This window comes from Wyeomyia smithii, chromosome 3, assembly GCF_029784165.1.
Source record: "Wyeomyia smithii strain HCP4-BCI-WySm-NY-G18 chromosome 3, ASM2978416v1, whole genome shotgun sequence".
Classification (NCBI taxonomy): domain Eukaryota; kingdom Metazoa; phylum Arthropoda; class Insecta; order Diptera; family Culicidae; genus Wyeomyia; species Wyeomyia smithii.
Window position 1 is genome coordinate 194,618,996 of NC_073696.1, and position 65,368 is coordinate 194,684,363.

Below are 65,368 nucleotides of genomic sequence, written 5' to 3' on the forward strand. Positions count from 1 at the left end.
TGAGGACAAAAACAACGCGACATCTCGAAATTCAATAGAACTTTTTTTTTCTATTACTATTCGAAAAGCTGTGAGAAGGAGAGGCACATCGAAATGGAAGCAATTATTTTTTTACATTCCGCAATTTGTCCGTCGATCGGCTTACACACGGGGTACGGAAAAAGAGTGAATTCTTTGCTGCACCAATTCTGCGAAAGAAAAACTGGCCACCGCTGCGCAAAGCTTATAGAAGATGTATGATGGTGCTAATTTAGAAATATTAGTGCTCCTGCGTCCCCTATCATTGTAGAATGGGAGAGGCCGGGAGAAAGTAGTTGTTTTTACGATCGTTTACTTTTATTCCAGTGAACAGCATCGCAATTGGTTTCTGTGTTTTTGATTCTGAATTATTACACAATTTTAAGGGTTATAGAATAATGATACCGCGCTTCTATATGAATTATCTGTTTGAACTCCATTCAAACGGAATTGCTTAAGTTAAGGGAAAAGGAAAAAAAAGAACATTCGATGTTCTAATCGCACCATGAAAAAGTCGAAATGATGATTGCTACCAAAGTATAGCGAGAACAATAATTGAAAGTTTATGGTTGAAATACCCGGACTAGTAAAGTTAGGTTTTGTTATAGTTCCAAGTTAGAACTTCTAACATTCATTCAGTTTTCCTTTGAATTCATGACGCAATTACTGAACTGATTGTTTCGCTCACAGTTCATTGCTTCAATTGAACATAGTTCAGCTCTTTTATTGATTCAATAAACTCTGATAAATGTGGCATAAGATTAGCTAATTTTTACTACACGGACCACATACAAACGCATTGCATAAAATATTCTGGTTTGTTAATTTTTTTATGCAATTTGTAAACGGACATAATAAAAGAATAACCGAAGAAAGAAAATGAAAACATTTCACTTCGTCTATGTATTTATTTCAGTTTGAGCTTCATGACATTTTTTTCGCATTCGTCGCTCAGTGTTATCTAAACAATGATAATTTTTCAGTGATATCCAAACAATGTAGAGAAATGAGGAAAAAAGAAGTTTTCTAAACAACACAAAAAAAGCCAGAATGGTTTGTATGGCCAGTTTGATGTTTTCGGCAAAATTGTAGTCATCTATCGAGAAATAGCAAGAGCTTAGTTGCGCACCTAATACATTTTTAAAATCCATATTTTTCATGTAAATTGTACGTTTTGAATTAAAGGTTGGCTCCTTATTTAACGGCAGTTGAAACTGGGATCAACAAATAACGTTTAATTGGTAGCAGTTTCCCAAAGTTTCAATCTATACTCTGTGAAGCTTTATAACTAATAAACTTGACATTGAATTTTCCAAAGTTTTCATTATTCCGGCAAGGCTACGCATTGCCGCCGACGGTCAGTTAATGGCAAAAACCGCGGCGTCATAAATTATGATGTTTCCGCCTGGTAAAGAAAATACTAAAACATTACTAGTTGTTTGTTTCTGATTAATAAACACGTCCATTTCATGGGTGTATAACTTTCAGTTTCCTCGATGGTTGTTTTGTAGTAGCCGTTTTTGCTTTCGTCCGCTTCAGCGCGTTTCAACCAGGCGTTTACTAGTTTTATCAACACCATCCACTGCAGGTTTTTGTTTTGCTCTTTGAATTATGAGGAGATGTACTAGGTTGGACCGAAATGGAACAAACAGGGCCATCGGATAGCAGACTTTGACGTTGGCGTTTAATACAAGAGGTCATTCGAAACCACAACGTTTATTTGCTACAAAAACTGATCACCAATGCAACATCGCAAAGTTTATTTTTCAAAATATCAGCTCGAGTTCAATGACATCTTTCCTACTAACAGTTTCTACCAACACTCAAGCTCGTTTAGCTTACTCACGGTGGTTATCAATAAGGAGGCCTAATCAGCTACTGACGAGTATTATATACAAATAAACATTCACTTTTACTCCAAGACTTTTTTCCTGATGGCCTCTTCCACCGTACACTGTAATTCTAAGGAAGTGTACGGAAAGCTTCCTCTCGCAGCTAGCAGTCACGTTTGTTAAGTAATACTGCAAGTTGTGCCGAAGGTGAATGCATCCTCAGCAAATTGCTTGTGGTCGATCGAGACTTACACTAGTAGGCACCTCCTGCGACGGATGTTATTGGCAGACACTCTGGCATTCAGCTATAGATGACGACCCGTGAAACTACTTAAGACTTCTGCTGTGAATCGTTGCGTCGTCGCTCGCATCACCTGACTGAGCAAAACCCGACTGGGCCGAAGCGGTGTGTGACGCAGATGAATGACTAGCGGACAAATGGAATTTCGCACGAACCTTTTCGGTTCGAAACTGGTTTTGTTCAAGTGTTACTACTGAACGCGCTACCTGCGGCTATGGAACTAAACGCCACGATTAGATTGCGCATGTTTTCTGCGAATGGAGAAAGCTCCTCACATACGGGACGTAATGTGTGATGCTATCGACATAATTAATATGCTCTCTAACCACCTGACTAGTCTTAGCAGTGGAAGCGATGGGAAGATATATAGTTCTTTGAATCGTAAACGCTTTGAAAAAAATTCACTACTTTCATTTAAATAACAATCCGAACAAACATCTTCTTAAGAAGAAAATAAAGCAAACAATCGCACCCAACTGACTTTCGCCCGTTAATTGATCCCACTGTCGGCATGCCATTCGGACCCGAAAAGTCAATTAAATCACTCAGCAAGTTCAAACTGTTCCCTTGACACTTTCACAATTGTGGGTTCCCAATTGCAATTGATTTACGCGAGCGCAACGGACGCCCGCCAAGATCAAGTTAAGTGGGAGCCGATGATGGTTCACACAATTGAATGGCGCAGGTGCCGAAGCCAGAGCTCCCAACTCGAAAGTGCATGATTATTCATTTGGCAGCACCCGGCGGCAAACCTGATTTTGCTTCTATTGTCTTTGCGCACGATTATATCGGGTTCAAAATAAAAGACGGTATCAGGACGGTTTATACGAAACATTTCTATCTATTTATATCTGAAAAATAAATGAGCTTTTGCTGGATTCCTATTACGAAATGGTTGGAAAAAACATGAAGACAATATAACTGCTAAAGGAAAACCGCGAAATAGACGAACCTGTTGAGTCAGTTCACTTTATAATTAGTAAATTTGGATTTTTTTGTTGCAAGAGTCTGAATTACTGCGATCATTGTTTGACCTATTACATGGGCTAAAACGACTTTGATAATGTAATGCACTTATTGTAACGGTCCTCCAACATTGCGATGCTCGTCAGGTCCTACAGAGTTGTCTATTATTTCCAACACGCTTGCTGGAAAGCCACATTTTCAACCGAAGCAACAGGGAATAGTCGCTCGGAGCTAAATCTGACGAATGCGGAGTGTGTAGAACCAGTTTGAAGTGCAATTTCTCCAATTTATCTGTCGCATCGCTAGCAGAACTAGCGGAAGCGTAGTTTTGGTGAAAGAGCACTTTTTTCTTCGCGATATGAGGGCATTTGCGGCCTTGATTCCAAAGTTTAATCGACAATCGAGATTGTATATTAATTGTGTTCACCAAATCGGTGTAATTAGCTAAAGCAGAACAACAAAAGTAGCGTTACTTCAGGGTTGAGCTTGAGCTTAAACAACCGCACACTTCGTAGTTGCTCCTACGTGATGGATTTGAGCTAGAGAAGTTACACAAAGAACCTCCGGGAGACAGCCAATTTGGGATTAGATTTACCCATCTTCAATGTACAACAATTCAGTAGCTTTCGCTTCGTACAGATCGATAACGGAGCCAGCCATGTCCACACGGTCGGTTGGACAAGAAAAGAAGCAAATTTTACAATCGTTGTTGCTAGAAACCCAGTTTACCTCTGCATCTCTAGCGACGGATCCTTTGTCAGACTTTTATACTTTTGCCCTTCCCTCTACGCGCCTCTACACTCCCGCTACTGCTTTTTACCGAGCCTCGTTAGCTACCCTGACAAATATCGGCAAATATAACTGCATGGAGAGTTAATTATACAAATTCATTCAGCAGTGTGACTTTTTTCTGGATTTTAGCGACGACTTCATAGACTCTCCCTGATGACACAATTCCAGTAGTGTGTTTGTGGTCCAAAAGTTTAAGATGAGTCATACTTTTTAGCAGCTTTGAGTTTTTTAAACTCTTTCCAAGAACAGGGAAGTTCTCGTATCCGCAACTTGTCAATCCTCGTCAGTTTATTTTCTGTGGTCGGAATCAACACCTCTCGCGTTGTATTGCTGACCGTACCTGCAGTGTTCGTTCAGGTCTCCAATCGGTTCATCAATTCACTCAGCAACTTTTCCGTCAGCTGACAACCTTTGGATGTCCAACGGTACCGTCCTCGAAATATATGACTTATATTCGTTAGCCAGCCGGGCGCAAATTGTTCCTACCACAAGATAATGATTTGAGTCGGCGTTTGGCCCTCGAAAGGACGAAATACCGACCGTCAACCAGAATATAATTGATCGAAAGCTAGCTTCGCCATTAGAGTGTCGCCATATCAGTTTCCGGATATCCTTTCGTGCAAAATATGGGCTACAGATTGCCATACCTATGACTGCAGCGAAGTTCACCAATATCAGACCACTTTTATTATTGGTAGTTGGAGGCTGTGTTGATTCTCATTAATTCTCGTGAAATTATATACATTGCCCGGTTTACTTACGTTACTTAGTTTGTTGACCGACGCACCGTTTACCGGTTTAAGGCCGAACGAATTAGAAATGTCCAGCTTCGTATGTCTTGGGCAGCCATTCTTCAGTCTCCTCGTGCATCTTCTTCCAGCGCGCCCATCCATCTCTTCCTGGCTCTCTGCTGATGATAGTTTCTGACGACTCTCTCGTCAGGCATTCTTGCCAGTTGTCTAGCCTATTGAAACCTGCTACGCTGTATTACCTTCACTATCTCATCATGTTTGTATTCCTGGTACAACTTCATCTACAATTTACCACCAAGCATCGATTGCAGGAGTTTACGCTCAAAAACTCCGAGCACTCGTCGTAAGCTTCCAACGGGAGGATCATCGTATAGTTGTGTGCGCTGGCCCGGATTTGAGGGGGGGGGGGCGAAAGGCGTAAATGCGCCGGGCCTCCCGATTCAAGTGCTCGTCACCGTTTAGAACATTATCTCTAAATGTTTTAGGAAAGAGGGCCTCACAAACAAATTTGCCCCGGGCCCCTCAGCGCCTAAATTCGGACCTGTGTGTGCGAGTTTACAAAGTACGAGACCTTAGCTTGTTATGTCATCCGTGGAAGACAGATCCGTCATGGAACGCCCCTGTCGAAAACCAGCCTAGTATTGGCCGACGGTTTCAAAGATACGGGAGAGCACTTTGTGTGCCGAGCTCAGCAACGAAATACCTCGATAGTTGCAACAATCCAGTCGATGACGTTTCTATAGATTGGGCATATGAGGCCTTCCAACCAGTCGTTCGACATTCATTCTTGCTGTTTTCAGCTCACTAATCGCCTTTTTATCCTTCTCCTGTGCAGGTGGCTCCAGAGCTTGCTCGTCGCTCATATTTAATCCTCATCCTGTTTCTGTGTTGCCCATCGTGCTCCCCACCGTTCAATAGCGCCTGAAAGTGCTCCTTCCACCTGGCTGCAGCCGTCGGTTTATCTGTAAGCAGCTGGCCGTCCTAGAAGCTCCGCACGTCGCTTCAAGCAAAGTTGTCTTCTGCGCTGGCGAGCATCAACGTCCCGTGCTCGCGCTTGCTCTGACGGATTCTATTTTCGGTAGCTTTTGCCTCCCTGTTCTGTGAGCATGCAGCTCCTGGCAAAACTCTTCTTGTTTGTCACTCTCTGGCACTCAGCAATCAGCAGCCATTGAAATAACTATGAGAGAGGGGGAGCTCGTAGCCGCAAGGTTACAAAGTCCGCCTTGGTAAGCGGATGGTCGTGGATTCGAATCTTAGTAAAATCAGGCCATTTGGGTGCAAAGGACTTTAGCAGGTTTATTCTCAGGCTTCCCACCAAGGACCTTTCCTTCAATCTGAATTCTACAGTACCTTTGTTGACTCTCCTTCTTACAAAAATAGGTCCCTGTTATAATGAAACTTGTGTGAGTAACGTATGAAAGTTCTCTCCAGGGAATTGTAATTAGGCGATATTGTTAGAAGGGACAGAGGAAACGGAAAGGTAAAACTTACACATAATATATACACGGATATGAATGATAAGCGTATCACTTACTTCAATAGTGATACTGTCAATAATATAAAGTGCGAGTACAGAAAACACTTGGGCAATCTCACAATAGATCTAATCTCTGATCGCAGCGATGAGCCCACACAGGAAAAAAAAACTATGAGAGAGGTGGTAAGTACGTCTTCCGAGCGACGTACTTAGCACCTCTCTCATAGTTATTTCAATGGCGCCGAGAAAACTACTCTACAGCCCTATATGTCTTCCACTCGTTCCTCCTGCTATTCTGCGATCCGTTGATCCAGCTCTCTGGCGTATTCTTCTGCCACGGCATCAGCTTTCAACCGCCGTATGTTGAAACGCATCGTCCTCTCTGTGCGAGATTTCAGCACGTTCGACAACCGTGCGCGTTCCGAAATAATGGTCAAAGAGTCAAATTCATGAGATAATGGTCAAAGAGTCAAAGTCATAGAAGCTACATATGGCCATTCCTCTGGTCACGGCAAAGTTTATTAGTCGCAGGTCGTTTTCACTGGTTGACGAGTGAAATGTATGCTTCCTAATGATCGGACGGAAGAGTTCCTCCCTTCCAATCTGTGTTTTTACATCTCCGATGACGACTTTCACACCGTGGTTTGGGCACTCGTCATTGATTTTTCCAAGCTTTTATGGAAAGAACTCATTTATCACGTCATTTGATAGTTGAAGAATCTACCCTCAATCCTCAACACCTATATACGATCATCTACCGGTCTCCAAGGAATAACTCATATTTCTCCTGATTTCCCAGCACTAGAAAACCGTCGTCCAAAGTTATTGTCTACAATTTGCTAAAGACACTATGCCGATCAAATGAACCATTTCGACTGTGAAAATATTTTCATTTCCCCATAGAGAGTTCTTTTGGAAATAAAAAACATTTTCTCAGCAAAACGGTTTGTTTGACTGTTATAGTGTCTTTGGCAAAGTTGTAGATAATTTTGTCCTTTAAAAAACAATTTGTCCTTCGAAAAAAAATTTCTTTCCTTGATTTCTCTTTGATCTGCAATGTTTAGGTTTAGGTTCAGGTCTAGTTGTTATAAAAAAAGCCACTCGTTTATCGTTTTTTTTTTTTTTTGCATGTTCGTTGCCTAGGTCTTTGCCGATTGATGGAAAATATTCGCATACCTTTTCCGGTAATCATGACGTGCAAATTATTTTGAGTGTACTTTTTCATTCGAAAATCTGTACCAAAATCTGTACCTGTAAAACTTGTATTGCATAATAGGATTATCTTTGTTAACCTTCAGCAAATTGTAGAAGTTGCAAGCTTCTCACTTAGTTGATGATGTTCATACATATTTTTATTGAATTTAAAATTTGTTGACAAGTTTTCCGCAAAAGGATGCAGGACAACAGCAACGTTTACAGAAAAACACTAGTTAAACTTGCGCATCTAGCTTTTGTTTTAATACACCGAGAAAAAAAATTGTTAGTTCAATTGAGGACCTCCGAAAAAATCTTATCTCATCTGTACCTTTTGACCAAAAACTGTCAGCTGTACCATACAGAATCTGTACCTGCAGAGCCGAATTCACGATTTTGGGGGCCCGGGGCTCAGTTTTAGGTGGCGGCCCCAAAATAAAACAATACCGTTTTTTTATCGTACGAGTACGAGATTTGGAACATATATGCCAAATGTATTTAAAAGATGTCTGCCACTGCTCGAAATTTCTTGATATCTGAAAGAAACCTATCGCAATTTGAAAAAAATGCGATCCACAGGCAAAACTTTGCACACAATTTGAGAAAGACTGCGCAAATATAAGGCGACCATGACAATAATCTACAGAAACTAGGAAAAAATTACACACATCTGCAGGACAATAAAATCTGCACACGGACGCTGAAAATCTGCATTCTGCAAAGCACATCTGGTACCCCTGATTCGGACAAGTAAGCAACAGCAATGCATTAAAACAAACTTGTGGGTTATTTCCTTTCTCTGCTCGCTAGTTCGACAAATGGCGTGTTCATGTGTGTCATTACAAGAGAATCCAAGGTGAACTTTTTTGAATGTAGTTGTGATATTGGTGCTCGCGAAAAAATAACACTGAGGGAAAGTTTCAGATTGAAATGGTCTGTTCAAGTTTTCTTACTGTAGATCAAACTTTTGATTGAAACTCATTTTTGATAAAGAAAAAAACTTTTTATCGATTTGTGGGGGCCCCAGAAATGTTGGCCGCCCCCCCCCCCTAAAATCCGGCTCCGTGTACCCGGAACAACGAAAAAATTCGCTACTTTCCAGATAAATCTGTACATGTGGCAACACTGGTCGCGATACCTACATTCTGCTGACGGGGCAGCCATCTTAGATGTAGCTGGCACGATACAGCATTTCATGATTCAGCCACCCGCTGCGGATCAGACGCTGTTGTACGCCGCCCCTAACATGAAAACACAGCTGGGTACGACCTCCCTTCCCAGTCAGTAAACGACCGAAGTTGGCTACCAGATTTCCGCTAAGGTTAGTCGTGTACCGGTCGGCAACTCGTGTAATTGCTGAACAAAGTTGAATGACCACATTAGAATCTCAAGTTACACGTACCAACGATATACCAACCATATATAATAATATCGAAGCATATTTTTGACATTTGTTTGTAAGAATCATTCTAACTATTTCTGATGTTTTCCTACCGAAAACTTAATGAAACTTGCTATACTTACCTTACCAGTCAGCTCCAGGCCGAAGTGTACCTTGCTGTTCGAAGAAGTCGTTTCCATTCAATTCGCTCCATGGCTGCAGCTCGCTAGCCATGTCGTCTGCGGAGGCCCCGCAGTTCTTCTTCCCTTTATCGAGCGCGCCCCGTCGCACAGTGCGTTGAATGTATAGGAACGCGGGACAGAAATCAAAACAGCCATTCTAGTTTTTGTTTTCAATTGGTGTGACACGAAAAATGATGAGAGCTACTATTTGCATAATTGGCGAATGTCAAATTCGTAATCGCAAAAATGTCTCAAACGCTATTTTTTGTTCATAGGCATAAAATGATAATTTTCCAAAAATATTATCCATTACGAGATAAAAGGCTTGAAAAGCATATTCAAATAATTTATAGGCGATGAAAAAAATGACCTAAACGCCATCACAGTTCCGGTTTAAAGAGCAAACTTGAGCAATGGGAATCACTCCCAAAGTTTGAAGGATATTCCAAATAAAGGGAAAAAGTGAAATTCAGAGAGGGGGGGTACTTTTTTAACGATCGATTTAAAATCGAAAGTTTCTTTTTTTTTCAAGCATAAAGGAGCATGACAAAGAAGCCTTTAACTTATAAATGCGCTACGTTGTGTCTCAATAGTAACATGTATAATGTAGTAGTTACATGCCTCTACCGTTGCCATATTGGTTATAACTTGAAAAGATATAGAGTATATTAAAAAATTAATTTGAAAACTATGAGAATTTTTCAAAAATAACGTATCTTTTGAATAGTTGAAATTACTTCACAGTACCCAGCCAACAAATAGGTTCATATAACTCGCGTGTAACTCTGTTAAGTGAACCCTTATTTGGTAAAAAATGACCATAGAAGATGCATGAAATGCGCCTATGTGTACAAATCTGGAGGCCATATACGTACATTGTAAAAAAAAAATAGGTTACGATTTTGTATAACTTCGCAGGCTATCTTAAATGGCCTCATTTGAAACTTCAAATTGCATTTTATACGACTAAGAGGAATGACACATTTTACAATTTTATATGACACGTTAAATTGCTTCATATATAACCTAATATTGCGTTTTATATGATTTAAATTTCATATGATATAAAAAAATTTAATGTTGCATCTTATGTAATTTCAAACTTTACATGAACATTTGAACGACTTAGAATTAGCATCCTTATACGACTTCTGGTTTGCTGGGTAGATGCGTTTTATAATCGTATGGGTGAACTGACGAGGTTAATAATATCATTAACCTCCTGAAGGTAAGAAGCTGGAATTCCGTCGGCCTCTGCGCGTACACTGAGATCTACTACCACTCCGTTGTCGTCCTCTGCTACATCGCCATTGAGGTGCTCATCGTTGTACTGCTTCCACCTTTCAATCACCTCACACTTGTTCGTGAGATGGTTGCCTTTACCATAGCCTTTGCGGAGACTGTTCAGCTAATCGTAGAACTTTCGCTCCTTCATCGCCTCGCGATCTCGATCTGGCGCTTCTTCTTCCGTAAACATCGGGCAACTACGGCATCCCGTAGTTGCTCGATGTATGGTCGCGGTGGGCAACTTTGGCGCGTGTTTCGAACCGTCGAAAGTTTTGAGCGCATGCATACTGCAACAAGGTAATGATCCGAATCAATATTCGCACTGCGGTAGGTGCGAACGTTGATGACGTCTCAGAAGAAGTTACCATCGATTAGGACGTGGTCGATTTGGTTCTCCACTTGTAGATCAGGTGATCTCCAGGTGGCTGGCTTCGTGGATGTCTTTGCGGGGTTAAAAGTACTTCTGACTACCATACCGCAAGAGGCTGCAATGTTCACACATCGTTGGTCGTTATCATTTGATGCGGTGTGCAGGCTTTCGGCCCGATCAGCAGTCTGTACATTGCCTCCCATCCAATCTGAACTTTCATATCACCGATGACGAACTTAACGTCCCGTTGCGGACAGCTATCATACATTTGCTCCAACTGCCAACGGCTCTTCCTTCGTGTGGGCAGTGCACGTGGATGATGCTGTAGTTGAAAAACCGGCCCTTAATTCGGCTACCACCCGCTCACGCGTTGGCGCATCCTACCCAGCACTATAAAGCCCGTCCCAAGCTCGTTGGTGGTGCCACAGCTCTGATAAAAGGTAGCCTCCCGATGTCCGCTTTTCCATACCCTCTGTCCCGACCAGCAAAGTTCCTGCAGTGCTATGATTTCGACGTTGCGTGGATTGAGTTCATCATATATGATCCTGTCGCAGCCGTGAAAGCCTAACGATCTGCAATGCCATGTACCGATCTTCCAATCGTAGCCCTTATTTCGTCGCCTAGGTCTGTAATGATTGTTCCGATCCGTATTAACCTTATTATTCTTCGATATTTGCAACGTTTGGTGTTTTACGGGGCGGCTTGTTGGACCATCCCCAACCCTCTGTCTCGACGGGAGACCATCGTGTCAGCTCTGTTTAGAGTCCCACATTAGCATGGTTTGTAATATTTACATCACGGACTCGAAATGTCCACCCGTGGCTTCAACGCACGCCTTTAATCGTTGAGGGAAATTATCGGCGATGGACGATAGTTCTTTTTTACACCCTTTTCAATAAATATTAAGTGGGTTTTACCAGTAGCCGTTATTCCCGCTCACCGAAACTGGATGATGTGATTGAGCTACGTTCATACGCTTAGAAGAGCCTTCAGGCAAAAGCTGACGGTCATTTTCATCCTGTCATTTAGGTAATGATTTTTTGAAAGTTTGTAACAACGTAATCCTAAATCCTTGTAAAGAATAGTTCTTACAGATTCTTCGAATTGACCTTCTAGAATCACGGTTAATCCGATGACGAACAATTATCCGGTTCCCAGAAGTCCTAGCGGTTCTTTTTTACCTCTTCCTGAACTGTCCTCTAAATTTCCCAGCTCCTCATATCGTTTTATAGCGTCTCTAATAGTTTGTGTAGGCATTTCTAACATACTAGCGTTATTTACTGGACGCTCTCCTTGCTTATACAACTCGATCACCGCACTGCGTAATGGACTTGACCTCATTATGACACTTGATGCACACTGTTTCAAAAGAGATTTCATGGTTTTTGTTAAAAATTGCACAGGAAAGCTCATTTCAACATCTGTCAAATCTTGGTTATACACTGAAACAAAAAACATGGATAATTAAACCTCACTCTGTAAGCTTTCAACAGACACTGACTGCAGACGCTGTTTCAAACTTTAATGTAAACCACGGCAGCGCATAATGAAAACTTACGTTTACACCAAAGATTAAGCTTTATTCAGAAACTAAACAAGCCCATTTGGGATTTTTCGTTCTAGAAAACTAAGAATATATGAATAAATATAATTCTTTAAAAATGACGCATGTCTTGCAGCATCATTAGTGAACCCCAAAAGGTCAAGTTTGATAGACAATTTTGATTACCAGCCGAAGAATAAATGATAACCGTGGGCGTGCGGTTTTTAATTTATTGACATATATGCGGACTAAACCGGGAAGAACCGATTTAGGATTAGGTTACCAGTCATTCAACGATTAATTAACATGCGATGAAAGGATAGGCCATTAAATTTTTATAGTAGTAGGTTGCTTATCATAATCTCTCGAGAAAACTTTACAATGCGGGATTGATTCTCATATGAGCTAGTTGATTCTCATATACGAGATAAAAAATATTTTTCTGTATAAATTTTGAATTGAACCTTCAATCAGAAAGGAAAAGAGATCAGCTACTCAACCTTTTCTAAAACGTAGCTAACAACACTCAAATCAGAATATTTAATATTCAAAAAAAGCTTGTTTCAATTCAGTCTACATCCATATTGCAAGGAATGTATGTCCCTGATGCTGATATTTAAAAATTTTCTTTGCCTGAATATATGAATCGATCCCATACAATGTTCGCAGGAAAACTACCGGTCCAAGCATACAAAAGTCAAACAATCACACAATAAATTAACTAGCACTTTCGTCAATGACCAATACAGTCTTCAAATTTCTCCAGTCAAAAATTAAATTAATAGCACTTTCTTTACCTACTGGAATTCTATTTGCTCAAAGCATGCAGCTCGCGGTAACCTTAAAGCTCATTGAATTGAAAACCCATCCGGTCGAGCCATGTTTGTGCCGCCGCCAGGTTAAAAATGTTTTGTGTCAATAGAGAGTGAAACCGAGCCTATTGTCATGGAGTTTGTCGCGAGAAAACTGAAAATTAAAGGGGCAAATGCCTTTTTAATGAAACAGCGGTACAATGTTTTGAAAGCTGCCACAATCCGTGTATTAATCGGTAATCACTACATTTAGCCTTAACCCTTACCGATGGTGTGGCCCCTTGTGCATTTTTGTTGTACTGACCCTTTTGATATTTCGACTAACATAAGGGTGCCACTTAGGTTCAAGATATTGCTGATATATAGGCTGAGTTCAGTATTCATATTTCTTTTTCTTTATTCTAAAATAGTAATACTTTCAGTTGAATTGCCATCGACATGACATTATTAGCTGTATTCATCCAAGTCATGTTATAATTTTCATTTCCATTTGGTGTAAAAGAGATGGTTTTAATCCATATTAGGCATACCCTGATACTTAGTCGCAGTTGATATTGTTTACATGATTTATTTTCACTCTGCAGGCAGAAAAGAAAGTGCTCCATGAGTAATTGAATGCTCGTTTTCTGTACGGCGACAATTCATCCCACTGCGGCCACTGTTGGCATTCAAAGTTGGCATGTTGAGAAAATGGAAATTTAATATCAAGTTCTCTCTCTCTCCCTATCAATTCATCGCTACTGGCCGTGAATGGATCGTTTCGGTCCTATATTCTACCGTGCCGACGGGGGTGAGTTTCATACTCGTCATCACGGCAGCAAAACATGAACGACGGAAGAAGAAAAGTTCAAGGTAAGTATAGCCGGATTGCTCAAATAAACCACTTCCGCGAAATGCACCCGACTTTCTACGTGCTGTCAACGGTTGGCATTTTTTTTTTGTTTTCAATTTCATCGAAAAGTTTGTTATGCGAAAAAGTGAAAATATATTTTTCATGATGTTGTGGCTTCATGTGAACCTAACAACCAGGAAACTGCTTCGATATGCAAGCATGTGATCTTCGAGAATAAATTTATTTGGAATATTTTTTTTTTCTTTAAAGTTTCCTTTGGCAACAAAAACTTCGACAAGAGTTGTCGTCATTATTCAGATCTCTCGTCATTATTTAGATACATCGATTCATAAAAAATGTTTTAAAACATCTAAACTAAATGTTAGTCTAGATAAATTTTACAAAAGTGAAGTACGCAAAAATAGTGTAGAAAGACCTAGTTTTAGTAAATTCTGAAGAGAGTTGTTAGCATCTAATCTAGTTGGTGCAAAATCCGGTAAAAAGTTTTAAAGTTATGATTAAGAAAAATCCAATTTTCTCCATAAGCCCTCCCTCAATTTATCCTCCTAAAAAATCATCTTCAAAAAATAAATTTTTAATTTAATTTAATCAAGTTTTAATCAAATTATCAAATCAAATTTCCTTTGTGAAAACATTGCTCAAGCATTTTTTTACTGCATATTAGTACAACACTAATAAAACATTGACTACATTGTGTATAGATGAGCATTCATCATTCGTTTGAATAACAAAAAGCTACTGAAAGTGCGTTTCAATATTATTGTTTTTATAACGTAGCACGCCAAACCCGATCATTTTCTGCTAGTAATATTATTTACTAGTACTACAGTACAATCCATACGGTTAGCTACAGCCAATTATTCACGTCAGCAATTATTGAAATTAAATGATGTACCCGATTACACTGGTTGATAAAATTTTGTCGTCTCCAATCGAATCAGCAGGACTCAAATTCATTAGCATTATTACTTTTTACGTTTATTTTTGTGTGTTAAGGGTGTGTTTTCTTGAGCTGTATGAACTACAGAAAACTGTGCAAATAATTTGAGTTAACCTGCACCAATGTAGTCGGTATCAAGGCTACAAAACGGTTATTAACCAAATAGCCTAAATTTCTTCTGTTCTTCCTCGATTCGATTTGATACAATTTTGTCACCCAGTGTATAACCTACGAGTATAGTAAAACGCAATTTCAACTACGCCTTACTATTCTCAGTCACTGACAGAATCTAGCACCCAAAACACCACGCAATGCATCCGCCCGATAGATCCTTCCTGGGAAAGCTTCGTCGGCACGAGACATTTTTCGACGTTATATGGGTTGGGCTTCGGTTTAGTAATCTGTTCGGTCTATCCTCTTTGATTTACCGAAACAGCGAAGAACTGCCCACCTACAAGCACACATTGCGCTCGTTTGTCATCGCGGGTCTAGTCCAGATGTTGGTTTGTGGTCTCAATTTATATTTCGACTTCGCCGAAAATCAGTCCAGCTCCATCATCATACACCATGGAATACGATACATAGTTGTAATCGGAACGATGCTTCTTCTTGTTGCTACCATTTTCAATGGAATCTACCGTGAACAAGGAATGGATCTGTTGATGAAACTTCATGAATTTGATATGAAAGTATTCGAGTTTGTTTTATAAGGCTTAAAACAATAATAACTTTTACTTACTATTTTTAGTTAACATCAATAGGCCACGAAGTTAACCTAAGAACGCAAAATCACTGGTTCAATATGGTGGTGATATCAACTGCCATAATACTATTCACCGTTCTTGCTATCTCTGGTGTCTTGACCTATCTGGCAATGGACGTGCCCCTGTTAGAGTTTCTCGCAGCATTTCTAAGCGTTACTGTAACGAACATCATGATTACAACAAGCAGCGGAAAACACTTTATACTCCAATACGCAATCCAGTTTCGGTTCAAGGAATTGAACAACTATTTTTGGTATGTCAGCATCAATTCGAACCAACGATATCATTTGAATGGAAAATAATTTCAATCCTTAGCGAACTATTACCAACGGATGTGGAAAACACAAACAATTTCCGACTGTTCTATGTGTCGAAAAAGCGCGCCTATCTGATTACACAAATTGTTAAAATGGCGGATCTGTATTACGATCTCATCTCGATAATAGGCATATACAATCGGTGCTACGGTACGCAGTTACTGGTGACCCACCTGGGATCAACATGTGTTGCCATTTTTAGCTGGTTCACTATATACCGGGTGCTGGTTTACAGGGAAAGCCTTTATTTGGGTATCAACTATGTATGCTGGAGCATGTATTATCTCATATACATATTCCGCAACACATTGCTCGGTGAAATGGTTCAATCGCAGGTAAGTTTTCTTAATAAGATGACAGGTGAGTTAATCAATATCTGAGGAAGACCACTACTTGGTCGTTTTCGTCCTATCAAAAGGACGATTTCCCAACTACCTTTAATCTAGTTTCTCACAATCTTCCTCGAAAAAAAAATTGAGAAAAATCACCTTAAGTTTCAGGAAAACAATCGTGTTTAAAGCCTACTAATAAGAAGACCCGCTCAACCAAATAGAGATCGTCGCAATCAGACAATTCCTATTGTCAAATTCTATTATTTTGACAAATAGTTCAGTCGTTTACACTGTGTTTCAAGGTATGAAATTTCAGCAAAGAATATTTACTATTCAAAATGTGGTGAAAAATTATAAGCAAAATAGCTTACCAATCAGAGGAGAGCCGTGATGTCTTGTGTTCTGTCAAGAATTTGCCGTCATGTTGCTCGATTCTAAGCTGTGGTTCACCAGTTTCCCAGGCATCTCATCACACGCATGTCTTCTTCGATCTGATCGAGCTATCGTGCACACTGCATTACCCTATTTCTGATGCCGGTAGGGTTGCTGAGAAAAAGCGATTTCACAGGGTTGTCGTCCGGTGGCCTCCAATGTGACCGGCCCACTGCAGTCTATTGACTTTCGCCAGTTGTGCAATAGGGTTCTTTGCAAGCAGCGCGTGCTGCTCATGGTTCGTTCCCTTTCGCTAGTCAACGTTGTCAACCTGTACTCCACTGTAGATAGTTCGCAGCACCTTACGTTCGAAAACTCCAAGAGAGTTCACGTTCTCCGCGAGTAGCGTTGTTATATCGATTCCGTAGAGGACTAGCGGGCTTATCAGAGTTTTGTACAGCGTCAACTCCGCGTGTCGTTACACGAACTCGTCGATCACTTCAAGCTCATCGCCGTTTATAAAGACTTAAGTGGGGGTTGATGTTGCTCTCCTTAGAGCCGTTTCCTCCACAGCCGCAAAGTTACGTGTTATGATGTCGAAGTCATCCACAAAGCTCAAAAGCTGAACCGATCTTGTGAAAATTGTGCCCCTCGGGTCGATACCCGACCTTCGGATCACCCCCTCAAGGGCGATATGAAACAGCAAACAGAAAAGTCCTAAATCTTGTCTTAACCCTCTGCGCAATTCAGAAGAGCTCAAGAGTATCTGCGGAACTCGCACTTACCGCATCAGTTTTTCCGTGAGTCAGTTGTCTTGTATGATCCTCTATAGCTGTTCTCGATCTACTGTATCGTGGACCACCGTGAAGTCGTTGAGTATTCGCGACAGTTCTGTAAATCTGTCGGATTATAAAAATCTTATCCATGGGGGCCTAGAGGGCCGTTCAATAATTACGTAAGCATATTTTTCCACTTTTCCTCCCCCCTCCCCCTCTTGTGAGACTTGGATTTTAAAATGGCATTGAGAGACAATTTCTGACCCCTGAGCGTCATTCTGATTAAAGAAACACTCATATTGGGTGGTATTTTGTCATTTTTGGCTGTTTTCCAGACACCGGAAGTCGCCATCTTATAATTCAAAATGTTGTCTGTGGTCGATTTGTGGCTTCAGTGCATCATAACAATTCCGTAAATACGCATATTGGGTGGTATTTGGTCATTTGCCGCTGTTTTGACGGGACTACGTCTTTGTTTTCTATACTGGGATGCATTCTGTAAAATAGGAAACAAAACTGGCAAATGTTACGTCAGATTTCAAACGATAATAACAGCATAACTATATGCTGGATAACAATAACCAATATATTGTTCGATAGATAAAATGTGTAACAAATTTTTAATACGCTATTCATCATTATTATTTCACTGCTCAACTGTGAAAATTGATAAAAAGTTAGGAACTTTACGCGAACTATGAACCAATCACACGTGAGCATTCCTAGCACAGACGATGTGAATGGACACCAACCATTCCCTGTGATATTCTCTGTATGAATCAGAGTAGGCAGTATGACTTTGCACTCGTATCCAAGTGAGTTTAAAAACTTGCTTGCACATTTATTTTCAGTTTGCACGTAAACCCTACTAACAGTGCATTACACTTGAGTTAGATTTGAGTTTGAATCCTGCATAACAACTATTGCATAAAAATCAAAATGCGATGAAATTCGCGCCGCGTCTGCTGCAACAGTTTGTTGCATTGTCCTTTGAAAGCATAAATTCGATCTAAAAACAAAACTCATCGCGTTACATCATCACCTGCATCGTTGGATACATCGCATTGCACGCATTTAAACTCAATCGATCAGAGTGTGCGGTGTAAAAAAACTCAAACCATCGAGAGGAAGCAGATTCAAGTTGGATTCAAATCTGGAAAAGTGTTACTCAGTTCGACTTTGCACGAGTTCATGCCATCACTGGTATGAAAAACAAAAAAAATGGACAGAGTTTCCCCGTCCCAACAGGTCAATTTAAGTTTGCTTCCATGAACTTAGACTAATTTGATGTCTCGAAGGTAAAGATCTTTCGAAAAGTTTTGAAACAAGCCTTTTAATTGAAAAATTTCTAAACCTACTGTTAGAGCATAAAAAAAACTGATGTCTTGAAAGAAAACATGCTGGTAAAAGCAACAATACCGTACAGTATAAAATAAATATTATGTGGAGCAGAGCGCCGCTGGTCTCTCGTCGTCCATAGTTGCAGTGGTACACGACTTCTATTTCCGTGAAATCAAGGAAAAACTGCAATGCTGCTGCTTTGATAGTGATTAAAAGCTTAACTCATGAATATGGTTACCTTAACAAAAACATAAACTACTCAACAAGAATTGAGCATTTCTGCAACGGTCATAAGATTTTTTTTGCATTTTATTCACTAAATATAGATATCCACTAAATGAAAAATGAAATTTAAAGAAGCTTTTTTCACATTTCAACATTGTTAGATGATATATTTTTGTTTACAACCAAACAAATAATATTCTTACATATATTAGCTGTCTTCGTAATACAGTGAATGTAATTGTTGGCAAATGAAGAAAACTTGTCAAACAATAAACAGAAATTGATCATTTCGAACTTTAACTTCCTTTTAATTGTTGATTGATATGATTTTTCGCCGGAACTTGTTCACTGTTCAACATATCTTCTTATGTTTCCCTATGAGTGAACCTTAGAGCCGAAGTTATTTTAATAAAAAGAATTAATTAAAAAAAATTTAATTTGATCAGAGTTAAATAAGACAAAATCATGTATTATGATAACGTAGGTATTGTTGGATTTGGTTTATGAGAAAATAGAATTAATTCTGATTCAGACGCATTGCGAGTAATTCTTGATGCTTCTTCAATAACAACGACACGCTTGTGCCTTGTTAATTAAATGTTGTTCGCACAAATAAACACTACACAATATCGTTAAGTGTAATCGAAGTTCTTTTGAGTGTTGTCAATATATTTCTAAATATAAAATCTATGGGGCTGCGTATAAAAAAAATACTTAAATCGCAGAACAACCGAATTGTTGCTTTCTGCTGATTCTGTAACCTTTGTAACTAAAAATCCTTGTAATTACAGTGCTTAGTCCCACGTCACCATTTCATACAACCCTAGGGCTGTATACCTTGTAGTATTTCGGAAACCGGAAGTCGCCATCTTGGATTTCGAAATGGCATTTGGGAACAATTTCTGGCCTCCGTGTGTCAATCTGGTTAACGAAACGCTCATATTGGGTGGTATTTGGTCATTTCGGCTGCTTTCCAGATACCGGAAGTCGCCATCTCACAATTCAAAATGTTGTCTGAGGTCGATTTGTGGCTTCAGTGCGTCATAACAATTCCGGAAATACCCATATTGGGTGGTATTTGGTCATTTGCCGCTGATTTTCAGAAACCGAAAGTCGCCATCTCAGATTTCGAAATTGTATTTGGAGATATGCCAGAAGAAGGAAGGGTGTCGAAACATTATGGACATGTTTGTTACACCTAAAAACATTCACTTGCCAAATTTGATTATATTTGCTTGATTGGTTCTGCTGTGCGAAATTTGAGTTTCATTTGTATGGGACCCCTTCCTTATAGAAGAGGGAGAGATGTCAAACCATTATGGATATATTTGTTACCCCTAAAAACATTCACCTGCCAAATTTGGTTCCATTTAGTTGGTTAGTTCTCGAGATAAGCAGAAATTTGTGTTTCATTTGTATGGAACTCCTCCCTCACAGAAGAGGGAGGGGAGTCAAACCATTATGGATATATTTGTTACCCCTAAAAACATCTACCTACCAAAATTGGTTCTATTTGCTTGGTTAGTTCTCGAGATGTGGAGGAGTTTGTGTTTCATTTGTATGGAACCCCTCCCCTCCAGAAAAGGGAGGGGTGTCGAACCAATATGGATATATGTGTTACTCCTAAAAACATCCACATGCCAAATTTCTTTCCTTTTGCTTGGTTAGTTTTTGAGATATGCAGAAATTTGTATTTCGTTTGTATGGAACCCCTCCCTTCCAGAAGAGGGAGGGGTCTTAAACCATCATAGGAACCTTTCTCGGCCCCTAAAACCCCTACATACAAATTTTCACGTTGATCGGTTCGGTAGTTTCCGAGCCTATATGGATCAGACAGGCAGACAGACAGACAGGCAGACCGGACTGCATTTTTATAGGTATAGAAAATTAGGGATGTTACGGATATCCGCATCCGCATCCGCATCCGCAAATGCGGAACATCCGCATGAAAATTGACATCCGCATTCGCATCCGCATCCGCATCATACCATGCGGATATTGAAAAAATATCGCTCCATAAAGTTTTGTAGAAAAATTTTCCTTGGTGTATTTACTGCTCGCCCAAATAAATTTTGCACTGGGGAGGGACATGGTCATGTAAAATAAGCAAAATAAAACACAAGGGATGCTACGGATATCCGCATCCGCATCCGCGAATGCGGAACATCCGCATGAAAATTGACTTCCGCATCTACATCTGCATCCGTAATCACATATCCGCATCCGCATCTGCAGATGTCTGCAAAATCACATCCGTAACATCCCTGGTATTTACTGCTCGCCCAAATAAATTTTGCACTGGGGAGGAACATGGTCATGTAAAATAAGCAAAATAAAACACAAGGGATGCTACGGATATCCGCATCCGCATCTGCAGATGTCTGAAAAATCACATCCGTAACATCCCTGGTATAGATATATAGATTTTTATTATAGTTTTATCATTCTGAAGCAAACACAATACTCTGTTTCCTCTTTTGTCCTTAATTCGAGTTAATAGTCCTTCCGTAATTTTCTTTTTATGAAGTTTACTGTCCATACTTTCATCAACATTGTTTTTTGAATAGCTCTATTCACAATGTTTTTCTTACGTAAGATAATCAATTCACCCCCTCCCTCCCCTGTAATATAGCGTGAGAAAATTACACACCCCCCCCTCCCCCGCTATTTGCTTACGTAATTATTGAACGGCCCCTAGGCTTTTGTCTGGTGCATTGTAAATCACACAGTCTGAAGGTAATTTTTCCTTATACCATACCTTCAGGATAATTAATTGGTGAATTGTACTATGCAGCAGCTCGCTTTTGACTTTGGAATATTCGGCCTGTAAGCTTATTTTCTGTGGTTCTTCGACTCTCTGCAAGCTTTCTTCATCTCGTCCAAGTTTTTTTCCTTTGTGGGCTTAAGGGTGTCCCACATCGATTGCAAAAACTTATTAAAATTAATTATTACTTTTTGTTTGAGCTTTTGATAGAATCACTACTGCCGGTAACCGCAAGTCAGTCCCATCTGTAAAAATGTTAAAACGAGAAAACAGCTTCGAAAGATATTTCATTCACGCTCAGTTATCACTTATTTAAGATGAATTATTTTGACAATATTCATGCTAAAATATAATTTGCATACTAGCCTGCACTAATTACGTTGTGAAAACCATTGATATAATTGATTTTATGATAAAAACTTTGAGTGTGACGAAGAGAAATGTATCCGGAAGTCAGTCACATTGCCATGTTGAAACCATAATGCGTGTTGACGTGTTGTTATTCGTTGCCGTGGAAAACTGTCAATCCTTCGCTGTTAGGAAGTGCATGTCCATGAGAACCTTTTAGGAAATGTCGACGTTGGAAAATCTCAAGATGTACGGAGCCGATGAAAGCTTATCCGGTGAGGACTCGGATAAAGAAACAGAAGCCGGGACTGCAGTTGGTTCATCCGACAACGAATGTCAAGATGATCCAAATCCATTTGAGGTTCGAGCATCACCTTTGGAGATTTCTTGGAACGATTGCCTGGATTCTGATGGAAGTTTTTTCGATACTCAAGATTTTGCGGATAGATCCACGAAGAAGCGAACCAAGAAAAAAAATTGACTTGAATTCTGAAACTTGAATTAAAAAATAATCCCAATAATTGATAATTATTACTAGATAACTTATTTAAACGGTAAACGGTCGTATCGAACTCTTTTTTTCTCCCCATTCATTTTACTGTTGTATTATGCATGTTTTTTTTTGTAATTCGTGACTGACTTTCGGTTATTTTTCTTCTGGGACTGACTTGCGGTTACTTTGCCTAATGTGACAATTCGACTTGATATTGATTTCCACTTTTGTTGAACAAACCACTATTTTTTATCGGTGCATCTGAAATTATACTCAAAGCTAGGCCAAAATACGAGGCTAACTCAAAATTGACAAAATTACAGATGGGACTGACTTGCGGTTACGGGCAGACTATACACTTGATTGTATAGTAGGTTGTCCCAAAAAAATCGATGTTGAAAAAGTCAAGGTGCTCAGCTCTAAATTGAAAGATAATGTTATTTAAAGCATTTTTGTAGAACATTTCGACTTTCTAAAAAATCGTTTTCAGGTTGCCAAAACGTGATTTATGAAAAAATGACTTTTTTAAGCTACAAACCCACTCCTTTGCTATTTTTTCAATTCTGTTCGATTCCTAAATTTTTCCATATATTTTTTAATTTTTGTGGGGTTGTTTTTTAATATTTTGCATGGTTCAGTTCAACATTGCATTTAGTTTTTTGACTCCCAGAGCCGATTAAACATCACAGAAAAATTAATTTTTAGATAAAACCCTTTTAAACAGAAATAAAAAAAATTGATCAAAAACTGAAACTTTCATTGCAAAGCGAAATTCACGACGAAAATTTACATGAAAAAAGATACTTGATATCTTATCAGGGGGGCTGGGATATTGGCATTTTTATATGTGATGGAAAACTATGCATTTTAACAAATATGTTCAATAACTGTTTTATTTTGGGAGATAAAAAATAACAATGTTCAGCAAACAAATGCGTTTTTGGGTGGCTGATAACTTAGTAGAAGGTTTGAAAATTCGGAAAAATCTGCGAAAAAAGTTAGAGCGAAAATGGTGATTTTTAGTGCATACTAATAGAAAACTCAATGTTGCGCGTAATATGTTAGAGATAGAAACATGATGTTTTTGGTAAAGTTTCTTGTTTTAAGATAATCTAAAACTGTGTTTTAAGATAATCTAAAACTGTGGCTCCTACAAGGGAAACAACTGTGTCGAAGACACCTTGAGTCTATCTTATTTCGATTAAAAAGTAAATTTTTATCTCACTCATTGGTAGATTGATCTGATTTCTACATTCAAAGATGCATTTTTGAATATCCTGAAACTTCTCCGAACATACCTTCTGGCTTTAAACAACATTTGAATCACTATTTAGGAAATTATACGCACAAACGGCGAAATAAAACACTGTGCAATGGAGATATTAAGCTTCAGTGGCATTTTTGATAAAATGCATAGTTTTCCATCACATGTATAAACGCCAATATCTCAGCCCCCCCGATAACATATCAAGGATCTTTTTTCATGTGAGTTTTCGTCTTGAATCCCGCTTAGCAGTAAAAGTTTCAATTCTTGATCAAAAAAATTTGTTATATATGTTTTGAGGGGTTTTATCTAAAAATTATGAGAAAAATTCACTTTTTTATGATGTTCAATGGGCTCTGTGAGTCAAATAATTGAATGCGATGCTGAACCAAACCATGCAAAATATTCAAAAACAACCCCACAAAAGTAAAAAAATGTATGGACAAATGTAGGAATCGAACAAATTTGAAGAAAAGGGCGAAAGGGTGGTTTTGTAGCTTGAAAAGGTCATTTTTTCATAAATCACGTTTGGGCAACCTGAAAACTAATATAACCCATTACTAAACTTCTGGCATATGTTGTTCATTAAACTTCAATACGTACACTTGAACCGTACGCCTAATATTGTTCTGTACAACAACATGGGCTTTGGCTCCGGTGCGTTGCCCGGAAGCTGCCGGGTCTGGCCTTAATCTCATCATCCATGATGAGACAATGAGGCTTCGTTAGCATCTGGGTGTACAGTTCCTGGGCCCGTGATTTTCCCACCGTATTTTGCCCTTCATCACGATTTGGAGACTTCTGCACTTTGTACGTATGCAGTTCCACCCGGTCCTTGGCTTTTTGGCCACATCCCTAACCGAAGCATTGGGATTCCGCGAAACACTTCCACAACACGCTTGTGATCCAAATCGCTAATAGAACATCAATACTAATCACATTTCTCTCTCCGTTCGATACTCATAATTTCTTAGTAACGATTAATCAATCACGACGTTGCTTTTCGAGTAACAGTATTTATTCAATTTTCGAACAACTGACAGCGATAAAAATACAAATAAAAAAAAACAATACAGTCCGAACTACGTCTATCCAAACTTCTGAGACAAAATACTCAATGGTTAATTTTCCAAAGCGTTTTTTCCGTGATTTAGTTTGATGTGAAACACCCTCTAATCACTCCGACTGGTGGTTGTCTGTTGGATTCCGCTTTTCTGTTTTTAGCAATACAACTAATGGAAGTAAGTGATATGCTTATTGTTTATTGTGTAGTATCCCTAATTGGGTTGTTTAGCTATATCAGTTTTTTATATCAACTGAATAATCTGCATTTTATAAGTAAAACGTGATTAAAAAAAATTTCTATCGTTGTCCTTCGCTTTTCAAATCACGATTTAAAACTGCTCGAAATCGCTGCAATGACAGCTCCCCCATATACCAACTGTCATTGTAGCGATTTAGAGCACGTTTTGCTCAGAAAATTAAACTCTTTCAGATGAGATATAAAAATCGGCAATCCGTGAATAGCTAAACAACCCAATTATAATTCCCTGGAGATGTTGCAACTATGTGACCCTCTTAGCAGTTTTATCATAAGAGATACTTATTCGTCAAGAGGAAGTCAGTATTGTTATGTTTAATGAGAAGGGACGGTAAGTGGAGGGATCTTGAGAATAAACATGACATTTACATCGGATGACCCTGAATATACTAAAATTCTAACCCACGACCACCCGCTCTTCAAAGCGGACTACCTTTTCTGCGATTCGTACAAGATTGGCGGATCCTCAACATTCTTCGCAATTTCTCTCCTATTTTCCTCGACGACACTCCGTTCCTCACAGTGTTGTTTCCAACACCCTGCAACCAGCGACATATCGGTCAGGTACCCCCCCCCCCTTGTCGTTACATATGGCAGGAACAGGTACGGTCTGGTTTCTGATTGCTGTAATCGCTCTATAGAAGCTTATCGTGTCGTGCCTGGTGGAGCAATTACTGCTTTCGCGAAGCCGCAGTCCTAGTGCTCACGTTTTGCACGGTGGTGAACCCTGTTTTCGGCAGCTCTAGCTTCTTGGTAATTCTTCCGCATTTGACATGTCAGATGGATTGCTACTGAGCAATTTCATGAAAAACGGGCAAACAATTCAATCGACCATTTTTGATTCGGCCGAAACTTTGCATAAATTAAGATTTTTTGAGAAAAAAAATATTATTTAATTCACAATGTGTGGGCATCGTAAATCGAATTTTACACAGGATAGCCAGTGCGATTTCTACCAAGATCGTACACAATCATACGCGTCAGCAGAAAGACACCCAATGACAATATTCGATGATTCATCTTAGTTTCATATTTTAATGGTTTTGTTTACTTTGTTAGTGATACTGTATAAATGCCCCTATGATTAGCTTGAGGATGATAATCATCGTATTATGAAAATCCGTTATTTTGTCGCTTAGTGAGAATTATTACATTCTATAGATTTTCACCAGAATTACCTGTTTTGAGCGGTCCGTGTAAAAAAGACCTTGTATTTTTTTAAAAATAGTTATATTTGATATCAATGTGGATTTCAAATGTACTTACACGTGTATTAAATGGTATGTTGGCAATCTATATAATAAAAGAGGTAATCACTCATTCTCGAATCTTCAGTCAAGTTAGTTATCCATGGCTCCAAGTTCATGATTAACGACAGCTATCAATTATATGAAACGGTGAAAAACCAATATACCTTCTCCACAAAAAACGATTCTCGAAGCCGTTCAAGCAAAATGACTATTACCGTCAGTCAGTACTCGAAATAGTTTCGTCCACTGAGCACAACAATGCCGTCGATGGTCGTAGATACATCGTTTCTTGGGCGTCTCCGTCGACATGAGACCTTTTTCGACGTAATCTGGATTGGACATTGGTTCGGCAATCTGTTTGGTTTATCTTTCTTACAATATTCAGACTCTGGCGAATTACCAACATATAAGCGTACCCCGTATTCACTCGTCGTCGCTGCCTTGGTGCAGATATCAGTTTTCGCCTTCAATGTGCGTTTCGATTCCGCAAGCAACCAATCGAGCTCAATCATCTTACGTGACGGTATGCGATACATAATACTTATCGAAACCTCCTTTGTGCTGGTCGCGACGATTCTTAACATACTGTACCGCAGTCAGGGAATGGACTTGTTGATGCAAATTCACGAGTTTGATAAAAAAGTACCTACGATCACAAAAAAATGGACTTTTTCGATTTTAATTGACTATTTCTTCGTCTAGTTCGAGTCTTTAGGTCACAAAGTTAACCTCGACGCCCAGAATCGATGGTTCAATACAGTGAGTGTTTCGACTGGGATGTTGTTGTTCGCCGTTCTAACAATCTCCGGAGTTTTAACCTTCCACGCAAACGGTAAACCACTATTCGAATTTATTCCATCCTTCGGTTGCATTGGTATTATTAACATTATGATTACCACGATGACTGGAAAACATTTTATACTTCAGTACGCAATTCAATTTCGATTCAAGGAAATAAACAACCACTTTCGGTATGTACAAAAATATGTCAAAAGTTGTCAGTTCTAACGTACATCGAATTCGATTATTAGTGAACTTCTACCTACGGATATGGAACATACCAATAATTTCCAGCTTTTCTATGTATCCAAAAATCGGGTATTTCTGATAGGCCAAATTGTTAAAATGGCGGACCTGTACTATGATTTAGTAGCGACGATTGACGAATACAACCGGAGCTACGGCTTGCAGTTACTGATGGTCCATCTAGGGTCATCATGTGTGACCATTTTCAGTGGGTTTGCCATGTATCGTGTGGCCGTTGATATGAACCGGGAAAGCATCTACACTGGTGTTAATTATTTGTGCTGGAGTATATTCTATTCTATTTATCAACTTCGCAACACATTACTGGGTGGAATGGTTCGAACGCAGGTAAGTTAGTCAATGTTTTTTTATAGCCCCACAAATCACTGTGATACCAAGGAAAAATGCCGATATTTTAGGCAATTTAAGCAATTCCAAGCATATAGACATGGACTGATATTTTTATTTAAATTCCGGAATTTGTCAGCCATAATACAGAAAAGCGAAAAAGTTCATGAAAAAGAGCTGTACAAATAAGTCCGACAGCGATTAATGAATGTGGTAATATGATAATCGTGAGAAATATTCCAACTTATAACTACGGTTTCTGTAAAGGTTACACCCGTATCAAACAGCTACCGGCACGTAAATTAATGCTATTTCATTCTATCGATTCGATTGAATCTTATCGCGTCAAAATTATTCCCACGTCGAATATTTCTATTTCCTGCCAGTTGTGGTTAGTCCTTGAAACGATCGGTACTAAAGCGCTGCGCCATGTCGCCGTTCCTCGTGAAACTTCGTCGACACGACACTATTTTCGATATACTCTGGATTGGCCATTGGTTTAGTAACCGTTTCGGCTTATCTCCTCTGGTCTACCGAGAATCTGGAGAGCTTCCCACGTTCAAGCGTGTTCCATATTCGATGATTGTCGCAGCACTGCTGCAAATGACCATTTTTGTTACAAATCTTAAGTTTGACTTCGCGAAAATTCATTCAAATTCGTTTATTATGAGCAACGGCATGCGCTACACGGTATTAATATCGACTTTTTTCTTATTTGGTACAACGGTTTTGAATGCTATACATCGTAAGAAAGCAATGGAGCTGTTGATGAAAATTTATGATTTTGATATAAAAGTATTCAAATCCGGCAAAAGATTTTCAAATATTTTTTATAGCTTTCTTTTCTAGTTGAACCTCTTGGGACATGAAATGGACATGAAAAGTCAAAATCGTTGGTTCAACATGTTAGTTATGTTCACTAGTACATTATTAATTTTTGTTCTTGTAATTGCTGGTTTCTTGACTTACCATGCAATTGATGAATCCGTGCTAGCATTTATCGCTGCTTATTGCAGCGTGAGCTTCACTAACATTATGATCACAACAATCAGTGGACAGCACTATATAGTGCAGTATTCGATACAATATCGTTTCAAAGAGTTAAATAGATATCTGTGGTATGTATATCGTTACCAGTTTGTGAATAGTCTTGTCAAACTAATCCTTTATTATCTGAATCGTAAAGTGAACTTTTGCCAACCGAAATGGAGCAATCTAATAATTTTCGGCTTTTCTACGTGTCGAAGAATCGCGCCTTTCTACTGATTCGCGTTGTGAAAATTGCTGATTTGCATCACGACCTCGCGAAGTTGATCGATGAATACAATGCGAACTTCGGCTTGCAACTGCTGATGACTCATTTGGGGTCAACATGTGTTACCATTTTTAGCGGATTCACGTTGTATCGAGCATTAGTGGATATGAGCAGCGAAAGCATTTACATAAGTATCAATAATATGTGCTGGAGTTTTTATTACGCTGTATATCAAATTTTAAATACAGTTCTTGGTGAAATGGTTCGTTCACAGGTAAGATCGATTGTACTTTACTGCAGTACTAATTGTCATGGTATTGATTTTGGCATTTTTGTTGGGGAGGGATTAGGTTGGCTTTTTTTGTTAGGGAATTAGAATTACGTTGTCCATTGAAGTGAACTTTTGTAATATATTCCAGTCGATTACTATACGTGTCTCCTTGCAAAATACAATGACCAGGACCACTATTGTTGAGTGATCAGGTACCTGCACCGACACGCTCCCAATCAAGTAAAATATGGTTTATGAAACCAATCACCTTCCCAGGATTCAAAGACCAAATCTCTTTGATCAGTAAACAGCCACTGCCAAGAAACCTTGATCTACGTTTAAATAATGCATCACAGCTGCACAGCAGATGTTTCGATGTCTTGCTTTCCATATTACAAAAGCGACAGATATCATCCTGAACCCGGCTTATGTTCTTTAAATGATATCTACTCAGACAGTGCCCCGTTACTAGGCCGACGTTTGTACAAAGAGCCCTTTTGTTGAGCTTTAAGAGGCGATAAAAAAGACGATGTTAACGATTCGAACGATTTATTTAAACTGACTGATCTTTTAAATTGTGTGTTCTCTTATAGCCTAAATATTCCAAAAACAAGAACAATGAATGATATTGTATCAAAGTGGAGAGAATAGAAGTTTGACTTTTATTTGCCCTTATTTTGCTGATCTGATCTGGGAGTCTGGGAGGGTCGCTATATTCCGCCACAACATAATCCGCCCACCAAATTGCGGCTAGAAATTTCCGCACCGTTACGTCCAGGAACATATTCATCAGCCTCCAATGGAACAGGCCGAATTCTTCTCACATCTCGTTTGGAAATTCCGTTCAACGTTTTTACCGCCACCACTCTGACAATACCATCGGTCCCAGGAAATAGTTCGACGACTTGGCCCATTGGCCACTGCTTCGGCTTCTCATTATCGCTGACAAGCAATACGAAATCTCCTACCATAATGTTGGGTGCGCTACGTTGCCATTTGACCATGCGTTGAAGTAGCGAAACATATTCGGATTGCCAGCGTGATCTGAACTCCTGCGTAATGCGCTGTACATACTGCCATCTGCCTAACGAGTAAATTTTATCGTCTAGTTGGTTTATCTCCGGGATATGTGAAGCGGCCTTCCAATCAAGAAATGTGCGGGTGTGAGGGGTTGAGGCTCACTGGGATCATTTGATAAGGGAGAAATAGGACGCGAGTTCATGCATGCAGATATCTGGGAAAGAACTGTGCTCAACTCTTCAAAGGTAAAGCGATTATCTCCTCCTAATTTGCTCAAAAAGCTCTTGGCAACCTTGATGCCGGCTTCCCACAAACCACCATGATGAGGAGATCTAGCCGGGGTAAATAACCACTCAATCCCTTCACTTGTGAAAAAATCAATTACCTGATCGTCATTTTTAGTAGCATTAATGTGCTCGTACAGATCACGAAACTTTTTCGCTGCTCCTCGGAGGTTGGTAGCGTGGTCAGAATAAACTTTATTCGGCAAGCCATAACGACTGATGAACCGAGTGAAGGCAGCGATGAATGAAGACGTGCTTAGATCCGAAACTGCTTCGAGGTGAACGGCTCGAGTTGAAAAACAGACGAACAGCGCGATATATCCCTTTGCAATGGTTGCACCGCGTGTACGGCGACCAATCACGTTGATTGGACCAGCGTAATCGATGCCGGTAATAGAGAATGAAGGTAGAGGCTTCACACGATCTGCTGGTAGCTGTCCCATTTGTTGACGCACCGATGCGGGCCTTGCACGAGCACAATGAACGCAGGCACGACAAACCTTTCTGGCAGCGCTTACTCCTCGAATAATCCAATAACGTTGGCGGATTCCTGCCAACAACATTTGAGGTCCACAATGTAATTGTTCGTAATGATCATGGTGTAGGATGTACGATGAGAGTATCGACTTGTGCGGTAGCAGAATCGGGTGTTTCGTATCGTAGCTCAGGTCTGCTTTTACCCATGCTGAGCAACCTAAGCTGGACAGCTAAAGCCATTGGTCTCCCCGGGACCGCCGTTAGGCATTACTTCAGGGAGAGGGCCCAGTTAGTTAACCGTTAACTAACTGGGGCACGTCGATGGTTTCCCGTCGATTGGTGCCCTGCAAAATACTAACGATCTGTGATGCTGCCGTGATGACCGCATCCCAGATTTCCCTATTTTCGCACATCCTACGCACTATATTCTCTGGCGTGGTGTCCATCCCACTTATTGCCAGCATTTCGTACCGTACCCGCTTGAAGCGCGGACATGTGAAGAACACATGCTCTGCGCTTTCTTCCGCACCCGTACAAGCGGGGCACATAGGGGACTCGGCGTACCCGAACCTATGCAGGTACTGCCTAAAGCAGCCATGGCCTGACAAGATCTGTGTCAGATGGAAGGTTACTTCCCCATGGCGCCTATTAATCCAGCCTGCTAACTCTGGAATGAGTCGGTGTGTCCATCTACCTTTTGTAGTGTTGGACCACTCCCGCTGCCACCTGGCCATTGAGGATGACCGTATGGTGTTGCGAATACCCCTCGTGTCGCGTTGGTCGAAGCACTCTACATCCTCTTTGACGATGATGCTGATGGGCATCATGCCAGCCAGGACGCAAACCGCCTCGTACGACACTGTTCGGTATGCGCACGCGACCCTTAGGCACATTAGCCTGTACGTACTCTCGAGTTTGCCGCGATGGCACGAGGTACTCAATACCTTGGACCACACTGGTCCTCCATACCTGAGTATGGACGTGGTCACGCTAGCAAGGACTTTGCGCCTGCTGCTACGAACCGCCGAGCTGTTTGCCATCATGCGAGATAGCGCTGCCACAGCCATGGAAGCTTTCCTGCAGGTATAATCGACGTGGCTCCCGAACGTGAGCTTGTCGTCGATCATAACCCCCAGAAGCTTCAACGAGCGTTTTGAGGCGATAGTGCATGTACCGGCACTAATCGATGCCTCCTGCTCAGACTTTCTGTTTTTTACAACAATAACTTCAGTCTTATGGTGCGCTAGCTCCAGTTTCCTGGAGTGCATCCAGTTTTCCACTACGCGTATTGATAGCGCGGCCTTTAACTCTACCTCTCTAATAAACTCGCCATAGAGTTATGTCATCGGCGAAGTCCACGATCACCACCCCTGGAGGGGGTGTTAGTTTTAACACGCCGTCATACATAGCGTTCCACAGTACCGGACCCAGGATGGAACCTTGCGGTACACCTGCGGTAACCGGAACGCTTTTATGATCCTCGTTTGTGTTATACACTAGCACTCGATTCTGAAAGTAGTTGCCCAGAATCTTGTACAGCGGCGTCTCTGTAGCGCTAAGGCTATGGAGTCCCAGCTGGCACTGTTAAACGCGTTCTTCACGTCAAGCGTGACGATCGCGCAGTAACGAATGCCCCTCCTCTTGCGTTGGATTGCAACCTCAGCCGTTCTGGTGACGGAGAGAATTGCATCCACCGTGGACCTACCTTTTCGAAAACCGAACTGGTTGCTTGATAGACCGTTCTCACTTTCTGTATATTTCACCAGTCTATTGAGGATTACCCTCTCAAGCACCTTGCCCGCCGTGTCCAGCAGGCAGATTGGTCTGTATGCCGATGGGTCACCTGGTGGTTTCCCAACCTTCGGCAACAGCACCAGCCTCTGGCGCTTCCACACGTCCGGGAAGAGGCAGTCGTCGAGGCATTTCTGCATGACCGCCCTGAACAACCCGGGGGCTTCTTTGATGGCCGTCTTGATGGCCAAGTTCGGGATTCCGTCTGGTCCCGGAGCCTTGCCTACCTTCAGGGAGTTTGCGATCTCGATCAATTCATCTTCCGTCACCCTTACCGCATCGTCAGCCTCTGCACGGCTGCCGTCACTCATGGTAGGTGGTGACTCGTCAGCCGGAGGCCAGGGACTTGGTTCGTGGCTTGGGAAGAGGCCCTGAATGATCGTTTCTAGCATCGCTGGTGATTGTTCGGCCGGGGCTAGCGCACCTCTAGTCTTGGTCATAACGATCCTGTAGGCGTCACCCCACGGGTTCGAATTGGCACTGGCGCAGAGCCGTTCGAAACAGGCTCGTTTGCTGGCTCTGATTGCGCTCTTAAGCGCAATGCGAACATGAATGCGACACCGCGTTCCGCTCTTTGCTCGTCGGAACGTGCGCGTTGCATCCTCCGTCTTGCACGGAGGCATGCATTGCGCAGGCCTGCTATCGTATCGCTCCACCAGTATGTCGCTGGCCTACCCTCTCTAGGCGTACGAGACCTAGGCATCGTGGCGTCGCACGCCCATGACAGCATCGAATTTAGATGGTCCAAATCCGGGAGCAGTTCACCCCCTTCGTGCTTCCATCTAATTGCCTGCCCAAAAACATCTGCATCGAAATGCAATGTTTTCCAGCCGTAGAAGGATGAAATATTGGCCCTACTCGCTGCTTGCTTCCGCACGCCTACCTCATAGCGGATCGATTGGTGATCGCTATTCGTGTAGCTGTCGTCTAACCTCCAGTTCGTGATCAGTCCCGGGCTGCAGAACGTCACATCGATAATCGATTCGGCACCGTTTCTACTGTAGGTGCATTTTGTACCAACGTTAGCCAAGTCTAAGTTGAGCTTTGCCAAAGTTTCCAATAAGACCTGGCCCCTCTGGTTTGTACAGCGACTCCCCCACTCGACAGCCCAAGCGTTAAAGTCACCCGCAACCACCAACGGCCATAGGCCCGTCAGTTCCACGGTTGCTTGATCGACCATCTGCGCGAACGTTTCGGTAGACCAACTTGGCGGAGTATAGCAACTGCAGTAGAATACTCCATCCACTTTGGCAATAACGTACCCCTCTCTGGAGGTCGACACAATCTCCTGAACCGGGGACCTGCCTGTCGTGCAAATGGCCGTCTTCCCAGACTTGTCCGATACCCAGTTACCGTTTCCGGTTGGGATACGGTATGGGTCCGAGACGATGGCCACGTCCGACAACGACTCAGCAGCCGCTTGGTGTAGCAACTGCTGCGCCGCATAGCAGTGGTTCAGGTTTAACTGTATCACCCTCAGGCCTGCGGCTTAGTAGCCGGCCGTGCAGCCGGACACTTGGGGCCTCCCATGGCGTGTTTGGCGTCCCGTTTACCGGTGCATACCAGACACTTGGGAGGTGCACCGCAGTCCCGTGCCTTGTGGCCTGCGCCACCGCAGAGGCGGCATAAATTGGAACTGTCGGGCCCTTTGCACGACCAGGAATCATGCTCCCGCTCAAAGCACCTGAAGCAAACGTCAGGCTGTTGGAAGGTGCCCAGAGGACAGACCGACCAACCCACCTTCAACGTGGCCTTCTTCAGGGCCTTGTTACCCTCCGCTAGTGGAAGCTTTATGGTAGCAACCTGGGTGCCGGCCGGGCCCCTGCGGAGACGAACTGCCTCTGCGGTCACTACCACTCCACACTCTCGTTCGAAGGCTTGCGCTATGTCGCACCCTTCGGTGATCTCGTCCAGGTTTTTAAGCTGGAGAGTCACTTCAGGAGTGAGGGCTCGGATTTGAACCTCCTCGCCTAGCACTTCCTGGGCCGTCTTTTTATAGGCACAGCCCTTACCCTTCGCCTCTTTGCGGAGTTCGAGGATCATCTCGCCGGTGCGTGACCGACGAATTGACCTGACGTCCTTGCCGAGGTCTTTGAGCATGGGTTCGCCTCTCATGGCCTTCAAGACTTAGACGCATCGGTCTTGAAAATGAGCGCGTCACCCTTGCTCCGCCTACTCACCCCTTGCGGCTTCTTATTGCGGTCGCCGCGCTTCGCGCGTCGTTACCGCTTCTGCCGCTTCTTATTCACCACGGTGGTCCAATCCGTGGCTTCGCCGTTTGCCGGTTCGCCGTTTGCCGGTTCTTTGCTCGGCTGGACCGACGAGCCAGCTTCCTGGCTGTCACCGAACAACCGCCTTCGTTGCGTCCTGGGGGCCGTTTCCCCCGGAGAGCCCCTCGCACGTTTGCCAGTCGGTTCAGTTGAACAGACTTCGGCAAACGATGCTGCAGCTGTTTGTGTGTATTTAGACACAGCTGCAGCACTCCCTTTTTTAGGCTGGTTGAGCCTCGCCTCTAGCGCGAGTGCCTTGCTTTCGGCATCGTTAGCCCGTTCAAGGGCTTGCGAAAGCTCGGACTTCGCGCTGCAAACGTTCATACGTAACAACAGAAGACATTGTTTCAGGTCTTTTGATATGTTGCTACGTTCGTCCGTGAACTTGAGTATTTCATCAAGTTGTACGGACACCGCCTCCACACTTGGGAACTTATTCATGTGGCTTTCTACCGCAGAGAGTAGCATAGCCACAGATATCTGTTCCCGCTCCTTGGCGGTTTTAGGTGTTTCCACCTTGCCACCAGTCTTCGCCGTTCCGGTTGGTGCTGGCTTAGGCGTGCCCGCCTTTGCCCCAACTCGGAATTCCCCTGTCGGTGTCGCAAAAGGTGTACCAACCTGTGCGCCGCCTTTACCGGCATCGGCCAGTCTCGGTGGAGACCGGGCGATGCCTCGCCTGGCAAACGGGTTTACTAACCCGTCCGCCCCATCCACTACCTTCGCCTCTTCGTCGATTTTATTGGTAAACATTTTGGTTAAAAGGGTCCCCTCTTCCAGCCGCTATCCTTGGTCATGGTGGAGTGGTCGCCTATATGGTCCCATGGTGGCCTATGCCGGAGCAGTGAGGTCATGGCTAGTGAAGGTCGCCATAGCCCCTCATGAGCAACTATGACGCCTCCCGACCGGCGTAAGTCAGGAAAGGGCATCTGATCCCACTCCTGCCTGATTCCCATCAGGCAATGACCGCGGAACGTACTGGAAGGCCTGCCAGGTTTTACGGGACGGAGACCCCTGCAGCCGTATGCCACCTCGCCGTTTCAAGCCGTTGTCACACGACTTTACTAAGGGAGCTCGGTGCAGGTGCCAGCCCTACGTCGTGGTATAAAATCGTATTCCCTCTCAAAAACCTAAAAACACAGCGACCAGTAAACCATAATTGGGACCTTACTGGTATCAGCCCCAATAGGCAGGTTAGTGAATTTGGATGATGGGAGCGATACTACTCGCTCCGTCGAAGCTGTTTACGGGTGGCCGTGGCTTTTACGGGGAATCGACTGCCCAATGCCCGAAACCCCACCACTCCCTAGGCAAGCTTCCGCTGCCGGTCCAGGACTAATTGATGCTATCACACACCTATCGGTGGTCACACACGCGTGCATGGCCTCGACGGTCGCCAGGCGTCGACCCGTGGTGGCCTGCAGCTCGGCCAAGCGCTGCTCAGGTCTGACTGCTGTAATCTTTCGCCCACCCTGAGAAGATGATTTTCATCCAGGAAGGGTTTTAGCTGATGAAGACAACTGGATCGGCTGACATCTTGACCGTGATTAAGCTGGTTAATCTCCTTCCAGTGCTGATTCTGAACATGTTGCAAGTAGACGCGTAGAGCCCTGTCGATTTCGTGGGATGTGAGGCGGTGGGACTGCCTATGATCACGGTATTTAAATCGCAGCATTCGAGCTGTAATACGCAGAAGAAACATTAAGTTCGGGTAATATCTTGACATAATCTTGTCGAGAAACTGATTTTCATATACGGTTAAGCACGCAACAGCCACCACGCGCTGCTCTTTCTCCACCTGTCGTTGTTGTATGGCGTTAAGACTATCGGATATGTCATGGTGTTGGATGTTAGAATTCTCGTTCCAAATCGGCCCGTTCTACCATAACGGGTTAGTTGATATTTGAGCGGGAAGTGCTCCTCGTGAAATTAAGTCTGCTGGGTTGCTATGCGTGTCGACATGGTACCAGTTGATGACAGGAAGGTGGTTCACGATTTCAGCTACTCGATTGGCGACGAAAGTTTTCCATCGCGAAGCGCCACCCTTTATCCACGCCAGGGCCACTGTTGAGTCGGAGAATGCTCGTATTTCGTGGAACGCCAAGGAGAGTGCCGCTCGAACGTTTGCCATTAATCTGGCCAGAATCCGTGCTGCTTCCAACTCCAACCGAGACAGTGTTGTCCTTCCGTTACCAACCGGTGCTATTCTCGATTTTGCATAGAGCAAATGTGATGATTTCCTATCGTCTTTGTAACAGACTCGTAAGTAGATGCATGCTCCCATGGCCCGCTCGGAGGCATCACTGTAGCCGTGCAGAAACATACGGAGGGTTCCAGATGAGTCGATCACGCGTCGTGGTACCTGTAAGAAGTTGAGATCGGAAAGACTTTGGACCAACTTTTACCAAATATCGAGTAACTCACCGGGGGGAGTTTCATCCCATGCCACCTTCAGCTCCCACATCTGTTTCATGACCAGTTTCGCCTTCACGATGACAGGGGCCAGTAAACCAAGCGGGTCGAAGAGGCTGGCGATTTGTGATAGTATGGATAGAAGGATCTTTGTTCGGATATAGGAAAACTGGAACATGTCGCTGCACGGCTGCCAGTGGATGCCGAGGGCCTTGATGACTTGTTCATCGCTTATTCCAATCGAAATTTCTATCTCCCGATCCGCAACCGAAACACCTTCTAGCACCGCTGCACTATTAGACGCCCATTTACGCAGATGAAAACCACCGGAAACAAAAATAGTAGACAGTTGTTCGCGAAGTAGCACTGCTTCTTGCTCGGTGTCAGCACCAGTCACCAGTACGTCGTTCACGTACATTCCCTTTTCCGCCTTTTCTACCGCTGCTGGATATCGCTGCCGATGTGCATTCAAAAGCTGTTGCACACACTTCGTTGCCAGGTAAGATGCACTTTTGGTTCCAAACGTCACCGTGTTTAATACAAATTCACTAACTGGCTCGCTGCTGGACCATCGCCAAAGAATCCTCTGGAAATCGCGATCACAATCATGGATCCTTACCATGCGGTACATTTGTTTAATATCTCCCGCAACCACAAAAGCCGGAATACGGAAGCGAAGCAAAATATTAATTAGCGAGTCCTGTAGGACTGGGCCAGCCATGAGTACATCATTGAGAGATTTTCCGCTAGTGGTTTTTGCCGAAGCGTCGAAAACGACTCTACATTTTGTAGTAGAGCTTGCTTCCTTTATCACGCAGTGATGGGGAAGGTAAACGGTGTGATTGGTAGCGGGAGACTCAGCACGAGTCATATGTCCTAGTTCAATGTACTCACGTAGGAAAGCATGATATTCCTGTTTCAAATGTGGATTTTTCTGCAGCTTTCGCTCAATGTGTTCTAAGCGCCTTGCAGCTATCTGGCGCGAGTCGCCAAGTTGACTCGGGCTGTGCAAGAACGGTAAGCGAACGGTGTACTGTCTGTCGGCATTTCTAACAGTGTGCCTTGCAAAATGGTCTTCACACTGTTTTTCTTCTTCACTAAGATGGGCTGTAGGAGGCACGTACTCCTCAAGCTCCCAAAATCGTCGCAACTGTTGATCGAGTGAATCATCTCCTGATGCTTTTAAGCATGTTGAAGCGCTTGCACGCGCTGGTGTGGTATTTTTGTACCGTCCGGCAACCACCCATCCAAACTTTGTGTTTTGAAGCGTAGGTAAATTATCATCAGAACTGAGACTAATTTTTCCTGGCTCAAGAAGCTGAAAAAATAGTTCATTTCCAATCAGGATATTGATTTTACCTGGTCGATGGAAGAGAGGGTCTGCCAGTTTAATAGACTCTGGGATAGACCAACCATCGATGTCTGCCGGTTTTGCTGGGAGAGTTTTTGTTATTCTCTCAAGCACCATGCACGGTACCGAGGTGCGATAATCCGTACATCGGGTTGCTATAATAATTTGCACGCACTTATCAGCATGTGCTGGTGTGGAAGATATACCTTCGAGGTCCATATCTGCATCCATCATTTCAAGACCGAGTTCGTTGCAAAAACTTTCGCTGATGAAGCTAACCTGAGATGCGCAATCTAAGACAGCTCGACAAGCATGGGTCGACCTTTCTTATCCAAAACATTGATTGCCACTGTTGCTAGAAGGACACTGGACGCATCTATAGGAGAATTTGTCTCGAGAGCAGAGAGTAACGATTGAGCGGCTGGATTGCCACCAGTAGAGGCAGCAAACGACGTAGAGGGTGTGTGGTGGAAGTTGGGGGCTTCGAGAGCAGCATGCAGTAATGTGTGGTGACGTAGACCGCATTTTCGGTAATTACTTGATTTGCATGTTTCACCGGGATGCTTCTTAAAACAGTTTCGACACAGCCTATGCCGATTAATAGCAGCTAAACGTTCATCAGGGCTCATATGAATGAACTTACCACACTGAAAGGGCATATGCGCTGATTTGGAACAGATATAGCAATATGACGATGAGTTAGTAGCGACGAATGCGGTACTCTTTTACGGTTGCTTCAATTGCGGCTTGGAGAGGACGGCGTTTCGCTGTTTATCCGTTTGAGCCGATTGTAATGCAAAACAACGCGAATCGAGAAACTTTAGCATACATTGCAGAGTGATTTCATTTTCCTGCATGTCAGCAACACGTTGATACCACAACTGCCTAGTTTCTGGATCAAATTATTTATATATTTTACCTTAGTTGTCTTTTTACTACTCTTAATTCGTAAAAACAACTGGTTAATCTTTTTTGCACCCAATTTTCGTTTTCTTTCCCCCTCACACTGTTCTGCAACTTTTACTTTGGTTAGAAATTCTGGGAACCCAAAGGGAAACTCTTTGGCCAGTTTCAAATGAAGGGAGTAGCACTCTTAAAAGCCTGAATTTGATTTACTATGAAGAAGTTTTATACTATTTTTTATCCATTCCAATTCCATCTTCTTAATGAGAAAAGGAGGAGTTAAAGTTCTAATTTTAATCTCATGACTTTTGGGAGTCAGTCGATATTTGACACATTGCTATGTCTTTATGGATTCTTGCTATTTTCGTCTTCAACCCCAAAAACTTATTTCTCTCGAAAGGCTTGGGTGTCATTTTTTTTTCTGTGTGGACTCATCACTGCGACCAGAGCTTAGATCTATTGTGATATTGTCCAGGTGTTTTCTGTACTCCGCACTTCATATTATTAGCAGTAACACTATTGAAGTAAATGATACGCTTATCATTCATATCAGTGCTTGTGTGTGTAATTACCTTTTCGTTTCAACCTTACTGCTCTACTATACCGAGCCTCTGTCCATCCTAACAATATCACCTATTTACAATTCCCTGGAGAGAACTTTCATATGTTACTCACACCAGTTTTATTATAATAGAGTCTTATTTCTGTTAGGGGGAGAGTCAACAGGGGTACTGTAGAATCCAGATTGAAGGAAGGGTACGTGGTGGGGAGCCTGAGAATAAACCCTTGCCTAAAGTCCTTTGACAACCAAATGGTCTGATTCTACTAAAATTCGAACCCACGACCACCCGCTTACCAAAGCGGACTCTGCAACCTTGCGGCTACGGAGCTCCCCGTTGGATGCCATGTTAAAATTTATTAACTTTAAGCGTTGAAATACGTACACTACCCGTCATAAGTTTGGAATCGCTTTACTGAGAATCGCAACACCCAGTTTGAATATTGCAACGCCTCCCGAAAAGTTTAGCATTACCTGGAATAGGCGGATATCTCGTGTTTTTGACAACCTAGAAAGTTGCGGTTTTCAGCAAACTTGTTCCTAAGGTCAAAGGCTACTGTATGGTGGCCAATTCAGTGTGAAATTCTACCGCTATGTGGCGCTAGTTGGCACACAATTTGTCGTACTTTGAACTTAACTAATCTCACGATTCCGACCTGCTAGAAAGTTGCGGTGTTCAGCAAACTTGTTCAGGATGCTTAGGGCTTCTACATGGTAGACAATTTAGTACTGAATTACCCCACTATGCGGCGCTAGGGTACATGTAGTTCTTCGTATTCAACGCCGTATAACGTATAACGCCGCATGTGTGTTCCAAACTATTCCATTGAGGCTATTTTCATTACAATTCAGTGTCAACACTAATCAAAAACACCCAGTGTCCTAATTGAAATACGACTTCGACAACTTCGGCAACCACCAGGGCGAATGTTTTTGACTTCGTGTATACATTTCGGGTGTCTGCTCGTTGGATAGGGTGTACACGCGTCTAAAACGCTAAACGCTAAACCCACATTAGCGGAACTTTCGCTAATCGCTATCTTTTTAATATGTAAATAGTCATATCGCTATATTTATTGCTCATGTTTTGTAAGATTTGGACCACTTTGATCTGTTTTGGTTAAACAAACGAAAACAATTACTTTTTAAAGCTATTTACAGTAAGAGGTTCATGAAACGGTATTCATATTTGATTTTGTAAAAACAAGAATAACAGAAGTTACTTAGCTTGCATTGAAAATAGATACTCTTAGGAATGTTTTCATGAAAATTCAATTATTATCTGAATCGAAAAAGTAGAACGAAAGTTGTCATAATTTCAAGCGCATTGCAATTTTCCAAAGTTCTTGGTGTGCCAAAAATTCAATCTAGACCTTGTGCTTGTTCTTCAAAATGCTCCTGTGGCTTGTACGATAACTGGAACTCCATTCTAGGGTAAAAAAACTGACAAAAGTAACTTTCGCAGTAAAGTATGTTCATCTTTCGAAGCAATTTACGTACGCCATCAGCAATTCACAGTTTTTCAAATGTTTCTACTGTCGCTACTCCACAAAATTTAGCGAATTAGCGATTAGCGTTTCGAAGGCCAAAATTTTAGCGACGCTAACAGCAAATATATTAAATACCAATATAGTTCACTTACGTGAAATTATGAAGACAAATTGAAAATGACAGACGCGTTAGTCACCTTTTCGACCGCTAGGTGCGCCACTTCTGATTTTGTTCTACACGACATGCGAAATAGAGTAACTTTTGACAATAATATTACCCTAATGGGTACACTGAAAAAAAATCACATTTTATTGTGAAGTGAACTCGGCCGAATATTTCATAATAATAAAGTTCACCTATGCATAAGCAAAAACATCATATCAAGAAGACTGGCATCTCTGGATCGATCCCATACAAATGACAAGCGTCACATCAAACAGCGCACTCCATCTATTAAAGGTGGAAGTTTGCATCGCTGCGAAGACAGAATGGGCGTATGTTGTGGTCAAACCTGTGCGTTCGGCTTGCATTCGTATAGCCAGTAGACACACTAGCATGCATCAGTTCTACTTTTACTCGAAAGAGCGCTGCCAAAACTGTCGCTCAATCTCAGGCAGAGTTCCCAGTCTTCTTGATATGATGTTTTTGGCATAAGGCAATCCATGGGTGGTGTTCCACGGTTTGTACGTTTGTCGACCTCCGACAATATTTTGAGTTGTAAAATGGCGACTTCCGGTGACTGGGAAACTGCCGAAAATGACCAAATACCACCTAATATGGGTGTTTTTTTAACCAGAATGACGCTCAGAGGCCAGAAATTGTCTCGAAATGCCAGTTTGAAATCCAAGATGGCGACTTCCGGTTTTTGAAAAATCAGACAAAATTTTGAATTGTAAGATGGCGACTTCCAGTGATTGGAAAACAGAGGAAAATGACCAAATACCACCAATATGGATGTTTCTTTAACCAGAATGATGCTCAGAGGCCAGAAATTGTCTCCAAATGCCATTTTGAAATCCAATATGGCGACTTCCGGTTCCTAAACAACAGTGGCAAAAGACCAAATAACACTCATTATGGGTATTTCCGGGATTGTTATGATGCACTGAAGCTACAAATCGACCTCAGATAACATTATGAATTGTAAAATGACGACTTCCAGTGAATGGGAAACTGCCGAAAATAACCAAATAACACCCAATATGGGTATTTCTTCAACCGGCCGATTTCCATCCAATATAAGATGTTTCGATAACAGAATGATACACAGGAGCTAGAATCGACCACAAACAACATTTTGAATTCTAAGATGGTGACTTCCGGTTTCTGTAGAACAGCCGAAAATGACTAAATAACACCTATTATTGGTGTTTCTTTAACCAGAATGACGCTCAGGGGCCAGAAATTGACTCCAAAAAAATAGCCTAAAGGGACCAAATACCACCCAATATGAGTGTTTCTTTAACCAGAATGATGCATGGAGCTAAAAATTGACCTCAGACACCATTTTGAATTGTAAGATGGCAACTTCTGGGAAACAGCCGAATACTACTGCATATGAATATTTCCGTAATCGAAATAATGTAAAGAAGCCAAGCATTGACCCTGGACACCATATTGAATTCGAAGATGACCACTTTCAGTTTCTGGAAAACAACGAAAATAACTGAATATGAGTGTTTTCGGAATAGAGGTGATGTACTAAAGGCAAAAGTCGAGGATGTTGTCATTCCGATAAAACCAATAATTTCGAACGATATAAACAAATCGCAAGTAATCAATAAATTTGGAATGTTGAAAATTATTAAATTAAACACAAAAACAGGCGGGAAGAAGTTTGCCGGGTCAGCTAGTAAATACATAAATATGCTGGTTAAAGCAAAGCTGCAAGTGACGAATACGAAGATTAGAACTCGAGAGCAAAAAATTCGGAGGGATGAAAAAAACAAAAAAATACTTTCAAAACGAAGAAAACTTAACATTAAATAATAGTTTTTGCATAACAGTTGTTATCACTAATTATGTTAGTTTTGTTGAATATCTTTTATATATAATATAATAAAGCTTTTAAATCAATTACAACATGATATGTATCCATACTTAAATTGTTAAATTGATAGAACATTCAAGTGTTATCTAAGCTAAAAGTTGCACAACAACCATATACGACTATTGACAACAATTGTGCGGTTTCTCCTTTTATCTTTTTCACGAGGTAATTGAATTATTCATTTAATTGTACACTTCGTGGCCTGATTATTGAGCTTGAGCTTGACGGCCGCACATTTCGTAGTTGCTTCCCGTGATGGATCTGAGCTAGTGAAGTTACACAGGGAACCACGTATATAGCAACTTGGGATTAGTTTACCATTTACACGTCGTGGCCTGATTATTTGAATATTTCTTCTCCGTGCCTCGATAAGCTACATCTATTATATTATCAATATTTAACTCCCGGAATGGCGTTAGCTTCACATACAAACAGTATACGCACGAAATCTGCAACATATTTTTTTCTGTGAAAGTATGAAATTGAGTCTCCTAAATCTAAAATTGAGTAAATTCAGTTTCGTGTGTGAGAATGTCACACGCTCACAGAAATTCAACAACAATGCACAGTGGTACAGTAAGGCAATGTAGGCGGACACGAGTTTTTCGATGCGATTTTGTGGTTTTAGAGTAAAATTTTTTTCTAAGAACTTGTTTCTTATATTTAGTCTATTTTCTATGTGCAAATGAAAATAAGGGTGGTTCTGAAATCGACTAAATGAAAAAACTAACTTTTTATTTGCATAAATAAATGTATACATTCATCGGCACAGTTGTAGATTAACTAATTTTAAGCAACTTTCGGTATTTCTTCACAATATTTATACAATATTTGTTCTATCAAATGATACCAAAAAATATTACAGTAACTGTTCGCTAACTGGGTGCTGTTTAACTGGGCTGCTTTTTAACTGGGCGTTCGCTAACTGGGCTATAGCCCAGTTAAAAAGCAGATGAACGTCAAAAATCAGCGTTTGGCATGTTGCTGTCAAAACGAGATAGGGGCACATGAATAGTAAATTGAGATTGATTTTTTCAGTTCAATGGATTCTGGTTGTCGTTACACATGCGATCCATTACATATTCATCTATTTGTTTCCAGGTCAAATAAATGTTTTATGAAAACAACATGTTTCCAGGCAACGGTTAGTGCAAATAAAGCACACGCAAGGGTAACAATTTATTTTTTCTCATTATCTGTTCATCAATCAGGATTTTTAGTGTATTTGTTCAAAACATTTTACAATTTTCGCTGAGAGTTTTGCCTAGCGCCATTACATCGAAATCCCCCTCGATATTTGACGACATTTGAAATGTCAGCCCAGTTAGCGAGCGACATTCGTTAACTGGGCTAGGCCCTCAGCCCAGTTAGCGAACGAACAGTGTATTTATGTTTGCCCTAAACGGAGACATCAATATATCAAAAGGGCCTATTTTTAAAATAGAAATAGTGAAAACCCTTCATCTGTATAATATATCGACAATGTTTTTTCGTCAAAATTGGCGTATTTTTGATTAAAGTTACCGAAGAAAACTTTGTTTTTCAATTTGAATTGAAAAAATAGAGCGAAAAGACTGTTTTTGGAAACCAAATTTCATTTCTACAAAAAAGTTATTTTACAAAGTTACTTAGAATTAGTTGGTCTACAAGTTTGCCAAAGAATGTTTTATTTCGTTGAGTTTAGGACCACCCTAATTTTCATTCGCACATGAATCGAGGACTATGTCTAAGAAACAACTTTTTACAAAAACTATGGCTTTAAACCGCAAACCAAAATCGCAACGAAAAGCCTATGTCCGCCTAAATTGCCTTACTGTACCACTGTGCAATGAGTTTAGTTACCTTTTTCACCACAAGAGGGGGTGTTCCCTGTCTGTATTCACGGGAATATATGGGAAATTCGAGAGTGAACTATATTGTTATTTTAAGATATTTGCTAACAGTTTCGCTAACCAGCTCAAAAAGTAGCGGAATCGCTAAATCGCTAACTGAATTTTAGCGTCGCTAATTAGCGAATTAGCGGAATGGTGCCCACCACTGGTGAAAAGTGATTCGTGCCGTGTCAAATAAATGTTGTGTGAACAAAAAAAAGTGAAAAGTGATAGAATTAAATAGTGAAAGTGGATAAAAAGTGTAATGTGTAGTGTAAATATTCTATCAAGACGCTCGATCAGAAGTTGGTGAATTTCAGTCAAATCCGTTCTGTAGATGCTGAGAACAAAAAACACGGTTTCGAGAGAATCGCTGCAAATAGCGTAATACTCACTATACTTGTATCCAAAACATGCAAAATATATCTCCAAATTAACCTTAATCAATAGTCAAAAAACCCGAACACATCACTTAACTTTAAACATCCGAAAAAAAATTGCGAAAATTCGAAAGCATTATTCAATGAATAATTTATTCTACATATATTTTTGGACAGTTTTTGCCAAAAGTGCATTTTATGCAGAAGGATAAAATTGTGCACGCCGTTTGGGTTGCTAGCGACGTACCGCCGTGCAAGATTGATGATTAGTCCGCCATTTGGTTTATTTTTTTTTCTCATCGATCTTTATCGATTTTTTTTATGTCCAATCTAATTTTACATAAATATAAAACTTTATTTTTCTGTGCGCTTTTTCAACTCAAAAGGTGAAATGTTATTAAAGCCACAAACAGCCGATTTAAATCTACCACTTCGAATTTTTAGAAGCACAAGACTCGGAAAATAGATAAAGCGCTCCCTGTGAAAACGCTGTTTTATGTTTGCTGCGGTGAAGCAAACATAAAGTAGTGTTTTCAGAGGTGACGCATTAACTGATACCAAGTCCTGTGCCTTTGAAAATCCGAAATGGTGGCTCGAAGTCGGCCATATTTGGCTTCAATCCCATTTGGCCTTAAGTTGAAACCTCTCGCAATCCATTGTGTCTAGTGCACCAACACTATCGTGTTTTCGGTGTTTATGTATACGTGAAGTCTATGTATGCGATGTTGTATGTATGGATGAGGCCTGTAATAAATATCCCGCACGTTATTTTGTCTACCTGTCAAACATTGTTTACTAATTTTGCCGAAAATCAATTCACCTTAGATGGCAATTGAACCCATTATGTGTGATGATGTGCATTGGCATTCAAAGACGCTCAGGAATCTTAACTGTTTAAATATTATTCCAAAATATGGGATAGCCTCCCGTGTGGACGCATCGTGCCTTCCACACGGCGCAATTTTTTTTGTGTCGCCTTCTTTCTGCTTTCTATTGGCGAAAGTGCTGGCAACGCCGTGTTGTATCATTTTTTGCATACCGGTTATTCGAGTTTTGATCGAGCTTCCGAGAATGAGTGTTCCGCTGTATGCTCTTCTGATGCAAGAATGTCGTTCAGGGCTGCATTTTGTTCTTCACACTCACCTCTTGAAGTAATCCTCCACGGATCTGTCACAGCCCAAATCAAGGGATCAGGAACATCGCGTTTCGCTTTCTTTTTGATTTCCCGCTGCAAGGCAGCTCTACGACGTTTAGTGCATCGGCCCATTTTCTCTAGCGACAATACTTTTCTAGTTATGTTTTTGTTTACACTGTTTGGTTGTCGTCAAGACAACCATCGCGAATAACATTGTGGCCAGTTTTGCGGTTGAATAGATTATCTTAAAAATTAACTGAACGAAACTTTAACTGCAAAGTAGAAAATGGAACAACTTTTGAATGTTTTCAAAATATTTCAGTTATTCCTTTGATTACTTCAATTGTAAAAGTAATTAGAACAGGGTTTTTATGCAATTACTCAACAATGAACAAAATATCATGAAATCGAAACTTCCAACACTGCACTCATGCTGATGCAATAAAGATGTGTTGGAAGACGGTTTCGTTTTTGCGTTGTAATTAGGGTTAATTGACAAACAGTGGACCACCTGGTACATAACAATATCGCACGCTTAGCCTTGGGGCTAATAGCGGTTCGATCAACTAGATTAGTTGAGAGAATTCGTTATCGATATTGTTTTTCTGGCACATTTTGCATGTGTAGGATAAGTACAACGATACACCGTGCCCCAGTGCTGAGTCGAGAAAATTTTCAGCTCGAAAAGATCCTCGACTCGATCGGGAATCGAGCCCGATATCACAACCGTGTGGGAGAGCTAGCCGACCGACATCGCTAACCACAGAGTCACGGGGACCACGTACATACGATGGCTGATTTGACCTGGAACATACGATGGCTGATTTGATGCGATTTTATTATCTTGTCCATACGAAGTTGTTTTTTGATTTGTCATCATTTTTAATAAACAGTTTCATGTGAGGGGTGTTTTCAAACAAGAAGTAGGTATGTAATATAGATATACAATTGGTTGCACAAATAAAGATTCGGAATGAAAAATCGCTAAAAACCTCGAAGGGTTCCACTCTAGGCTGATTTACCCTACACACCGGAACCATTTTGTAAACAAAAATGATGTGATAGTGAGGTGACTACGAAGTGAAAAAAATTCATTTATTGGAATAAATTTACAGTTACCGGTAAATTGAAACAGTTTTCGTGCTAAAATCTTCAATCGGTAGGTGAATAAACAATCTCCGAGTGTAAATTAAAAATATAGGTAATGCAGCTACAGTGAAAGTGGTGAAAAAAACTGATTTAAACCAGCCTTGCCGAGCGGTAGCATTTTTGCCTAGTGTGATGGTGGACCAACTGCACCCCAACAAAATTGCAGAAATCTTTTGAAAACATGTGAAAATCATAGAGGTAGCTATCAAATAGTGAAGATACCATTATAATGATCTTAAAAAAGCAAGATTTTGAAAATTGGCGGAGGTTGTTAGTGGATTTAAGTAAAAATTATGATTCGCTGGTTGAAAGTGAAAGTTGTAGGTGTGTGCGACGTGTACGTATAGCGTAAAATTGATGAGAGAGTGTGAGAGAGGATCCGGCCATTTTGGTAGCCATTATTGGATTGCGAATCGTTCAACCTTAAATGGCTTTTGAATGAAATTTAATCAATGTGGTTTTTATACTGAGGACACGAGTTTTTCTAAATATTACTGCGATGTAAATGTACTTTAACTAAATAAAAGGATATCGCCTTTACCATAGTGAAATCTAACTTCATGTTTATCAAACCTTGAGAATAAAATTTAATATAAAACCAAGTTTGAGCATTTTAGTATACCTCCACTACTGTAGGAAAATAGACATTATCATAAAATTCTCATTTTCTTGAAACTGAATGCATTCTATATGTTCAAAATTGTTTACTATTGAACAAAACAATACAGTAAAGTCTGTTTAACACGGTTTTGTTTTACATGGTTTCATTTTACACGATTTGAATATTGACAATATTCCAACAACACGATTTTTTTACGTCGTATTCTCAAATGACGCAATTTTTTTACACGTTTTTTGCACGATTTTTCGTCTTCGCGTAAAGTTGTTACAGTAAGTAACAGTAACGGCAATGGCTGTATTACACTCTTTGACAAAGCGTCGAATATTTGTCACTTTTTGACAGATAAAAATTTGGTCAAAAATAATTGTTTGTCACTCTAGAATTTTTAAATGTGGCATCCAGAATACGTATGAATCCACTATTTCGCGAGCATCCTCGTCGACAGCACACATCCAACGAGTGCGGGGCCTTCCTCGAAGTCGACGGCCTCTATCAGGATTTCTGATAAATATAGTCTTCACTATTCGTTCTTCCGGCATTCTAGCTACATGCCCAGCCCACTGCAACCTACCGTGTTTTATCCGCTTAACTATATCCGCCGATTTGTATACCTGATGCCCACCATTTTCTAGTTTGCCGCCAAGGATTAAATGCAAAATGCTACGCTCAAAAACACCAAGAGCTCGCCGATAGGCCTCTCTCAACGTCCATATTCATGACCATAGAGAGCCACGGGAAGAATTAGTGTTTTATAGAGTGCAAATTCAGTACGGGCAGACTACGGGACCTCTGCTATCCGCCTTTTTATCTCACGGCTAACCACGTTGTTACATATTACCAATGTACCCAGGTAAATAAATTCGTCGACTACTTCAAAAGTTTTCCCATCTAACACTGTTTTGGGAGAGGTTATGATGAGCCCTATTCTTGCAGCTTCCCTCCTGACAAGTCCAAAGGTCTCTTTCACTGCTCTACGGTTGATACCAATGATGTCGATACCGTCCGCAAAACCTAGAAGCATGTGAGACTTCGCTTCTTTTCACGCCAGCACTCCGTATAGCACCCTCCAATGCGATGTTGAACAACAAGTTTGACAGCCTGTCTCCCTGCTTTAATCCTTCTGACGTCACAGAGTCCGATATCTCACCGGCTATCCTGACGCATGATGTAGAGCAGTGGTTCCCAACCTTTTTGGCTCCGCGGCCCCTTTTGCTAAACACAAAAAGCTCCACGGCAGCCTTTGCGAAGCACAGAGAGCTCCGCGGCCCCCCAAAAGAATTTCTGATACAAATTTTACAATACGAGTCTGCGTTTCTCATTCTCATATCGTCCTGCGAGTCTTATTTATTTCACATCTTGGTCCTAATCGTAGAAGAGTTCAAAATCTGCTTTCACAGAGATATCTAGGAAGAAATTTTAACTCACTGTCAAATTTACCACGAGCTTCACGGCCCCTCTAGATGAGCCCCGCGACCCCCTTACCGGCCGCAGACCCCTGGTTGGGAACCACTGATGTAGAGCTTCAAGGGTGGAACGTATCAGCCAAATTAGTTTTGTTGTCTTGTTCGAGCATAATTCTCGACTTTCTTGTGATAAGGTCGTATGTCTAAACGTCAACAAGCGAGTGAGAGTTATATTCCTTGTACTTCACAAGCACAAATCATCTCTCACTCGTTTTGTTTACGTTTAGACATACGACCTTATCACAAAGTAGTCGAGAATTCGCCATGACTCATGTCTCCTAACTGTATCATACGCTGCCCTAAAGTCAATGAACAGATGGTGCGTCTGCAGGTTGAATTCTCCAAATTTGTCGAGGATCTGTCGCAGGGTGAACATTTGGTCCGTAGTGGAGCGTCCCCCTCGAAAACCACATTGGTAATCGCCAGCAAAGACCTCCGACAAAGGCCTTTCTTTCTGACCCCCCAGCCAGTCCGAGGGCAATTCTTCATCGCACCACACTCTTAGCATGCTCCGGTTGGTAAATGGGTCGGCATGTGTCACTTGATACCCCATGCAAGGGACCGTCTACCGAGATGTCGGTGTCCACACCAGACATCTCGGTAGACGGTCCCTTGCTAGTCAAGGCCGTCGAAAGGTGTATGGACACGCGGCCAAGAGTGGCGGCGCTGTCTGAACAACTCGATGCCATAATCGAGTTCTTGGCGAACAGGCGAAACATCGCTGGCGACCTGAAGCAGAGCCTCCTCCTGCTTCGGAGCACCATTGATGAAGCCAGAAAGGAGCACGAAGAACTCGTAGCTCGGGTGAAGGCGGCCGAGAAAGCGGCCAGGACCGGGAGGGCGACTGCATCTAAAGAGGTGCAGACAGACGCCCCCTCGTTCGCGTCGGTCTGCTCCACGGGGCAGGTCGCTAAGCGAACGAGGCAGTCTCCGGGGGAAACGGCCCCCGGGAACACCAAGAAACGATTGGTCGTGCTACTCCCACGGGAACACACGCCAACCGGTTCAAGGTCCACCGCGGAAAAGGCACAGGTGGAGGCTACGGGCAACCCTTGGACTACCGTAGAGGGTAGGAAGCGTCGGGAAGGTGCGACGCGACATGATGGCGGAGCGGCCAGAGGACCAAAAAAGGTCAAAAAGGCGCGGAGTAGGGGTGATGCCCTCATACTCAAGACGGATGGGTCGAAGTACTCAGAAGTCTTGAAGAAGATGAGGGGGGAAACCCAGCTCAAGGATCTGGGGGCGGATGTGCGGAGTATCCGCCGATCTCGCACTGGCGAGATGATACTTGAGCTCCGGAAGGACGCCAAGAACAAGGGGGCTACCTACAAAACGGTAGCTGAAAAGGTGCTAGGGAAGGAGGTGCAAGTGCGGGCACTCACCTCAGAAGTGACTCTCCAGCTTAAAAACCTGGACGAAATCACTGAGGGGTGCGACATTGCACAAGCCCTAAAAGCGAAGTGCGGGGTGGAGGTGGCTAAGGAGTCAATCCGCCTCCGCAAAGGTCCGGCGGGGACCCAGATAGCTACCTTCCGACTACCGTCGGCGGACGCTAACCTGGCCCTGAAAGAGGGCAAGTTGAAGGTCGGCTGGTCTGTATGTCCTCTGGGCATACTACAGCAACCAGACATTTGCTTCCGGTGCTTTGAGGGCGGACATAAGTCCTGGACCTGCAAGGGGCCCGATAGGAGCCAGCTGTGCAGGCGATGTGGAGGTGCAGGCCATAAAGCAAAGGACTGTGGGGAGTCTCCCAAGTGCATGGTATGTTCCGGGAAACGGGACGCCAAACACTTTATGGGAGGCCCCAGGTGCCCAGCCGGTAAGCCGGCTGCGAAACCACGGGCGTAAGGGTGACGCAACTGAACCTGAACCATTGCTTCGCGGCTCAGCAGCTGCTACACCAAGCAGCCACTGAGTCGTTGTCGGACATCGCCGTCATATCGGATCCCTACCGCATCCCTCCCGGAAACGGTAACTGGGTTGCGGATAAGTCCAGTTTGGCGGCCATATGTACGACGAGCAAGTTCCCGGTTCAGGAGGTTGTCTCAACCTCAGAAGAAGGGTACGTAGTTGCTAAGGTAAACGGAGTGTTCTACTGCAGTTGCTATGCTCCGCCACGTTGGTCTACCGAAATATTCACCCAGATGGTCGACCTCCTATCCATGGAGCTAACGGGCCTAATGCCGTTGGTGGTGGCGGGCGACTTCAACGCTTGGGCTGTTGAGTGGGGAAGTCGCTTCACGAACCAGAGGGGCCAGATCCTGTTGGGGGCTTTTGCAAAGCTCAACCTAGATCTGGCCAACGTTGGGAACAAAAGTACATTTAGCAGAAATGGTGCGGAGTCGATCATCGACGTGACGTTCTCCAGCCCAGGACTGATCAAGAACTGGAGGGTAGACGATGGCTACACTAATAGCGACCCCCAGGCGGTCTGTTATAGTGTAGACAACAACGAGAGGCGGCAAGCGACGGGTAGAGCCAACACTCCGACCGTTCGCGGGTGGAAGACATCGCACTTTGATGCCGAGGTATTCGAAGAGGCAATGAGAAGGGAGCGCGAGGAGGGCAGTTGGATCCGCCCGACTGCTGACCAACTAGTTGCTATGCTATCGCGGGCGTGCGACGCCACCATGCCTAGGACTCGCCAACCTAGGAATGGAAAGCCACCGGTTTACTGGTGGACGGACGCGATAGCCGACCTTCGCAGTGCGTGCCTCCGTGCAAGACGGAGGATGCAGCGTGCGCGAAACGAAGAAGAGAGGACAGAGCGCCGCGCAGCATTCAGTTCGGCAAGATCGATGCTAAAGAGTGCGATAAAGGCCAGCAAGAGGGCCTGCTTCGATAGGCTATGTGCGAGTGCCAATACAAATCCGTGGGGTGACGCCTACAGGATCGTAATGGCCAAGACTAAAGGCGCGCTGGCGCCTGCAGAGCGATCACCAGCGATGCTGGAGCGTATCATCGAGGGACTCTTTCCACGCCACGAGCCAAGTCCTTGGCCTCCGGCAGTCGAGTCTCACGTCCGACGTTCCAGTATCTCAGACATAGACCAGAGATGGTCGGCCAACCTGCCGAGCATCCAATCCGTGAGCGACGACAGCCGTGTCGAGGCAGGGGAGGAGGCAAGGGTTACGAATGAGGAACTCATCGTGATCGCCAAATCCCTAAAGGTGAGCAAGGCACCGGGACCGGATGGTATCCCTAACCTGGCGATCAGGCTGGCGATAAAAACGGCCCCCGGGCTGTTCAGGGCAGTCATGCAGAGGTGCCTGGATGACTGTCTCTTTCCGGACAGGTGGAAGCGGCAGAGACTGGTCTTATTGCCGAAGGCTGGGAAACCGCCAGGGGACCCATCGGCATATAGGCCTATCTGCCTGCTGGACACCGCGGGCAAGGTGCTTGAGTGGATCATCCTCAACAGACTGGTGAGGTACACGGAGGGTGTACACGGTCTGGCAAGTAACCAGTTCGGCTTCCGGAAGGGCAGGTCCACGCTGGACGCAATCTCTTCCGTCATCAAGACGGCGGAGGTAGCAATCCAGCGCAAGAGAAGGGGAATACGCTACTGCGCAATCGTCACGCTCGACGTGAAGAATGCGTTCAATAGTGCCAGTTGGGACTCCATAGCGCTCGCGCTCAGGAGCATCCATGTACCGGTGTCGCTGTACAAGATTCTGGAAAATTATTTCCAGAATCGAGTACTTGTTTACGACACGGAGGAGGGTCAGAAGTGCGTCCCAATTACCGCAGGAGTTCCGCAAGGTTCTATCCTGGGCCCGGTGTTGTGGAATGTCATGTATGACGGAGTGTTGAAACTCAAGTTCCCTGTAGGGGTTGTGATCGTCGGCTTTGCAGACGACATAACGCTGGAGGTTTACGGCGAGTCTATCGAGGAGGTCGAGTTGACGGCCGCGCACTGTATACGCAAGGTCGAGGACTGGATGCGCTCCAGGAAACTGGAGCTCGCGCATCATAAGACGGAGGTCACGGTTGTGAACAACCGTAAATCGGAGCAACAGGCGGTGGTCAGAGTCGGAGACTGCACCATCACCTCGAAGCGATCCCTGAAGCTCTTGAGGGTTATGGTGGACGACAAGCTCACGTTCGGGAGTCACGTCGACTATGCCTGTAAGAGGGCCTCATCGGCTATTGCAGCACTATCTCGTATGATGTCCAATAGCTCAGCGGTTTATGGCAGCAAGCGAAGACTTCTTGCCAGCGTGGTTTCGTCCATACTTAGGTATGGTGGGCCAGTGTGGTCCAGAGCGCTAGGTACTAACAGTTACCGTGGTAAACTGGAAAGTACCTACAGGCTCATGTGCCTGAGAGTTGCGAGTGCGTATCGTACGGTGTCATACGATGCAATCTGTGTCTTGTCCGGCATGATGCCTATCAGCATCGCCATCAAGGAGGACAGAGAGTGTTTCGACCAACGTGACACAAGGGGCATACGAGGTACCAGAAGGTCATTCTCGATGCTCCGCTGGCAGCGGGAATGGTCCAACTCCACAAAGGGCAGATGGACGCACCGACTCATACCGGAGATATCCGGCTGGGTCGGGAGACGACATGGTGAAGTGAACTTTCACCTGACACAAATCCTGTCAGGCCATGGTTGTTTCAGGCAATATCTGCACAGGTTCGGACACGCGGTGTCCCCCATGTGTCCCGAGTGCGTGGAGGAGGAGGAGACTGCTGAGCATGTCTTCTTCGTATGCCCCCGTTTCGCAAGAGCGAGGAGCAACATGATGGCTGTGAGCGGGCCTGGCACTACTCCGGACAATCTAGTCCGGAGGATGTGTGACGACCCGGACATCTGGAACGCGGTCTGTGCGGCCGCCTCTCAGATTGTTCTGGAGCTGCAACGTGTGTGGCGGGTCAACCACCAACACGCCAGTGGTAGCTAATTACCAGTCTCCAGGTAGTTAGCTAGGAGGTTATAAGAGTAAAGAGGGTGCATCACGCACAAAAGCCACTCTCCGACGTAATACTTAACCGTCGTTCCGGGAAGACCAGGGCTGGAGACTGGAGGGGTTTTAGTGGGTCGGGACAGGGATCAGTAGGTGTCTGGGCGAGTGTAACTACCCCAGCATCTCTCCCCTAGTCTCATCCCCACACCCTGAGTTCTCTTCTCAGGTGTCTGTTTGCAGATTTCCCCGCCACCTTTAAAAAAAAAAAAAAAAAAAAAAACCCATTGTGGTCATTCACCTCTGTCCAGCAACTCCTCGGCCAGGTTGGGCCGACCGGAGTTCGAGTAAACTTAGTGGTGATCGGGTAACCAACCCCCGGCGAAAACTATGGTCGCATGTTGACTGGGAATGGGGATCGTACGCGGTTGAATTTCCATGTTAGGGCGGCGTACAACAGCGTCTGACTCGGAGCGGGTGGCTGAATTTCGAAACGCGATGCCTCACCAGCTATATCTGAGACGACAGCCCTGTCGCGAGACTAGGTAACGCAGCTCTAGTAAGGCAGCACCCCGACGATAAAACACTACGAAAAAATCCAGAGCTGTAGTCCTCTCCGGCCACGAAACCTCGACCATGCTTGTGGAGGACCAACGCGTCCTTGGGGCTTTCGAACGTAAGGTGCTGCGTACCACCTGTGGTAGAGTGCAGATGAAAGATGCATCATGACGGAGGCGGATGAACCACGAATTGGACGAACTAATCATCGTTTAAATGGTGAAAATCTAGAGACTGTGGTGGGGCGGGCATTTCGTAAAGTGTCGGATGATAGCCCTGTGAAAATGGTTCTCGAAAATGACCTGACTGGAACGAGACGCACAGCGAGCAAGGTAGCTCTATCAAGCGAGCGAGCGCCCTGCGAGGCCTCTGCAGTCAACATGGCTGGCGGGCTGCAGCCATGAACTGAGTTGGATGAAGACGAATTCTTCGATCAGCAAGGGACACTTCGTGTTGGAGCTGATTGGTAAGGTAAGTATGGCGCAGGTGATGTGCTACGTACATGTTTCGGAAATAATAACGAATCCCTTCGAATCGCGCAGAGGGCTAACACATGGTGTTGGACTTCCTGTTTGCTGTTCCACATCGCACTTGATGGCGTTTGACAAACCCCTCCGTCCCCCTCTTCATGATCACGAGGTTTAGGAACGACCCCTAACTAAACATCCAGGAATGATTATTCTGAGCTGCATATACTTACCACTGCAAAGAATCGCTACAGATTTTGATGGATTCATGAATTTGTTATGCATGGTTTCAAAACTGATCTGCTTAGAACTAGTGTTAGTTCTGTGCAGAAACAGAGTGCAGAACTGCAGGTAAATTTATCACAACACCAGTCGTGTTTAGTACAGTTTATTCGGCCACCATATCACACGATCACACATGAAACAACAGTGTAATTCATCCGAAGATTAACATCTTCCGATAATGACAAGATGCAGCGTAGATGCTGAAACCAACTATACGTCGTTCATTTCTAGCTCAGAGAATTTTATCGAAACCTACAGCCAACGTTTACATTCAAAGCCGTGGATGGATTACGGAGTATAATCACTAAAGCATCGCACAAAAAGATCCGATGAATTCGTCTGAAGCAAATGTATGGAAAAGTGACACATATAAAACAAGGCAAAATGGAACAATACTGCGCCACTAAGTTCGAATGAAACAAAGAATATGTATCAAGGACTTGGGTAATTTTTTCAAACATCCTTGCTGTCTTACTATCTCTAAACTTAGGTGATACCGAAGTTACCAATTCTGATGAAATCCTTCGCAGGTTAGTCCAATTACTAGAATTGAACATGCCCAAAACGATCAACATCTAGATCTTCTATGAAGACAACGTCATAAAAAGAGTGGAAATCTATAAATAAAACAAAAAGCAGTTAAAAACCCTTATTAGTTATGAGTTAATGGCAGGATAAAAAAAACTCTTAATTTGGATCAACAGAACTTGAGAATATATCCAAACGCCAAAACTGTTAACAAATCGTTAATATTTGAAACTTTTTTAAAATACATTATGCATATGAAAAAAAAACACCAAACAATTATTTCGTTACAGTCAAAACAAATGGGAAAACTTCTCCATAAGGCAATCGCACTGATAAATGATGAAGAGATACGTGATCAGGTAAATATCCGTAACCTTGGCGTACGTCTCAATAAACCTTATCCCTCTTTCAGTTACTCCATTTTTCCAACCAGATTAGCCAAAGATCGTCGATTATTTCTTGCAAATGGTTCGATTTTGATAATGCTCTGATTTTTTCGGTATATGCTCTATTGTATCCGCACTTTCAATTGATCTTTCAGATAATTATTTTCAGACAATGGGTGCTATAACTACGTATCTTGTAATATTGATCCAGTTTGATGTTACATCTCAACAGGCTTAACCATCCTTTGCTATGATAGTACTATAACAACAGATGAAGCAATAAAAAAGGTTTTATCGAATCTGTAATACGAGCAGAAAACTGAGAAAATGTACTTGTAACAAAATGCATCACGCTTTAATAATATCAAAAGTTAACACTAATCTGCACACTGCAAAAACAAAAAAAATATAGGTACTATATGGATGAAAATGACACTTTATTTGAGAAGTGAAATAGTGATCACAAAAAAGCTACACAAACATTTCAGATCAAATAATCGTAACAAAGAAATCTAGATTAAAAAGACTATATCATCGTGCATCATAATCTGATTGTCTTCGGTCATTCTTGTGATAGCAGCCCGTACTTCCCCCTTGCTGAAAGCCTCCGTTCCACTGTTTTCTTCGATACTTTTTGTCAGCCGAACCAGTGCAATCGATTGTTCGCGTGCCTGACGGAATGCCTGATGTACTCCTTGCTTGAATATTTTGAACCGATCGTCAGAAATCGCCTCTACTATGGATTCCGTTTCCATCATTATCGGGTTTGAAGTGTTTCCGCTCGGACCGTCAACATTAACTGTGATGGAAGATGGCAGTTTCGTCATAATATCCGGAACAGTCAAATTTAGCTTTTTCTTATCCGAATCTGCACGACCTTCAACAAGACTACGTTTTGCACGATGACTAGCGTGGGAGTTCCGACGTTCTTCATCAACGTCCGGTCGACATTCCTCGTGAAGCTTCGTCGACACAACACAATTTTTGATGTGGTTCTGATCCGACATTGATTTAATAACCGGTTCAGTCGACCTCCTTTCAAGAATATGGAAAACTTCTCTCGCCAAAGCCTGTTCCGTATTCGATGATTGTCGCAGCACTACTGCAGATGGTGACTTTTCATGCAATTTCCTAGCTTTATCTTTGCAAGGATTAATTCAAATTCATTTGTCGTGGGCAACGACATGCGCTACACTTTGCCAATATTTACTTTGTTCAGTTCGACGATGTTAGACGGTATTCATGATTAGGAAGCAGTAAAGCCAATGATGGAAATCTGGCAAAAATTTTCCAAATATGTTTGTATAACTCTCTTTCCAAGTGAATTTTATAGAACAAAAGGTGGGGCAAAATTTTTCTAATCGAAAATGAACAAAAAAATCCGTGTTTTTTGGTTAGGTATAGCCAATTGTAAAGCTTGCACGAAAAGATGTATCAGACCGGGCATTATGATCCAATTCGGTTTTTTAAAAAGATATGTAGAATGCTATCTGGTCTTGGAGACTTGATAGCTTCGAAGGAACCAGTTGATTGAAGCTCCCGTGGGTATTCATGGGGGTATTTATATTTGAAAGAGCTAAAACGAGTTGTTGGGCGCTGTACGCCTTATCCTAGTACTCCGCTGCTCCGACGTCGGTTGGTCGTTTGTACATGTGGACTCAGGAAAATACGTGGTCATAAGAATGCAGTGATTCCCTAGGTATGGCAGTAAGACTGCTGTCCTATTTGTTTTAACTGCCCTTAACCGTTGGTGTCCTGGTCATCTATGGATAACGCTTTCTGAAGTCGTGAGGCTTCGGACCCTGTTCGAATATCCTCGCAAAACTTGATCCTACAAATTCTTTAAGCCTTGCGTAGCTCAACGATGTACTTAGTGGTGCCCTGTATTTTTCTGAATTGGATGTGATTTTTAGCGTGTTGTTAATTCCCAAGCGTACTTAGCGACACAAAAACCTCTTCTTTAGAGGACAGTTGGCCGTGTAGGCATTAGTGATCCTACATTCAAAATCACGTGCAGCAATGTTCAGTTCGACGGGTGTACGAATGTCGATTTAGCAAAGTGACCGGGAGTTGACTAAGTGTTATTTAAATAAGGACCAGCAAGTCTTTTTCGGGCTCCTTAAATTGTCTCTTTTCAAAAGATTAGGTTCGATTTCAAAACTAATGTGTCGGTGATCAGACAAGCCTAATTTGTCCGAGACATGTTATTTTCGACTTTCTCGGCAATGTGTGCGCTGGAAAGAGTGAGGTCGAGGACCTCGTCTCATATAGCGTTTGTAAAAATGGGAACATCCAGGTCACGGGTGCAGCGTGGGTAAACATTAGTTGTTTTTTTTGGTAAATCTACTGCCAAAGGCGCTGGAGGCCCCTAAGCGTGATGAAAATTCACCTAGATGCAGCGAAAGCTGCTCATTGAGTGTTGTATCCGCCTGTGGTTGGATCGGAGGATCCAGACCTATCAGACAGTTACCATCGGTAGAACTGCTGGCTTGGGTTGCTATTACTCCGTCAACAGCTCGCCTTGGCTGCTGTAAGCGATAGGCAACAGACGAGCACCGGAAGGGGGTTCCGAAATCTAGGTTTGAAGGCCGAAGATGGTTGAGGCACGGGTTTGCGAAGTGTTTGAGACATTAACCCATTGCTAGTCGTGTGCTGAACCTTATCTTCCATTGCAGGGTTGTACTGAGTGGATAACGGAGTTGGACGTTCCGACAGTACTTTCCTGTTCTTTGCAAGATTGCGTTAAGTAGATAGTTATGACTGCACTGATCGTTCTATATGTATTTTCCTTCTCGTCACAACAGAAGTTTCCTTGCTTATGTTGATCGTCGGTCTGCTCACCCGACGCAGTTGAGCTTTACCAAACATAAAGTTTGGTAAGAACCCGATCAGAAGGGCAAAACAAAATTGTAACAGAAGCTGTTATTGTGTTATGAAAAAACCTTTCAGGTTGTGTTCCCGTTAGGTGTTAAAATAACAGAAATTGTAACAAAAATGATTCAACTAGTATCAAACCCATATCAAGCTTTGTTACTAACGTATCAGCCTTCTAACAAAATAAGATAGCAAATAGAACAGTATAATAACAACCATTGTTAGAAATAACAGGTTTTGATAGAGATGAATAATCTGTTAGACTTGTTTCAGAACAAGTTCATTTAAGAATTTGTTATCATAACTCATTCAGATTCAATTTCGTTATCAAAAGCATATGGGAAAATACAAACTCGTATCAAAATTTGTTATCTGTATCTCGTGTTGATAAAATTTTGTAGTTTTTTAGTTATGCTCTTCTGATCGGGAAGCGCTGATTCGGTCGGTGGATTGTTCGTCGATCTCCAGAAATAGTTCGACAGTTTCCCCTGCTACCTTGCAAATTCTTACGCCCTCCGCCAGTGCAGGTATACCGTCGTTCTGATTCTGGATGAATCTCAGTATCTTCTCATTTGACATGTTCATGCTGTTCGAGGCATAACCTGCGAACAGGATCGCTGTCGACAGGTTATCCGTGTTGTAAACACGCAATTGTGTTCCTTCCTAGGGAGTCAGGTCCGAGATGATTTTCTCCAGCAACACAACTGTTACGTTGTCGGCACTGGCCAAGATGAAGCAGGCGTGTTTCTAAAGGCTACTCCTGAGCTTAGGCCCGCCCGAGTAGGAAAGAGTCCAGGATCGAATTGTGCACAGTTACAAGTTGCTTCTTGGATGGAAATAGAAGTTTGGTGGGGTAACCGCCAAAGGTGGTGGCGTTACCTTTTCCCTGTAGGTAACACCTTCCGATGGGACGTCTTCCGATCATTACCGTTTGATAGCAGCTTAACCGTTTAAGTCTGGCAGGCCGGAAGTCCAGAGAGTTAGCATTCCTCATCCTCTGAGGAGCCTCTTTCGGATATGCTGATATCTACGCTTCTGTGTGTTAGAGGGACGATTCGCTCACTCCTTGCGGGGAGCAGGCCGACTAAAGGCCTTTTATTAGGAAATCGAGGATCAAAGAGAGGATGGATGGGCAGTCTTGTAACGAATCACTATCAAGATTAAACCCTGCCTCCATTTCCTGATCAAGGAGTGTTCGTTCGACCACTTTCTCTGTCTCCTGTTGAATGTTTTTGGTGAAGTTGTTTGTGTTGTTCGTATTAGCCATGTAAATGAAGGTGATGAAAGTCCAGTTTATGGCTGATGTAGACCTCAGCAGAGCACAAAAAAATATTTTCAACACTCGTATGCGTAACGCGGAATTTGGCAATTTTTGGTATCTCCACTCCAATGTAACGCAATTTCGCATGGTGGGCTCGAGGAGTGTAATGAAACGGGTTACTCGTTAAAGTTTCTATAATACGGCCCTATATTGAGCTTTGAAGGTTTAAATTATAATGTTTAAGACAAATTTATTTAACATTAGCTGAATAAGCCCGGCCTTGCTCGTGTAAAAATTTCTGTTTTTTCTATAATTTTCTTTATTTCTATATATTTTTTCCAACCCATCATTTCAAATAATATTTCTATTTTAGTTATAAACTTACTTATATACCACCTTTTTCGTTGATTAACAATCGATGCGGTGGCATTCCAGCTGGCTCAAGTGAGTTCAAAAATTCCATTGGGAAATTGATTGCCTCATCAGCATCTTCGACGGTATCGATTAACTTACAATAAACTCAAATTACACTGAAATTACATAATCAATAGCCTAACCTCACCTCTGATAGTTAAAATTATTGTTTGCTATGACTTCTCGTTTTACTTTTTCGTGTAAACAATATCAATATCATCCTTATAGTTGAACATCAGTCTTCATGAATCAATTAATAATTTGGTGACACGGGGACTATCTCTACAATTTCCTCAAGTTTTGAATATCTTCCAATGCAGAAAAACAACTCTTACTATACCAAACGTTCGGGCACCAATTTTCGGTTTTGGGGAGTCAGCTCTGACCTATGAACCTAATATCAGGGAGTATTTGAATATTTTTCTTCTTGAATTTGAAAATAGCGTTGGACGCCTGTTGTCATTTCCTGAAGATAGTTCTTTTTCTAGAAATATTGACATTATTTAACCATTTTACTCAGTTTTACACAGCTTGACAGAATGCATAAATCGCGGAATTGATTTCAAAACAACGTTTCAATATTACGTCCAAGCCTTCTTCTATATTCTAGTAACCTTTCCAGGAAATGTAATCCGCCATATACGATGCCATAGGGGCGGCGTACAACAGCGTCTGACCCGGAGCGGGCGGCTGAATTATGGAATGATGTATCCCACCAGCTACACCTAAGATGGCAGCCCCATCAGTAGGATGTAGGTATCGCGACCCTGTTAAAGTAGCATACAGAAACCTTTCTTCAACCACGAACAAAGAGTTTAGAAATACGGAACGGATCAATCGGCAAAGACTTAGGCTACGAACACGGAAAAAGATTAATGTAAACGATTGGAAATTGGGTACTTGGAATGTCCGATCTCTCAATGAATCAGCGCGGGCTGGCTTGCTTGCTCGAGAACGCAGCGATTCAGGAGGTTCGGTGGCCAAACTCCGGAGAAAGGGAATTCCGTGCAGTGGACCCTCTTGCACGCACTTCTTTCAAGTACATCTACTACAGTGGCGGCAAAGCAGCAGAACGGGGCGTCGGTTTAGTAGTGCTGGGATATCAGAAAACAAGAGTCATCCGGTGGAGGCCCGGAGATGCGTGTTGAGGATTAAGGGCAAATTCTTCAACTACAATTTAATCAACATCTACGCACCGACAAACGACAAATCCGATGAAGTCAAAGATGAGTTCTATGACAAGCTTGAGCGAATCTATGACGAGTGCCCAAAACACGACGTAAAAGTCGTCATCGGAGATGCAAACGCACAGGTTGGGAGGGAGGAATTCTCCCGTCCGGTCATTGGAAGGCATAGCCTCCACTCGTCAACCAATGAAAACGGCCTGAGACTGATGAACTTTGCCGCGGCCAGAGGAATGGCCATATGTACACGCAAAAGTTGGATGTTGCGAAACCAGTACAAAATTGTGCGTTTTTAGCGCAATTGTTGATGTAATTCGGAACCAGTACAATGATTGCGTGTTGGGCATAACGCAATTAATGCTCTAGCGTTTCTCCAATGTATTTGGCAGCTCCAAACTAGAGATGGTCGGGTATGGGAAATTTGTTACCCGTACCCGACCCGTACCCGATTCATCGAGAATTTTCAAACCCGTACCCGACCCGAACCCGAAGTCGGGTTTGCTTAAAATACCCGTACCCGACCCGAACCCGAAAATTTTTTTTTCAACTACCCGTACCCGACCCGTACCCGAAAGAAAAATACCCCGAAATTGCCGGTACCCGACCCGTCCTGGGTTTTTTTATATTATTTTTTTCAAATACCTGGTTACCTCGCACATTTTATGCACTGATTGTCGACTGAGTTAGGCTAGAACCGAGTGTTCATGTGAACTAATGTTAATGAACCCAGAGTTCCAGGCGATATATTGGTTCTCCTAGAATCCAGTGTAGCATCTGTCACTGAGAACTTTCGCTCGTCTGGTGTAGAAAAATTGGGCCATTTTTATCACACAGCCAAAAAATTATTCGTAACTGTCTGCGGAGAATTTGGGTTCCATTTTTCATGTTAGTTATCTCATAATAAAATTGATCAGGGATTTCAACTATTTATTTTGTATACATACGTATGATTCACTGCTGAAGATTTCTATTTTGTTCTAAAACGGGTTTGTCTTTGCTAATTGGTGTGCGCGCTTGCTTGAATCAACAACAGCGGTATCACTGACGGTTTTTGTCTTCGATAATGAATGGACACGCTTGCTTATAGCGACACTAGCGGCATTATTGCCCACTAGGCAAAATTTCAAAATAATCGTTATTTTCTGGTCGATGAAACCGTTATCGAATGGCACGTCTGTTTGTCTGTGGTTCGAAATTGTTACCAAACGATATTTTTTTGATACCCGAGTAATAATTACGTAGGAGGCATTCCGGAAAGAGTTTATTTGCAACCGGTGCAAGTACAAAATTGTCGCTACATAAAACAGAAGTTGGTTAAGCAATTCCTCAAATTTCAAAAGAAAGCCGGCTTGGACCGTGAATCCAGAAAGCGCAAGTTTAATAATCGAAATACGCTGGCAGGATTGTTACTGAAAGCTTATGAAATTATTTATTTTACGTGGAAATAAAACGAATATGTCATGTGTACCCTACGCTGAATACAAATATTTTTTCAAGCAAGGCGATACTTTCAAGTTATTAAAATACCTACTACTAAAAGATGCTTTTTTTTCTGGTTCTAATTGACAGCTCATTCTAGTTCATTTGACACTCCCACAGCTTCTTATCCGTTTCTCCCTCCCAGACCAAGACTATGCTAAAACACCTAGGCTTGAAAAGTTAATAATTAAATTCTCATAATGCACGAGAATCGAATTACCCGTACCCGACCCGCACCCGACCAGTTGAGAATTTTTCAAACCCGTACCCGACCCGAACCCGAAGCCTTGGTTTTTAAATTACCCGTACACGACCCGAACCCGAAAAATATTTTTTGGCGTTACCCGAAACCCGACCCGAGCCCGTCGGGTACGGGTATCGGGTAAAAATACCCGTACCCGACCATCTCTACTCCAAACTACTACACCTAAACAATTTGAACTGGTATCAAGCAGCATTGCAAAGCGAGCGAGAAGCTAAACCATTCTCCTCCTTTCTGCTTGAGGACGAGACATATGCTACGCTTTTCAAGTCTTTTGCACACACGCTTTCGAGATACTTTTTCTTCTTCATGCATTCCTCTGAATAGCAGCAGGCACGCACCGACAGTATGAGTGAGAGGCTAACTACAGC

At 42.6% G+C, this 65,368-nt stretch overlaps 1 protein-coding gene across 1 annotated transcript; it reads left to right on the forward strand.

The window, feature by feature from the left end:
• Window positions 1–27,392: 27,392 nt before the first annotated feature.
• LOC129728970 (uncharacterized) lies at window positions 27,393–57,943 on the forward strand. Its single transcript, XM_055687444.1, has 7 exons — window positions 27,393–27,641; window positions 28,038–28,331; window positions 28,491–28,759; window positions 28,828–29,170; window positions 57,428–57,496; window positions 57,550–57,636; window positions 57,693–57,943. Exons 1-7 carry the CDS (start codon window positions 27,393–27,395, stop codon window positions 57,759–57,761), a joined length of 1,380 nt encoding a protein of 459 aa, XP_055543419.1. The 3' UTR covers window positions 57,762–57,943.
• Window positions 57,944–65,368: the final 7,425 nt, after the last annotated feature.

Excerpts from the sequence above, each read along its gene's own strand:
- LOC129728970 (XM_055687444.1), top strand. The coding sequence starts at position 27,393 with ATGGCGGACCTGTACTATGATTTAGTAGCGACGATTGACGAATACAAC. Across the intron at positions 28,332-28,490 it reads GCAACGGCATGCGCTACACG|TTGAACCTCTTGGGACATGA; the intron begins GTATTAATATCG and ends TTTCTTTTCTAG. Across the intron at positions 57,637-57,692 it reads ATAATGCTCTGATTTTTTCG|ACAATGGGTGCTATAACTAC; the intron begins GTATATGCTCTA and ends AATTATTTTCAG.